At 44.8% G+C, this 72,089-nt stretch overlaps 1 long non-coding RNA gene across 2 annotated transcripts; it reads left to right on the top strand.

Moving 5' to 3' along the window:
* Positions 1-36,430: 36,430 nt before the first annotated feature.
* LOC140527583 (uncharacterized) lies at positions 36,431-56,506 on the top strand. Of its 2 annotated transcripts, XR_011974870.1 has the most exons (5): positions 36,431-36,531; positions 37,663-37,812; positions 43,755-43,858; positions 55,471-55,586; positions 56,363-56,506. It is a non-coding gene; the product is annotated as an uncharacterized lncRNA (long non-coding RNA). The 2 variants fall into 2 exon arrangements; XR_011974877.1 differs by lacking the exons at positions 36,431-36,531; positions 37,663-37,812 and adding an exon at positions 38,018-38,826.
* Positions 56,507-72,089: the final 15,583 nt, after the last annotated feature.

Raw genomic sequence — 72,089 nt, 5'->3', positions numbered from 1 at the left:
GCCAGGTACTGTGTTGAGCCCTGGGGAAACAAAGAAAGGCAAAAATATGACCTCTCTCCTCAAAAAGCTGACATTCTAATGGGGAGATACCATATCCATACAAGACATGCCCAGGAGTCTCTTCATTGTTCTGAAGCTTGGTGTAACCAACGCAGTGTCATCCATGAAAAAGAGAATCAGCATAGCTACTCCTCCATAGACGATCCTCCATTCAGACTCTGTCCTTGGTCTCCTCTGTTGTGGTGGCAAACACCTCTGACAGACATCCATCACCCTGCTTTGCACCCCGGCTGATACCAATGACCAGAGAACTGCTGAAGTAGGTTCTCTTTACTCCTGTTTTAAGAAATCTTGAATAATTTTAATTTATACATGGGCAATTTCCTGTTATTGATGAATCTTCAATGTGTTGTCAAATTAAATGTTATTTCCTTTTGTATACATACATATATATTTAAACATATATATATATCCAACAATGCATAAGCCCAATGAGACCTAGTATTCTCTCCATCTTTCCATCAATTGTGTGATGGTAAGATGTGAGATGTCAAGCCTTTCTGCTTCCTGCTAGAACCCTCTCCAGTGGTGACTTTGCTGTTTGTATATTATTCTCATGAAAATGTGCATAGGTGGAAAACCAGGATTAGGGTTTGGTGGTGGTGGATGTCTCCTTCCCTGATATAAAGACCAAGCATCTTTTTTATTTTTTGGTGGAGTATTACTGAGTTCAAGCTTCAAAAATCCTAGAAGCACTTGTCCAAATCCTTCATTTTACTGAGGGAGAATCCAAGGCCAAGGGAGGCTAAGTCACTTGTCTAGGCTCACGTGGGCAGTAATCATCAGAGGCAGGTCCTCTGACTCCATAAGCAGCCCCCTTCACAGTACCATCCTGCTCCCTTTCCCCCGTGTCTTCTAAATCAAAGATTCAGTGGCCTCATAGCTTGTTGACTTCATCCTGGATCTCTTGTCTAGATTTTTTATTCTCTTCTGTATCTTTCTACATCTTCTAAAAACAAATTAAGTAGAGTGATGTTTAAATCCAAGTGTGGTAAGCCTGCTGTCCTTGATGGTGAAGAGAGGTTCTGCTAAGTCTCTGCAGATCTTTTCCATTTTCTTCTCTTTGTTGTCCTGCTTCCAATTTTATCTAAAATACTCTGAGAATGACTTTATTTTAATCTCTTGCCAAGTTTTCTTTAAACTACTTTTACCTTTCACTGCTGCTCACTGACTCATGGCAGGATATTGCTTATCATCATCTACCTTCCTTTTCTAGAAGATTTGACAAATAAGCTTATATCTCAAACCAGCCTTGCTATGCTCACCATAGCTCTCTACCTGGCAATTGTCAAGTCAAGACATATTTATTAATCACTTTGTGCCAAGCACTAGGAATAGTGATGGAATTAGAAAGACACTCCCTGCCTTCAAGGTGCACACATCTTAATGAAGTAAGATAGTATATAAAAGGAAACTGGAAAGGAAAGAGGAGGGAATTAAGTTAACATAAGCCAAGTGTCAGGTGATTAAGACTTTTCTAGTCTTGTGTCATTTGATTTATATTTGTTAAATTAGCTTGCTACAGTGCCAGCCAGGCACATAGTAGGTACTTGTATATGACTGATTGGTTAATATTTCTACATGATTTTTAATAAAAGAATTTCTGCATGTTGTCATTGATACATGTTTTCTTCCATCCAAATCCTAATTTTTGTCATCAATAATTTCCACAAATAATTCCAGTTAGAATGGTAGTACGTGTAGGTCATATCTTTTTTCATGATTTTTATTGTTTCCTCCAGCTTTGTCCTAATTTTGATCCTGGATCTAACAAGTCACTGGTCTCACCGCACACAGACAGTCAATTCAGGAATGAAGCTCAGATTACTAACAAGTCATTTTCTACATTAAGATATAACCAAGATGCATGCTATTACTCAGTGTTCACTGCCTAGCACCTTCTGAGGTATCTGGATTGTATAGGTGTGGGCCTTTCATGTAACCTACAAGTCTTTGGCCTCTCTCACTTGAGAAAGTAAGGTACTACACCCAAGGGTACCAGTAAAGGCTTCATATAAGCCTTGAGTCTAAGAAGTAGGAGGGAGGTGGGAGGGCATCCCAGGCATAGTTTCCTGTCTATGTAAAGATTCAGAGGTAGAAAATAGAATCTTGAGTTCAAGAAACAGCCAAGTAGTTCATTGTCTGAAACAGAGAGTGTAAAGGGGAGACATGAAATTTGGCTAAGTCTGGAGCTAACTTGTATAGGACTTTAAATGTCAAACTGAGGGATTTACAAGATTTTCCATAATCACTAAGGAGTCATTGCAAGTACTTCCACATGAAAGTATTTGTTATGACATGGGGATTCTTTCCATGCATGGGTTAGATTTGATGGCCATTGAGACCACTTCCACATTTCAATTCTATGACTCAGATTATGAAACCATCTGGGCAATGGATAAGAAAGGCCTGAAGTAGAGTGGTGGACATTCAAACAGTGACAAATAGATGGGTGCGAAAAATGTCATGGAAGAATTAAAAAGACTAATGGGACGTGGGGAAGGGGATGGAAGGACCCTGCTTGGAAGTTTCCTTGTGGCAGAGTGGCATCTCTGGCTCTAAAAGTTCAGGATCCTCAGAGGACACACTATGACAGGTCCTCACCAGCTGGAGAGACTTTTAAGTACAACTCTATGACAGATTATGGGTCCCTCATCCAAGGACCAGCTAGGCTAAGTGTGGAGACTTTTATCCCAAGGTGGGTATAGAGAAGTGAATTTGTCATTCTTAGCTAGGGTACCTTATAAAATTCAGTGAGTAACGTGTACAAGGCAGTTAGGTAGCATAATGGGTAGAGTACCAGGCCTGGAGTCAGGAGGACTCATCTTTGTGAGTTCATATCCACCTTCAGACACTTGTTAGCTGTGTGACCCTGCGCAAGCCATTTAATCCTGTTTGCCTCAGTTTCCTCATCTGTAAAATGAGATGGAGAAGAAAATGGTCAACCGCTCCAGCATTTTTGCCAAGGAAACCTCAAATGAGGTCACAAAGAGTGTGGCGTGACTGAAAAACCACTGAAAGTAGTAATAGCAGTGCCAGCAGCAGCAGCAGCAGTAGCAGTAGCAGTAGCAATAGTAGTACCTGGACAGTCTGTGATCTGTGTTGGAAGAACTGCCCACACAAATGAAATCACAGATTCTTCAAGTAAGCAAGTGTCCTTGCTCACATCTGCTACCCAGTCTGGAATATCTGAAAGAAACTTCCTCCTCCTTTTTGGAACTGCTCTACATCTTGTAAAGGCATGGTACCATGGCTAGAGTGCTGCCTGTAGAGAGGGAGAGCTGAGTTCCAGTTCTGCTTCTGATACACCCTGGCTATGCGATGCTGAAAAAGTCACTTGCCCTACCTCTCAGTGCTCTGGGTAACACTCTGGACATAAATTCTAGAGAAGATGCTGACCTGACATTTCCCATACCAGTGCTATCCCAGGTTAAATACCCACCTCCAGCCCTTTTAAAGAACAACTCAAATGCCAACTCACCTAGAAAGGCTTGTGGATCCCTGTGTGAACCAGTCTTCCCCCACCATGGACCTCACAGAGCTTGGCGCTCTGTACCTCTGAGGAGCTTTGCATGCATTCTGCATTACAGTCATCTATCTGTACTGGTATCTCATTTCTCTACTTGACTGGTGAGTTCCAATAAACCCTTTCTACTTTGCAGAGAACTCTAAAGCATCCTTTATTAGTTATTTGATTTTCCACTTCACGTTCATGGGGAAGAGAGAAGAGAGGAAAATGAAGCAATTAAGACAAATGACTTAGAAAACTGAGTTCAGCTCTGTCCACGAAAATTCCCAGAGATATCCAAAATCAATAGATAATTAACACACATATATACAACCAAAAGCCATTCTTACATATTTAAGCCATAAAAGTATTTGAATAAACAATTTTCAAAAGAAAAATTACAAACAAACAACTATGAAAAATATTTCAAATCTTTCAAAATAAGAGAAATGAGCATTCAAGTGACTGTGAGATTTTGCTTTGCATCCATCAAATTGGCCATGACGACAAGAGATGGGAGCAGCTGGTTCTGGAGGTTCTGTGAGAAGCCAGGCTCGATGGCATCCTCTTGGGGAAGCCGCCACTTCCTCTAACTGCCCCTGAAAAGTACGTGGTTCAGCGCCTGAAACACTGTTAACGTCCAGGAATGTAATCGAGTATAACCATGGTGAGAGAAATGACCAGTATGACAAATACAGAGATGCATGAGAAGATTTACATGAACTGAAACAAAATAAAGTAAGCAGAGGCAAGAAAACCACATACACAGTGATCTCAACAACGTAAACGAAAAGTAACCACAAAGCAGTGAATGCTGCATAATCACAAAGAACATGCCTGGCCCCAAAGACATGTTGAGAGAAAACACCTCACCAGGCTCCTTCACAGGGGGCGGAGGGCCACCAGTGTCATAGGTTTGTTCTGTTTTTTTTAATGTATTGATTGGTTTTGCTGATTTTTTTGATTCTTCCTCTTTATTTTCTTAAAAAAAAAAGTATTATCTATTATGTAGAATGTTTCCCCGGGAGGGAGAGGGAGTAAAGTCTTGGGCAAAATTCTGGTGACATTAATACATACATGCATATGTACATATGTTTGTATATATATATGTACATAGATACATACATACATATATGTATGTTCAATAGAAACGTCTTGGATCACTCCCACCATTCATCACTCTTACACATGCGCAGCTGAGAAAAATCTCACAACCATTGTGACTACATCCACTACAAATTTGTGTTCTACAACGTCAGCTGGGCTCTCACTGTTGTTCAATAATCTGATACCACCCTTACCAGTTCACTCTCCAACTCTCCTTAATGGCTCTTACAAACCTTTTCATCTCTCTTCAAACTTCCCATGGCTCCTCCTACTCCTACCCTCTCACCTAAAAACCTTGACCCATGCTTTACAGAAAAAATTGAGGCCATGAGCTCCCTCTTCTCCCTTTTCCTCATATCCTACTATCCAGATGCCTTCTGCCACTAGCTCCTCCTTCATCCCTCTCACATGGAAAAGTGGCCTAACTCCTTGCACAGGCCAACCTCTCTACTTGTTCAAGTGATCCTCATCTGTTCCAATATATTACCCCTTCTGTCACTCTCACTCTTTCACCAGACTTTTCCCTATCTCCTGGTTCCTTCCTTATTACCTATAAATATATCATGTCTTCCCCATCCTCAAAAATCCCTCACTTGATCCTTCTATCCCTGCCAACTAGTGCTCTAGATTTCTTCTGCCTTTTGCACCTACACTTCTTGAGAAGGCCATATACACTAGGTGCCTCCATTTTCTCTCCTCTCCCTCTTTTCTGCTTAATCTTTACAATCTGGCTTCAAACTTCATCATTCCACCATTATCCCCAAAAGAAGCAATGATTATTTAATCACCAAGTCCAATGACCTTTTCTCAATCCTCATTTCATTGACCTCTCTGCAGTCTTTATTAATGTTGATGACCTTCTTCTCCTTGATACACTCTTCTCTATAGGTCTTCAGGACCCCTCTGTCTCCTGGCTCTCCTCCTGTCTATCAGCAGCTCCTTCTCAGTCTCCTTTGTTGGATCTTTATCCAGGTCACATACTCTCACCAAAGGTGTCTCCAGAGCTCCAGCCTTGACTTTCTTCTCTTTTCCCATTATACTACTTCACTTGTTGATCTTTTCAGCTCCCATGGAATAATCATCTTTCTGTTCATATTTCTCAAATCAACCTATCCTGCACTAGCCACTCTGCTGACCTCTAGTCTGCCTTTCAGACATCTCAAATTGGACATTCGGTAGACATCTTAAATTCAACATGCCCAAAGGAGAACTCTTTATCTTTCCATATAATTCCTCTCCCTTTCTACCTTCCCTATGATTGTTGAAGGCAACACCCTCCTCCCAGTCCCCTGGCTCAGAACTTAGGAGTCATCCTCAACTCACAGTCTCTCAGTGCCCATATCTAATCTGTTAGGTTTATCCATTCCACTTTTGCAACACCTCTCAAATATACCCTCTTCTCTCCTCTCGTACTACCACCACCCTGGTTCAGACCCTTATCACCTCACATCGGACTAAACCCCATCTTCTATGGAAAGCCCTCCCTAATCCCTCTTATTTCTAATGACTTCCCTCTGTTAATTGTCTCCTGTTTATCCTGTATATAGCTTTCTTCATATTCAAAATGTCACTAACCAATGATTCCCTACAACTTTCCTCTCCTCTCCACTTGTCTCTTCCTGTTTATAGCCCCACCTCCCTTCCAGGCACTTAGCTTCGAATCTTCTACAAAATCTATTGATTCTCCTTCAACAAATCCCATATTGATCCCTTCCTTTCTTCTTACTACTTCACTAGACCAAGCTCCCATATCTTCTCTCCTCCACATGTTCAAAATACTCCAGCCAAAGTAGCTTATGCCAACACGCGCTTAGCAGATAGACAAGGGCTCCTGTGCAGGCTTGGGGAGGGGACTTGATGACTCTTCCCTTTGGGGGTTCTTTGGTTCCATAGGTCTATGAATCTCATTTAGTAATTACTAAATAGTAACTGTTTCTCTTTTGCCCAGGAACCTGAGGGTCTTCCTGTCCCAGTTTGATTTTTTTTTCCGCTTTTTTTTTTTTTATTAAAAGGGATCATCCCTTGAGTAACTTAAAGAGGCCTATTCAATGAATGGGTATCTCACTCAAAGGGACAATGCTATAAGACCTAGGCCTGAAAGGGTCAGGGTCTCCCATTGCATCCTGGGCCATCTCCAGTCATCCTGATGAATATCAGGCCACTGAACCCAGATGGCTCAGGAGAAGAAAGGAAGGCTGGTGACCTTGCACAGCCCTCCATCACTCAAATCAAAGTCAGCTGCAAGTCACGTCATCATCTTGATGTCATGGCCCTCTTCAAGGCTTCTCTTCAAGAACAAAGGACAGACACACAACAACAGCTATGAATCTCATAGCTGGGAGTCTGGAAGTGATCAAAGAGTTCACAATGCGCTAGTGAGAGCAGGCTGGATAAGAAGGGCTTTCCAGGACTGACACCTGGCCTGGTCCTGAAAGGATGGACAGTCCTGGAACAGGCAGAGAGGAAGGAGGCAAAAGGGCATCTCAGGACATGGGCCGAGCTTCAAGGAGATTCAGTAGGAGACCCCTTCCTCAAAACTAGGTTTTTATAAATCTTCCTTCCAAATTCCGTCACTTCCCCAAAATGCCAGGTCCCACCTCTAGATTATGAACATTGTTCCTTAGACAAATTTAGACACTTAACAATTGCTCTATTTTGGGACATCTGAGTCTCAAAACTTGGCGGAGATGAGGAATACAACTGAAATAGAACAACTAATTTTTAGAAATAAACGCTTCTATTCCTGTTTCTCCTTCATTTTAAAAAATGATCATACCCTAAGGAAGGTTCTCACAGAGTGTCTGCAGATGCTTTGAGGTGGAGAGATAAGGTCCTCATGTTCTCCCAAGCCATCCTAGCCTGGTGGGGCTCACACAAGCTGATGGATGCCTACCTCCAAACACGGGTGTGCATACAAAGTCCTTTCCTCTAAACCTGTCCCTGGTGCCTAGAGATAAAATGGTACCTGGGTTATCTCACTGTTCCACTGAGATGATGCTGCAATAGTCCTGGGCTGTCCTTGACACATTTGGAGGGATAGGGTGGCCCAGGGCTTGGGCAAAAGAAGGCTGTTTGAGAATTTAGGAAGAAGATGGAGCTGTTGAGAGGAATGTGTGTCCATGGAGCAAGGGGTAGCAAAGGCACTCTCAGTTAAGAAAGAGGACTGGACACTGCCCTGTGAGGACAAAATCAAAACTTTGGCTCACTCTATGCAAGGGGAAGGAGAGATAGAGATCCTGGTTCTAGACTACTGGCATAAGGCTGATGCAGAGGAGTGGAGGGAAGCCAGAGGCCACCCCACAGTGGGGATTATGAGACCCCCAGATACCAGTGCAAGACTACTGCTGGAGAGGCTAAGTTGAAAGCAAGGGTCAAGGACTTTTATTCTTATAACTCAGACCTGAGCTCTGGTGTAGAGTCTCTGAATTGTCAGATGATGGCAAGCACTGGCAGAGACAGAGACCTCTCCATTTGGTTCTCTGTTGCAGGGCTGTGGCTAGCCTGCCTTGGTTATGACCCTAGAGAGAGAAAACAAGGAAGTAGTGACATTTACTGATCTTGGGGATACAACATGACATCTGTCACTACTTATTACCCATGTAGCCTGGAATCAGGCACTGAGACTTCCCAAAGGTTTGTTTCCTCAGCTATAAAACAGAGAGAGACATTAATCCTTTTGCTGGCTCCCTCTCAGGGCCGTGGTAAGGATCTAGCGAGAGAAAGAACAGAATGTGTTTTATGAGGCAGAAAGAATTCAAGTCATGTGATACATTCAGGAACAACAAAAGATGGTGGGTTCTTACCTGGCTGACCAGAACAACTTTTAATTCTGCCTTTCTGTTACCAGAACGAGCACACAGCGGGTGCTTAATAAATGCTGTTGGATAGAATAAACAACACCATTGTTTGACAGAATTCAATAGAATTGAATCGAACAGGATGGGATGGAATGGGCTAGAACATTATCCAGAATTACCACTTGAAGATGGGGAAGCAGCAGCTCTCTTCCACATTAAATCAGAGAATCTCTGAGTTGGGAAGGTGCTGAAGGTATTTCATTCTTCCACCAGTACAGAAATTTCCTGTCCAACATTCTCAATGATTGGTCATCTGGTCTACAGCTAAGGGCCTCTAGTGATGCAGTGGGGTTGGGGCTTACTACTTTTTAAGGCAGTCCATTCCAAGTTTGGAATATCGCTAATGACTGGGATTTTCCCCTGACATTGAGGCTAATTTGCCTCTCTTAAACTCCCCTCCCTACTGGGTCTGTTCTCTGCAGCCAGTCAGAGCAAGCCCCTTGCCATCCTACAGTTCTTCAAGTATGGAAGTTTTAAAATTGAGGGATTCCTTAAGGATTTATTAAGTCCTTGCCATGCTCTAGGCACTGTCAGAACATCTGAGACAAGAACCATGATGTCTTCATTGTCTTCCCCAGGATAAGTACCCCAGCTCCTCTGACTGCTGCTCTCAGATCATCAACTCCAAGCATGGCTCTTCATGCTGGTTGCTAGGCACTTTCCAGCCTCTTGACATCCTTTTCTATCATGGTGCACAAGATCAAGCATCACATTCCATCACAGATTGCTTGATGAGGCATAATGCCAGAAGCGTAATTGTTGTCTCCTCCACCCTCCTCTACAAGGTGCTGCTCATGAAGCCTTGTTCCTGTTGGCTCTGGCCAGTTCTCCCAGTCTGTTCCATCACCCAGATGGTACATATGGCACTTACAGCCTTCCTTGGTCATGTGGTTACATTTCCAAAGATGACCAAAATTTCAGCTGACCAATATTAACTGTGTGACTATGGGCAAGGCGCCTGTTCCCCTTTATAAGACTTAGTTTTCCTTCATGTCATGAGTGGGCTAAACTAGACAAGATCTAGATTGATTTGGTGGTGAAGTAGATAAAGTAGCTGGTTGCCTTTGGCTCCAGGATTTCTGCACATGAATATACCTTTTTAACCCATACACCAGGCCTAGAGTCAGGAAGACTCATTTTCTTGAGTTCAAATCTGGTCTCAGATATGTACTAGCTTTGCAACCCAGGGCTTCACTCTGCTTGCCTCAGTTTCCTCATCTGTAAAATAAGTTGGAGGAGAAAATGACAAATCTCTCTAGTATCTTTGCCAAGAAAGTCCCAAATGAGGTCATGAAGAGTCAGACACCACTGAAAATGGCTGAACAAAGATTGACTCCCAGCTTCAAATACTGTAGTCCTATTAAGGTTCCTCCCAGGCACTGATGACTGAGCATTATTTCATCAATGTAAGGAAAGCAGAGAGAAGTCCAAGACGACTGTTCTCCCAAGGGCCACACCAGCTCAGACACCTTTACCTGTCATACCCAGGGCCACAAGTCAGCAAGTGGTCAGTTTCCATCCCTATAGAAGAGTTCAACAGAAGATATTGAACCTGAGAAACAATGCCCTGAGGAGTAAATACTCTTGGAGTCTTCCTCTGCAGTGGGCTAGTTTTTTTGGTCCATTCCCATCCCGGTCTGGGAGAGAAATCTGAGCCTGCCCTTTTCACGGCTGGTGGTGCAGTGCAGAGAGTGTTGGACTTGGAGTCAGCACCCACCTAGGAGGCTTGGGTGAGGGTCAAATGAGGTCATATCTGCAAAGCATTCAGCACACAGTAGGCACTTAATAAGTGCTCATCCTCATCCCTTTCCCCTTCTCCTTCTGCAGGAACCTTGTGGTGCTTTGCTAATTAGATGCCAGCCTCTGAGAGGTCTGTGGATCTCTTCTCTTCTGGGTCATGGTTATTTATGGCAATGCTTTGATGTCTTACCATGCTGTGAAGGGCATACTGGGTTAATGGAGCAGGATCTCGCATATACCCAACCAGACTGGAAGGCTATGAAGTAGGGGCCCAGCGATGAACTTGAGGTGTGCCCCAGGAGCAAGCTGCCTCATCACAAATGGCTCCGCCCCAGAAGCCTTGATGAGCTCGGCCCCAGAGGGCATGGAGAGCTTGGCACCAGGGGGAACTGCTCAGAACCACGGGGCCCTAGGGGAGAAGCAGTGCCAGAAGGCACAGTACCAGGGGAAGGATATTTTTTTTCAGGCACAGCAACTCTAAAAACCATCTACAATGAAAGAAGCTATAAACTGTAGGGGCGGGGGGAGATACCCAAGCTGAAGGGACTTCTAACCTTAGATTTCATTCAAAAGACTAGGGGCTGTAAGGGACCTTAGTGGTCATGTCATCCAACCCCTGATTTTTACAGTAGAGTAAACTGAGGACCAGAGAGACAAACAGATTTATATTTTTGTCCCAAAATTCTTAGTGCAGCTTTAGGCCTTGATAACTCCAGAAGTATAAATACTACAAACTTACAAAAACATAATTTTACATTTTACTTATTTATACTTCTTTCATACTTGTTGAGTTTTATATATTTTGAACACATTTTAAGGTTTTTTGTTTGTTTCAGTTCCTCTGAATAAAGATGACAAAAAAGAATAGAGTCAAATGAATTCTCTGCTTAGCTGAACTCAAATCCAGAACAGAGGCTTCTGGGGACCTCAGTTTCCTCATCTGTAATAATGATGGCTTACCTTTATGCAGCATTTTAAGATATGCAAAGCACTTTAGATGTTATTTTGTGACGTACAAAAAGTTCAAGAGGCGTAGTTCCTGGGTAATTAAACATTTTATTGACCATTCTAGCATGTAATTAATAAGAGGAACCAGTGACACTCTCAAAAGCCACACCCCTCCTGGAACCCACTCAATGCTTACCTTGGAAGAGTGAGTGTTCCTGAGGGTGGCAATGGACTCTGAATGATTAACAAGTAATGAGAGAGAATGAGTATTATAATGAGAGGTGGACCTATTATAATGAGGGGCTGGGGGGAACCTGTGTATATGTGTGTATGGAAATCTAAATTATTTGATGAATTCTCTAGGTGTATAGATCAGTGCCTTTAGGTTTCTAAAGTTTTTTCTCTTCTTGGAACATCAGTGGTGGCAGAAATGAAACCAGACAGATTTGGCCACCAGAGTATCAATATAGACCAACTGGACAGAAAGAAAATTCATGAATAACTCAGTAATTAAATCTCAAGCCAGAATTGTTTCCCTTTGTATCTTCTGTCTTTGAACCACCTTGAGAGTTTCTTGTTTTTCCTTAGCTAATTTCACCCGTAGAGTTCTAGTCTCTAGGATCCCAAAGCACCATCACATGTTGGTCTAGACCTCAATTGCTCTGCTCTGCCCCAGTTTCCGAGATGACATATTCCCTTCACCACACAGTTATCAATATTCCCAGTGAAGTCCTCAGTTCCTTCCTGTTGATGAGAATTAGAACCAAAGTAGAATTTACCCTCTGTTGGTTCTTCCATCTTTTGAAGGATGAAATTGTCATTAAGGCAAGTCAAGCTGTTGTTGGCTGCTCTGCTTTGGGGAGACAGAGCTGCAGCCAAAGTCTGGAAAATTGAATTACCTCATCACAGCAATATTGGGCCTCCATGCCAGGCTTGTGAGCTATTTCCTGAGTTATTTTCTTTCTATCCAGTTGGTCTATATTGATGCTTGGGTGGCCAAATCTGTTTGGTTTGGTTTCTGCCCCCTTCTCCATTCATCCCCCAGCCCAAAAACAGTCTCTTCCCTCTCTGATCCTTTTTCATTTCTTTCCAGGCTCCACTCATTTGGACTCGTCCACCATGCCCCACAAAGTTCCTAGAGAAGTATCCTCTATTTCACAACCCCTCCCCCTAATGGGAGAGTGGCTCCCAGGAGCTCTGTACAAGGAGGGCACCCAGTCCAGGGGTCCCTTCCTTTCTGATGAGACTCCAGGCCAGGCTCCCCCAGACTTCATAACACTGCCCCCTCTACCTCTTTTCAGCCCCTTTTTATGTGTTGACTGTAAGTTCTTTGTGGGCAAGGATTGTCTTTCTTTCTACTTCTGTGTGTCATTGGCCCCTCTTATTAATTACATGCTAGCATGGTCATAAAATGATTAATTACCCAGAAACTATGCCTTGAACTTTCTATCACAAAACAATGTCTAAAGTACTTTGCAAATCTTAAAGCTAAGGAGCATTTAGCCCAGTGCCTGGCACACAGTAAGAGTTTAATAAATGCTTGTCAACCAACTGCTGACTGACTTTGGTTCCAGAATTCCCGCACATGAATACACCTTTTTAACCTATATTACCCTACTGGTACCTGTCATGCTGCTTTTTAGTTAAGGCATGTTCATTCAGGCCCATGCTCTAACCATTGATTTCATTCTATTACAGTTCAGGGATACTTCTTGGGTCAAATGTGCCTCCTTTCATTAGGACATCTAATTTCTCTTGTTTCTTGCCTTAACGTTGGCCTATTAAAAAATCTAGAGCTCCAGGCTTTACTCCTTTCAATGAACAAGCATGTATTTATTAAGCACCTACTGTTGCCATTAACTATGGTTGGTGGTTGGCTGTTGTCCTTTGTCTTCTAAGAGGACCAAAATGACATCACCATTGTAAAGTGAAGTTTCAGTGTGTCTGACTGTGGCTGATCAGACCAATATGAGCTTGGAATGCTCTACCACAGGTTGGGCACAGATAGTCCATGTGAATATTTGGGGTTGATATCCCAAATTTGCGCATCCTGAGTTTACTTTGTGCTGTATCAATTCTGCTTTTCTCATAGAGCACAGCACCCTTTCTGATGTGGGCACACCATGCTGAGTGATCCTGTGCCAGTGTCTCCCATGTCACACAGTCAAATCCAAAGTTCTTGAGAGAGACCTTGAGAGTGCCCTTGTATTGTTTCTTCTGGCCACCATGTGATTTCCTGCCCCATGCAAGTTCTCCATAAAATAGTCTTTTTGGCAAGCGTATATTTTGCATTCAAACAACGTGGTCAGCCCACTAGAGCTGCACTCTCTGAAGCATAGTTTGAGTATTTGGCAGTTCAGCTTGAGCAAAGACTTCAGTATCTGGTACCTTATTCTGCCAGGTGATCCTCAGAATCTTCCTAAGACAGTTCAAATGGAAGTGATTCAGTTTCCTGGCATGGTACTGGTAGACTGTCCATGTTTCACAAGCATATAACAATGAGGTCAGCCCAACGGCTCTGTAGACCTTCAATTTGATAGTCAATCTAATACTTCTTCTCTCCCAAACCTTTCTTTGGAGCCTCCCAAACACTGAGCTGGCTCTGGCAAAGCTGACTGAAATTTTCCAGGTTATATGGTAAGAGGAGGTTATCCCCCAGGAGTTCAAAGATGCTTTCATTGTCCATCACTATAAGGGTAAAGGGAATAGACTGTCCCGCAACAATCACATAGGGATCTCTCTCTTAGTCATTGCTGACAAGATTCTTGCTAGAATCCTCCTTAATAGGCTGATCCTTCACCTGGAAGATGGTCACATACCTGAGAGTCAATGTGGCTTCAGAAAGGGCTGAGGAACAGTCAATATGGTGTTTGCTGCCTGACAACTCCAGGAGAAATGCCAGGAGCAGAACGGAGGTCTGTACACAACATTTGTAGATCTGACCAAGGCCTTTGACACTGTTAGTCATGAGGGCTTATGGAAAATTATGTCAAAATTTGGTTGCCTGGAGAAGTTCATCAATATTGTATGTTGATTTCATGATGGCATGTTTGCCCAGGTTCTAGAATTACAAAGATGAACATGACAATAGCCCCATGTCCTCCAGGAGCTCAGGATCAGGCCAGAGAAGACAGCATTAAAAACACAAACAAGGTGATGGGTAAGGAGAGGAGGTACTAGTTTCTGGTTGGATAAGGAAAGGCCTTGAAGGTAATTTCTTGTTCTCCAGCCATCTCTGATTCTTCATGACCCCATATGTAGGTTTCGTGGCAGAAGGCACCCTTAGAGGGTATTGAGCAGGGGAATGATATGGTCAGATCTGTGCTTAAGGAAAATGACCTTGCAAGATGAGTGGAGTACGGATTTATAGAAAGGAATGACTTCAGGAGGGGCCAATAGCCAATTAAGAAGCCATTCTTCCACCTTCCCACCACCTGGCTCAGGACAGTCACCCCCCATCCTTCTTTGAGGATTTCACCCTGAAGGACTGTCCAGGGTCCCTCATTGTCTCCCTGAATATCTGGAGTATGGAGAGACACCTTGGGAACCTTCTCTTCTAGGAGGGGAATTAAGGTACCTTTGGTGCATCACATAGGAATCAGTCACTTAACCGTAGCAGACATCCCTCACTCAGAGTAAATCACTGTGAAATCTGCTCCTTTCCATCCTGACAGGGACTATGTGCCCTTCTCATTTATTTATCTATTTGTTCTCTCTCCCTCCTTGTTTCCTGGAGGGGCTTGCAGGCAAAGCTCTATTAAAGGGACGGTAATGGACCCTTCTTCTGAGCAGAACCTCTCCCTCTTCAGCTGTCCCAGGCAGACCACCCATACACACACAGTATTCGTGTAATACTGATACACCTTCTGAGGCTGACACTCTCATGAACCAGGGGAGGGGTTGTGGGAATACTGCAGGTGTGTGTGACTGGGAATTCTGAGACTGTTTAATTATGTCACTTTCTTCAGTGTCCCCCCCAGCTCAGAGCCTTTAGCTGCTAGCAGTCAGCTCAATTGTGTGAATAAACCATCGAGCCTTTGAGAGCTGGAACTTTAATGTTAGAGGGAAGCATTAACGGGAAGTCTAGAGAGACACTTGGGTGAGGATAGGAGGTGGGGAATAAGCATCTCTGGGCTAAGTACTTTACAAACAATATCACCCTTCATGCTCACAACAACCCCATTTTAAAGGTGATGAAACTGAGGCAAACAGGTTAAGTGACTTGCCCATAGTCACAAAGCTACCAAGCATCTGAACTTAAATCTTGACTTCAGGCCCATGGTTTTGTTCACTCTGCAGCCCCCTACTGGTCTCGTTTGTGGTCCAATGTCAATGGAAATCTCTGGAAATAGGAAATCAAGGCATTGGTAATGGTATAGGCTCAGCTAGGTGGTGCCATAGTGCGTAGAGCACTAGACCTGGAGTCAGGAAGATGTGAGCTCAAAAGACTAGCTGTGTGACCCTGGGCAAGTCACTTAACTCTGCTTGCCTCAGTTTCCTCATCTGTAATATGAACTGGTGAACCACTCCAGTACTTTGCCAAGAAAACAAAAGTGGAGTTACAAACAACGTGCTCAAGACTGGGCATTTACCTTTGGCTAATGCACCTGGTTCATTTCTGGTTCCACATCCCATGAGAAAGCAATTGCCTTAAACCAAAGACCTCTGAGGATAAAGGTTTGAGCCATTTGGTACTGATAGAACCAAGGTGATCTTGCCAGGTCTGGTCCTGTGGTCCATCTATTCATTCTCCTCCCTCTAATCCCCTCAGAACACCTTGACCTCCACACTCAGCTTCCTTTCCCTTGTCTCATGGATTCATCTTATTTCTCCTTCCTCGCTTGCCCTGTGATAACCACTGCCTGCATTACTCCCAAACCTTTGACTCAGTTCTGTACTCATGGATTATTCATGTACTGCACATTTATAAGAAAGAAAGAAATGGAAAAGAATAGAAGAGAATAGACCTACACATAGTGAGAACACACGAATAACTGTTTGCTATTTTAAAAAAATACCACCAATACAATAGTGCCAAGCACAATTATGTGACTTTTTTTTCCAGGAAGTGTTTTAAGCTCATTATGGTTCTGCCTGGCACTAACTCCATGATCATCTCTCCTCAAGGGAATTTAGTAAGCCTTCCAGGCAGGTGCGTTGCGAGGGTCAAATGAGACAATGGATGTAAGGCATTTTGCAAATCTTAGAGTATTGTATAATGCCAGTTATCATCCTAAGCATCCACATCATTAGCCTCCTGTCTCACCAGCCCTCTGCTCTGGTCTAGCCTTCATTCCCTGAACCTCAGTTCCTGCTGAGCTCAAGCAGTATTTACAGAGCAGTCCTGGGGTGCACCGTATATGTTTAACAACTGGGCTCTCTGGGGATAAAAAATAAAAATGGAAACATCCATATTTAGGTTTAATCTTCATTATTTACACTTTCTTAAGCCTTGACAATTAACATCAAGCTAAATGACTCTACAAAAATGCACAAAGAACACTGACAACTTTTTCAGCTCACAGAATCTTTCCCCAGTGATTTCAAACTATAATATTGAATCAGTAAGTATAAAATTATTAATGTGGGTCAAGGAACTCTAGAGAAGGAAAGACTTGAACTTTAATCTGGGAATGACATAGAACCAACCAACCAAAGTGATATTTCCAAATGCTTTGGTCTTCTCTAGGCAAGACACATTGACCGTAAAGCTATCCAGAAGGAACTATGGCTAGATATGTCAAGATTCCACACTGACAAAATTCTGAGGCCAGAGCTGGGTGAGAACAGTCTATTAAAAGTGATGAACACCTTTACAATTTCAGTATTAATGTGCACTTTTGAAATAGTAAAATGGAGGGCAATCATTTTATAAAGAATGCAAGGCACTGTACAGTATGAATGAAATGTTTGACCCATTTGCCCCAAGGCAGCTACAGAAAGATTAATACTTGGCATCAGAAAGGGAGAAGCCTGACAAATACTCTCAGAACACATTATAAGCAGGTTAAAATGTTCAGAAATACTTCTGGAATAGAGAGGTGTCCCTTCAAAGAGCAAGAGTAAAGGCTAAAAATGGTCCATCTCATTGCACTAACTGAATGCAGCCAATATGAACTGATTTCTTGATATAGCAATAAAATGGCGAAGATCTTAGAATGGAATCAAAAAACCATTCATTGGTTACATCCACATGAATTCAACCAATAATATGTAAACAAAGATGTGCTTAAGACTTTCCTGAGTCATGTGGATTTGTTTACAAAAATGGAATTTATGATAGTAATTCACGACCAAATAATGGACAGTAGAAATTGTAGCAAGTTTATCCTTCAAGTCCCCAAACTTCCTGTCAGTGAAGATTATTCAATGAAATGTGTTTTTTTTATTGTACAACATATCAAAGCACATTCTAAAAATTCAACTCCTACTTAATCCCAGGAAGATGTCATCAGATGATCAGAATTGTACATCAGAAACTCACAGACTACAGATTATTGCACTACAAATGCAAACCTGACTCTATCCTTGAGGATCCAGTAAATAAATTGTACCAGAACCGGAACCTCATCACAGACAAAATTGTTATTCCTAATGACTTAGATATAAGACTGACTCATAGACCTTTAAGAATAACATGTGGAGGGAAAGTATATGTCTATAGAAGTACACATGTATACATGCATGTATGTATATGCGTGTATATATCTATAAATATATATAAATACACTCACACTTGCAGCCTTCTCAGGGGAGGGAGGAAGGAGGAGGAGAAAAGATCAAAGTCAAAAGTGCACAGCTAAGAACAAATGAAGACGTATAAGGAAGCAAAAAAAAGACAGCTATGAATACCGCGTACAGCTTTTGTCACACAGGCTTTCTTGAAACGGAAATTCATCGGTAGATATTTGGAATCCTCTCTCATGTTCTGCTGTGCCCATGACATTTTTTCCTTTTCTTATTATGTACTTAACTTTCAATCTTGAAGTTTATAATATTTCTTTTCTTACTGTGTACCTAAATTTCAAAATTTAAGTTTATAATACATTTCTTTTTCTTTTCTTATTGTATATTTGTTTCAGTAATTTTAAAAAAATCCAAGTTTTAAAAAAAGAATAACAAGGGGAATGGATGTCCGCCATAGGGAAGTCTCTGCCCTCCCCTGACCACCCTCCCCTGCCTCCAAAGTACTTGCAGTGGGAGGCTGCCAATCATAGACACCGAGTAAAACAAGGCATGTTGGGCAAGGATGAGTGTACACCACTCTCACAGTCCTGCCTGGTCCTGGGCCTCATTGTCCTCAAGGTGCTTTCAGTGACCCTATGGAAGGGGAGAGGGCATCCCAACATGCTTATCCAGTCCCAAGAGGCAGTCACGTTTGATCAATGGTCCAAATGGCATCAAGCACGGAAAAGCAATGCCCCAGGGTCCTTTCTGCTTAAATTTCATTGAATGTAACAGGGAAACGGTAACAATAGCAAACACTGATTTGACATATTGCTTTAAAGCTCAGAAAGTGACCACTGTATACTGTATGCTTTGAGGAGAGGCATTCCCCCAATGCACATTAGCCAAAGCCAGAGGAGACATGACTGACAACTGACATCTAGCTCCACGCAACCATTCCCCTTCGAGATCCAGCATGGCGTAGGAATAAGACGCTAGACTTGGATCTAGGAGAATCTGGGTTCAAATCCTAGCTCTGACGCTGACCTTGTTAAATCATATCTAAATCTCTGACCCCTATTTGTAATCATCCTAATCTCTCTCAGCTACTCTAACTTTGCCTTGGGGACAGTTCTTCCATCTTTCCCATGACCACCCAAGTTGTCCCTAAAGTCATAGCAGAAAAGTCCCTAGTAATGACAGTCAAAGCGGAGAAATAAAATACCCAAGGGCTCTGGAGCTACCTCTACGAAGACCTGCTCCCTATGTATCTACTATGTGGAAGTCACTTTTCTGGGCATTCAAAAGAAAGGTGAGGTTTTTGTTGTTTTATTTTGTTTTCTAATGAGTTTGTCCTTGAACTCTTGGTTTACTGGGTGGAAAAGAGGAAAGCAATGACCTACTCATAGAAAAGTATGATACAAGGTAGAGTGGGGCAGGACAAGAAAAGGATCTTTGATGTGAAAATTTGGCAAAGTCGATGTGGAAGAGGATGAGGACATTTGGGTGGATAGCAATCTGCACCAAGGGAGAGGATGGCCACGTGGAGGACATCATGGGTATGGGGAAGTATCAAAGCCAGAATCATCTCTGGAGTCACAAAAGTACTTTGGAAAAGGGGTTGCTCTAAACCTCCAATAAGGAGACTCACTAAGGAAAGAGTATGGAGAGAAGGAAGGAAGAATCTGTGATCGCCCCGTGTAAACCAGAAGCTTTGGAAGCTTCTGATTCCTTAAAGAATCAAGAAAACATCCTCACTCTTCACTTCTGAAATAACATGGACATTTAACTTCGGGGAAAGTGCTGGTATTGTAGGCTTTTCTACCAGACAGCTCACGTTCTTGAGGATTTTGTTTTGTTCTAAATTGGGGAACAGGCTGGGAGTCTTCAGGGGAAAATATATCCTTGCACACTGCAGGAAACATTCTTCACTGAGTCACTTTCTGGGCTGCCTCTGATGTTTTCCCGAGGTCACTCCTCTGTTCCCACTCAAATGTGAAATGACTTCTCAGAATCCATCTCCTGTGCCAGTCTGGGATTTCAGTTACTTGATCAACTCTACCCCAGAAATGCTAAGAGTTTTTCAAAGTATATGTGTTGTGTCATTTTAAAAGGTTCAAGAGAGGTAATTTCTGGGTACTTCAATCATTTCGCTAATAATGACAACGTTTGTTAATAAAAGGATGGTCATTTGGCTGTCTGTTTCAGACCAAAGTCAACCATGGCGGCGGGCTCACAGATTATATGTCCACTGGAAAAGGGATGCTCCCTGAAGGTCATAATCACGTTGACTGGTTGGCAATTAATGAGAATGAATATTACAATGAAATTTGATTATAACATTTTCTTCTGAAGTTACCCATAGCCTTGGGCAATCTAGTCAAAAAAATTACTCCCCCCCCCCCGCCCCCGCCCAAGCCTGGACAGAACACAACGGCTTCCCCACATGAGTGAGGTCTCAGTCCAATCTCATTATCAATAATGTCCTTCCAAAGACTGAAGTTTTTTTTTAGAATCAGGATTTTAGAAGAAGAGGGTAACTGCATCTCCCCAAGTCATTGGTTGTTAATAACCAATCCTCTCAGTGTCGAGGGAACTCAGGGCCAGAAAAGATTCCCAGGAGTCAGGTGCTATCCCCTGGATTCTATGTGGATATGTAGGCTATGTACTCTGGGGGTCCTTATCCCAACTCTTACTTGTATTTATGAGAGGGGTCTCTAGTACACTTCTGTCTGCATCTTTCCACATCTCAAGACTCGGGGTATCACTGAGATGTCGTGGAGTTTTGCCAATGCTCCAGTGTTTTGCCAATGCTGCCAATGCTTGCCAATGGGGACTGGAGGTCCCCAATATGGTACATTTCCCTTTATATCAGTTGTCAATAGCTAGCTCCAAATTTAACCAGATAACACCAATCACCTTTTACAAAGGAACGTTTGCTAAGAAGGTATAGTAAAAACAGCAGTCCGAACATTTCTATTGAGCACCTGAGGATACGATCGTTTCCCTACATCTCTCTCTACTATAAAACCTCAAATTTAAGACATTTATTAGTAAGTAGTTAATAAACCTTTATTAACAGCCTACAGTGTATTAGGCACTGTGCTAAGATGGGGGGAGGCCAAGTAGGGGAAAATAACACACAAGAGGAAGCTAAAAAGTTCCCTGGGGGAGGCTGCCAGAGCGTACCCAGCATTGGGGCATAATGTTCATGGAGTCAAAACCAAGTAGAGCAACTGATGGAAAAGGAAGAGGAAAAAGAGCATGAGCACCCCTCTCTGCCCAAATAAGTTCACCCCCACACTGACATAGCCAGTGAAAGAGTAGTTACTTCTCAGCTGCCTTTCGGCTTTTCCTTCTCCATCGCCTTGCTGAATCAAGCAAGTTTCTTTGGTCTTGCACACCCCTTGCCCATATCTACTCTGTTGTCAAGCCCTGTCCATTTCATCTTTGCACCATCTCTCAAATACTCTCCCTTTCCTCCTCTGACACTGCTGCCACTCTGGTACAGGCTCTCATCCCCTCATGCCTGGAATATTACAATAGCCTGTGGGGGGAAGGGTCTTCCTGTCTCAAGTATCTCTCCACTCCAATCCATCTTCTGTGGTTGTATTTATATGGTTTGTCCTTTGTTCTTGAAGAGGACCATGACAACAGGGAGGTGATGACATGACTTACAATTAACTGTGAGTTGAGTGAGGAAGGGCTGTGCAAGGTTACCAGTCTCATTTTCTCCTCCACAGCCATCTGGGTTCAATGGCCAGATATGATGGATCATGACAACTGGAGATGGCCCAAGATGCAGTAGGAGACCTTGGCATTTTTATGCAGACATACACACTCTCCTTGTTAAAACATAGATATAGATGGAGAGAAAGATACACAGTATAGATATAAGTATAGACAGATGGATAGAGATAAAAATTGATGGATGGATAGAGACAAAGAGACAGAAATTCAAAGGTCAGTCTCAGAGCTTATCTTTTATAATGTCCACATTGGACAGATCAGGAAATGAAATCCCTGAGGAGTGAAATGATTTGCCCAAGTTGACCCAGATACAAAGAAACAAGCCAGGTTAGGAAGGCAGGGTCTCCCACTCTGTCCACTGACCCATGCCGCCTCTCTCATGATAGAAGCATCGGTTTTTCACCAAGTCTCAGAGTGACAAGGGACCTCCAAGGCCACTAGACTCCACTTCCATGTCTCCCCTGACAAGGAGAGCTCCCAAGGAAGTCCATTCCCATCCCTCTTTTTGCCACTTTTGTTAGCTTCCCTGACTCCCAACCTCAATCTTCCTCTTTTTCAGACAAAAGATTCCGTTGGTGTGTTTGTCATTTTGCCAAACTACTTCTTTTTTCTTTCTTTTTTTTATTCAGTGTTGCAGTGATGGCTCCCTAGGCAGGGAAAGGGAGATATAGATACTGAGGTAATTTCAAAGCAAAAGAACTCAAATCAAATTAACAAGCGGGAGTTTTACCAGAATCAAAGTTACGTTCACCAGTTTCCAGATCTCATTCCCTTCTCTTCTTTAAAAATTGGGACAAAATACCACCTTTTTTATTTCCCAAGGTACAATGCTAAGATTTTATAGATGAGGAAATTGAGACATGGAACAGTTAAGTGACTAGATATAGCTATTACATGTCTGAAGCTGGAGAGGCAGCTGGGTGGTGCAGTAGATAGAGCACTGGACCTGGAGTCAGACACTCCTGCCTCAGACACTTACTTGCTGTTTGTGACCCTGGGCAAGTCACTTAACTACCATCTGCCTCAGGCTCCTCATCTACAGAGTGGGGATTAAAGTAGCACCTATCTACCAGGGTTGTTGTGAGAATCAAATGAGAAAATCATGGTAAAGTGCTTGGGACGTAGTAGGTGCTTCATAAATATTAGCTATCTTTATTCACACAAGTCTTCCTGACCCTTGGTCCCATATTCCAGCTGCTATGCTCTGCATTCTCATGCACCAGCTCAGCTGCCTAGAGTCAGAGGGTAACACGTCCCTGCTCTTCTTAAAGTAGCCAGAAACAAACAGATGCTGACACTCCTGCAGTAGATGTCCCCTCTCTGCCTCTCCTTGTAGCTCAGCTCCAGATAAATGAGAGATCCTTGTACTCTCCTCATGGGTGACTTTCTCTGGAGAAAATGAGTCCCCACCACAATCTGATTCCCCCTGCCATGAGTGCTCAGCTCTCCCCAGCTCTGTAGCCCTCTATCTAGACAAGACTTCAGCCAGCCTTCCAGGGCTCAGCTCCATATCCTCCTGGAAGTCCTCCTCTCGTCCAAAATGCAGCCTGCCATCATCCCAGGACCTTCCTTACTTCATGTGCTTCCCCACTGAGCTGGCCAGACATCAGCAGGGACCTTCTGTTACTCTCAGTTCATCTATACACCATTAAATAAACACACATAGAGTGCTTCGTCTGGGCAGGGTTCTAGTCGCTGCACTGGGGGGTATAAAAGTAAATTGGACGCAGACAGTTCTCCAGTAGTTCTGATCTACTTCAATATAACGATGATGATGACGATGACGACGACGATGATGATGATAGCTGACGTTTATATAGCGCCTACTATGTTAAGAGCTCCAGTCCCTACACGAGGGACATAAAAATACATCAGACACAGACTCTTCTCTCAAGGAGCTCCGATATTCTATAATAATAATAATAGCTAACATTTGTATAGTGCCTACTATGTGCTAAGCACTGTGCTAAGCACTTCACAAATATTATCCCATTTGATCCTCATTGCTGTGTGTTCATCCTTTGTTGCCAAAGACCATGCCATCAGAGAAATAATGACATGACTTGCACTTGACTTCATTTTGAGTGAGGGAGGGCTGTTCAGGTCACCAGCCTCACTTCTCCTCCAGGGCCATCTGAATTCAGTGACCAGATATTCCTCAGGATGCCTGGAGATGGCCCAGGATGCACTGGGAGACCTTGGCTTTTTAGGCTAAGGCCTTTTCAGGTACTCAGTTAGAGAGGGTGGCACCCATTCAGTGAGTGAATAGGCCTCTTTAAAAAGTAGTCAAGGAATGGCCCCTTTAATGAGCCAAAGAAAAATAACTAAATCAAGCTGGAAGGCAAAGAGAAACAGTTACTATTGATAATCACTCTAAGCCAGGAGGGTCCAGAGAACAGCCATCAAGTGGAGCTTGGGCAGGGATTTATGGAAGGAAGGAAGGAAGGAAGGAAGGAAGGAAGGAAGGAAGGAAGGAAGGAAGGAAGGAAGGAAGGAAGGAAGGAAGTCATCTAGCCAGTAAACTTCAAGTTAACTGGGTAGCCATCTGGCCAGGCTTTGAGCACGGAGGAATCAGACACCTAAGAGAGAGAGAGTGCTTTCAGCTGGTGGGCAAAGAGTGGAGTCTTGTGGGTAGAGAAGAGAGAGGATGAATCAAGGGATAAAAATAGCAAACACTGATTGAGCATTTTAAGGTTTTCAACAAGCCTTACTCACATCAACCCCATGACATCGGCAATACAGCTGTTTTGAGCTATCAAAGTTGCAGATGATCATTCCCATCTTACCAATGAGGATCCTACAGCTTGGACTGTCTCTGGCCACACAAAGGCAGGATTTAAACCTCCCTTTGAAAGGGGGCTTTATGGAGGCTCCTGATTGAAGTCAGAAGACATGACCAGGAATCTTAGTTCTGTGTTCATTGGGAAGTTGTGTGTCCTTGGGAAGATTCAAAATGGCAGAGTGTTAGAGGAAGAGATCCGAACGGCTCTTTTCACCTTCTCAATCCTTTGACTCTCTAAGAAAGAAGGCCACTGTGTTCTACACTGGGGCCTGAGAAACACCCTGGGGATCATCCCCCCTGCCCCAATTGCCCCAGTGTTCTTTTGAGGTTCTTTGGTCCATTACGTCCAGCCCATCATGACCCCATTTGGGAAATTTGCCAGAGAAGTTTGCCATTTCCTTCTCCAGCTCATTCTACAGATGAAGAAACTGAGGAAAACAGGGTTAAGTGACTTGCCCAGGGTCACACACCTAATTAGACCATGAGGCTGGATTTGAACTCACATCTTCCTAACTGCAAGCCCAGCACTCACTCCACTGAATCACCTAGCTGTCCTTCTAAATTGATGCTTTTTTTCCTACCAGCCATGAACAGGATGTCAGCCTTCAGTGAAAGCTAAGGATGGGGTTCAGGGGCAGGAGGCTCAGTCAGACCAGGCAGCTTTATTGATTGGTGTTTTCTTTTGTGTCTGGTCTTCATTCCCTCCTAGAAAAAACAAACTGTCTGCGTTTTCTGAACTCTCTCCCTCTTCCGCCTGATGTAGCAGGAGATGTGAGCTTAGTGGACCATGCAGTTCAGAGGAAAAGAAAACCACGCTTGCACATGTTTTCAGTTGGAGTTGCCTAAGCAAAGAGACTTGCCAGCCAGGCTTCAGTGCCAGGCATTCCCTGTAGGAGAAAAGAGAAAGATAAGAGCAAGGAGAGTCTGGCCAAGAAGGCTGAGGATGTCCCTCCCAGTGTGGCCAGCAGCCTTCCCTCTGCCTTTCCATATAATGCCATAAACAAAAGAGGTTGGACCAAATGATGTTCTAGGCCCTTCCCAGCTAACACATTCTAGGGTTTAGGTTCTAGGGAAAGTTCCAGCAATGCTATTCTATTTTTTGAGATCCTTTCATGTTAGGAAGCTGTAGATAAAGGCAAACCATCAGACTTCACCAGCTCTTGGATATGATAAGAGTTAGAGTTAGAGTTAGAGAACGCTAACCTTAGCAGTAAAACCTATTGGAGTCCAGGACTCATGAAATATTTTAAACTCTGACCGTAATATGTCTGCAAAGCAGAAACCTGAAAAATGAATGCAAAGTTTAGCTCAGGAAAAAAAGGAACTGCAATAGGGACCATCTACGAGGGACTATAGGGGAAGTCTTAGTCGTGATCATTCCAATCCATCAAAACTGACTTCTCTGCAATTAACAATAATCACACATGAATGAAGCAGGCAGTCATTACCATGAGAGACCATAATGGAGGATTTCTCTTATGCTTCACTGAGTATACCCAGATACTGGGCCATGAGTCACTGGGCCAGGACACAGTCACAACGTCATATGGACTTCCAAACTCCTAACAAAGAGAAAAAGGAGAACCAAGAACAAGAGAAGGTAGAGAAGGAGGAGGAGAAGCAGAAGAAGAAGGCTGGTTGCTTCTTGTAGGCTCAGTTTCCACTCTGCAAGATGAGTGTTACATTAACGCAGGAGTTCATGGATTAACCCCCATTTTTAGAGGAGTTGGGGGGTCATGGATCCCTTCAGCAGTCAAGCTGGTGCAGCCAGAAGGGTGTCTACAAACATAAAATAAAATACATAGGCCTGCAAAGGGAACTAATTAAGCTGGCCTACATTTGTCAAAATATTTAGGTTTTTTTTAAGTCTTTGACCCTGCCAGGCTAAGAACCATGAGCTAGATGATCTTGAAAGTCCCTCCATCTTGTACAGAACCCCTCTGTTAACTGGAGAGCTTATTTGCCTGGGTCATTGTGATGATTAATGAAATGTTGCATGAAAAGTTCTTTGCCAACATATGTGTTTCATGAACATGTGGCCATAGGTGGCCATAGGTGGTGGTAGGTGGCTGCTTCCTCCCCTCCCATAGTTGCAGTTCTGGCAGCACTGCCCATGGACACTTCAGCCTTGGTCAGTTTGGTTGACTCTCTGAAGGAAAGGGGTTTTTCATGTTTCAGGTCCGGTTGAACTTGGTCTACCCTTTCAGGGTTCCTTTCAGGGACCTCCAGGACATTACAGAGGGATGGCCTCTAGCACAGGCGGGCACCCCTTAGCCTTTCCTCTGCCTCCTCTCCTTTGTCTCAGTTAGCCCTTAGCTCAGCCAGAGACAGCTCTCCTCACCAGGGTCAGGGGTTAAATTCCTTGGCAGAGATAATAGATTTAGGCCAATATGGCAGCCAAGAGCTTATCTTCATGACATGTTCCAGTCTGCTTTCAGGAGGCTTGAGATTATAGTTCCCTGCAGACACACAGTTCTCAGGCAGTCTATATGTCAGCTTTTCTATGCCCTTTGCTTGAAACATTTCCCACCGAACCCCAGCAGGGTCCATGGCCCCAGTTTTATACCTAAATCTCCCAGAGTATCATTCTTCATTCTGGATGGTTCTGCATTTCCTGGTCCCACCCAGCTCTGACCTTCTCTATATCTCTCAGTCTATAAAGATTTAAACAGCAAAGGGGAGCAACTCTGTTGGAGATGTCACTTGGCATCCTGTCATTCGGGGCTTGGGGACAGGGACACCTGGGAGGGGATCTAGGAGTCCTAAGCAGGGATGGATCCTTGAGACTGGTGTGACAAAAACAAGAGACAGTCAGGTCTGAGAGGAAAAGTGGGATGTGGGGAGGGAAGGCAAAGGGGATCTGTAGTTCAAGAAGACTCATGTCTCCTTCTCCAGCATTCTCAGGGCTCCTCCCTTGGCATCCTCAGGGCAGATGATTCAGCAGCACTAGAATAACGAAGGGGAGTTTTAGCTCCTTGGAAGGAAGAATTATTTTTTACTTTTGCCTGTGTATCCCCAGTACCCAGAACAGTCACCATCATGCATTTAGGACTAGGCATTGCTCACCTCTTTCTCACCCCATCTGGGTTCTGACCTTGGGGTCAAGCCCAGCAAGGCTACTTTATGGGGGGGGGGGAAGTGTTTCCTGCACCATTATTGTCCTTTAATCCTCAAGAAAATTCTCAGAGAAGGATCAGGCAGTCATCAAGTTCCTTCTTCAAACCACAGAATCCCAGAACATCAGAACTGGTCCTAGAAATCTTCACTTCTGGTGGCATTGCTTTACCAATGGGAAAACTGAGTCCCAGAAAAGTTGTTCTGCCCAAGGCTGTCCTACTTGCTCATGGCAGGCCCAGTCCTGGGTTGCAGCTGCTCAGAACCCTGGCCAGTCTTCATCCCCAAGGATTCTAAGTCTAGAGTAGCGGCTCCCAAAGTTTGGCCCAGACTCTTGTGGGTCCCTGAGATCCTTTCAGGGGATCTATGAGGTCAAAATTATCTCCATAATAATACTAAGATGTGATAAATATAGATGGTTCTATTACATATAAACTCTTGGGGGAGTTTTCAATACATGTGAAGAATATAAAGGGTCTTGAGACCAAAAGTTTGAGCACCCTTGAACCAGAGCAGCCTCCAGCATTTCATTCCTCCCAGAGAATGGCCCTTTGCTTTGTTTTATGAATGAAAGCTCTGAAGCTCTCCCAAGCTAGCCAATGGCAGTGTCCTCCTCTGTGTGATGCCCAGCGTGGCACAGGAGGTGGGGGAAAGGAGATGAAGGTGGATCAGAGGTCCTCCTCGCACTCAGCACTCTAAGGCATTTACATCTTGGAGATGTGGTTTGACCTGATCTGGCTCCACCAACAGAGGACCTGGGCATATATTCTCAAGGCACTAGGTTGATGTGCCCCACACAGGCTGTTACTAGAACAGAGTTAACCTGCCCAACAGCCCATCTGGGAAAGCCAGGTCAAGCCACCTTACAGACCTAGAACCATGAGAGCTTCCTGGGTCCATCCAAAGGTGACTTCAGGCCTGAAGAAGCCTCAGCAGGACTGACCCAAGATCACAACATGTCTGGACCCCTTTTGTCTTCTCTCACTGCCCAATCCTGATCTGCCCTCCTGGGGTTTAACTCAGCTTCTGGGAATTTGGACCTTATTATTTTTGCCTTGGATTCTGCCCTGTTCCCAAAGAGATGGCTCAGCCCACAGGTCTGGTCTGCTTGGCCCCAGAACCTTCCCTCAAGCAGCACCACATACAAGATCCTCCCAAGAGTCCACAAACAAGGATGGATGCCCCATCCATGGGAAGGAAAGTTCACCACACATGCCCATTCATGGATGAGTAAGTGTTTCACTCATTGAATGAACCCAGAACCCGATGATCACCTTCATCCATTTTCATTCAATAGTGATCAGCCCAACCATCCATACTGAAACAACAAAGTGGATGAAGGATGTCTACTGTCTATTCAACGAGCTTTCGTTAGCATTGATTTTGTGGTTGGTGTTATGACAGAGCAAGGCAATAAAAGACAAATGACCACACTCCCTGCCCCCGATGAGCTCACATTCTATGGAGGAGACAAGTGCTCTCATAGCAACACACACAAAATGTGGATAAAACAAATATGAAACACACAGGGGAGTGCGGCATCATGGAGAACTAGCTAGCCTTGGAGCTACAAAGACACCAGGTTTAAGTCCTGCCTCCGGCACATCCTGGCTGTGTCATCCTGGGCAAGTAACTTCACTTCTCAGTGATTTAATCTATTCTTGTAGACTATAAGTTTCTGATAAAGTGCCAACCTATGCTGGTGAAGGGAAGTTCCTTACCTGGGAGTCCTTCATACCCTTGAAACCATAGCTACAATACCTACCCCTAAAGATGAAACAATGTGAGCTAGGGAAAGAATGAACACCTTGGTGAGCGATGGGGGAGGAAAATCAGTCAGCTAAGCACTGGGTGCACAAAGAAAGGCCAAAACTAAATCAATATTCAGTCCCTTCTCCCAAGGAGCTCAAATATCCCTGGGCTTCAGCTTCTCCATCTAAAATATAAAGGGGTCTATTTAGCTAACTCTTCTTTGTGCTCTGCATCCACTCTCCTGAGATACTAAGAGTGAGGATCTCACCTGGGCAGCCTGGGGAACTGGGTGCCATGACATATTGAAAGTGGGCACTGAGCCATGCCTCACAGGAGAGAGTTTAGGAAAGATGTGAAGGATCCAGCAGTCCAAGTGAGCAGGGACATATCAAATGTCACCCATTAGTTACACGGTTGTAAGGCTGGCTTTCATCAGAGAACCAGTCTTGTGGCCCAAGGGACTTGTAGCTCGCTAGGCATAAGACCTTGGCCAAATCACTTCCCTTCAGTTTTTGTTTACTCCTCTGTCCATGGAGGTTGTTGGGGTCTCTGAGATCTCCTCCGACTCTGCCATTTGGAGGTTTCATCTCTAAACCATGTTGCATGGACCCTGACAGCTCAGCATCGGTTTCCTAGGGCCTCTCACAAATATGGTGTACAGATTTCTGGCTTCGCCAAGATCAGTTCAGGTCAAAGACGGGAGAGAAAACCCAGGCCAAGACTTGTTGGAATCTGGTCTCAGGGAGGATTTCAGAGGTTTCTGAAATTTCTGACGCTTCCTTCCTAGTTAACTTTCAAGTTCGCTCTGCCTCCTGCCTCCAAATCCCCGGACTGGAAAAGTCTAGTCCGAGGACCCTAGGATTTGGACCTGGGAGGGACCTCAGGGGACATGAGGTCCAAGCCCAGAGGGACCTGGTAACTCAGAACAGAAAAGAGGAGAGCTGGAACCAGGGTCTTAGAACAGAGGCTGGAGAATGGCAAAGCTGGACCTTAGAAGGAACTTCCAACATAGAATTCCAGAGGTCAGAGCTGGGAGAGACTTCACAACAGAGAGCACAGCTGAGCAGTTTTCCTATACAGCAGGTACCATGGGCTCTGCTGGGCTTCTGCATTGGTGGGGATTGTCATGTTAAACTTCTCAAAAGCAGATTGGAGCATATAACAAAGATAAGAAATTGGCCCTGAATGGTGGGAATCTGTATCTTTGCAAAGGAAATTAAATCCCAGGTCTTGGTGAGACTTGGGTCTGGCTGGAGAGTAACTGACTCCAAGGGATGGATAAGATGGCGCCTGCATGTGCTTGGAGCCAACTGGTTTTAATGTTCTGCAGACCCTGGAAGGAGGCATCACACTGAGACAGCCTAGGGGCCTGCAGAGGTACCCCCCCCCCCCCAGGATAGATAAGAAATGCTTACATCACTAAGTATTCATGGAACTCTTTCCCATAAATCTAGGCAAGAAGATCTAACAGAAAAGATAGTGTCCGAAGTGGGCCTCAGTTTCCCTAACACTCAAAAGGGGGTAATAAAGTCCACCCTGGGCAGCTAGGTAGTGCAGTGGATAGAGCTCAGACCCTGGAGGCAGGAAGACTCATCCTCCAGATTTCAAATCTGGCCTCAGCTGGTCAGTAGCTGTGTGGTGCCTGCATGTGCTTGGAGATAACTGGCTGTGTGACCTTGGGTAGGTTGATGCCGCACTCCCCTGTGTGTTTCATGTTTGCTTTATCCACATTTTGTGTGTATTGCTATGAGAGCACTTGTCTGCTCCATAGAATGTGAGCTCTTTGGGGGCAGGGAGTGTGGTCATTTGTCTTTCATTGCCACGTTGTTGTTGTTTCATCCTGTTTGCTTCATATTCCTCATCTGTAAAATGTATTACAATAAACTTTCTAGAGGCAAAGTATTTCCTTCTGTTTGTTTGATCTTCGTGAAAACCCAGTGATGAATGGCACAATACATTTTGTTGTTCAGTTGTTTCTGTTCTGTCTGACTCTCTGTGATCCCATTTGGGGTTTTCTTGGCAAAGATCCTGGAGTGGTTTGCCATTTCCAGCTCATTTTCTCCCTCCTTTTTTCCTCCCTTCCTTTTCTATTTCTCTCTCCTTCCCTCTCTTCCTCCTTCTTTTCTCCCTTCCTTCTCTCCCCTCTCCTTCCCTCCCTCCTCCCCATTCTCTTCCGTCTCTCTCCCTTCTTCCTTTCTTCCTCCTTCCTTCTTTTTCCTATTTCTTCCTCCCTCCTTTCCTGCCTCCCTTCCATGCACATTATGTATCTCCTGTGTGCAAAGCTGGTACAGAAGAGAAATAGAATTTAGCTATGCAAGTAAATACCAGGGGTGATATTATATGATAAAGCCAAGTGCTCTGCCTGTGAGGCCTCCTCATCCACATGAGCCACTTTTATGAGCCCAGACCCAGGGCTGACCCAACTGCCTTCGACATGACCCTTCACAATTCCATCTCTTGATAGATTCACCTTGTTCTTGGCTGAACTTCTCCCCATCTCTGAGCCTGTTTGCTCATCTGTAAAATGAAACTATTAGACTAGATGGCCTAAAGGATCAGAGGATCACAGAATTTGGAACTGGAAGGGATCTTAGAGGTCATCAACCTGGTACCTTCCTTTATGGCTGAGAAGACCAAAGGCCCAAGAGAAATGACTTGCCCAACCTCTCTCAGCCAGGTGGTCAGTGACTGTTAGGACTTGATCTCAGGTCCTCTGACTCTCCACTGCACTAGTTCTAAATCTATGATCCCCAAAATCAAGGTCCATGAATCTCATGCAAGCCCCCCATGACCTAGGCTCAGATGGCAACACTTTCATCTGATCAAGCAAAGGTGAGGCAGTTTAGTCCAACTGGGCCAGCTTTTCTCCCCACATAAGAGGAACCTGTTCACTTCCCACACTCCAGGCCAGCTTTCATAGATTTGCATTCATTTCTGGGTCAAAGGGGAAGGGTGTGGAGTCTGATGCCAAGGCAAGTGCCCTAGGGTGTTTCAAAAGCAACCAATGAACATGAAATCAGTAGGCTACCTGCTTCTTCCTTCAATTGCTCCCACCCAGAGGAACAGCCAATTTGGGGAGTACCTAGGTCACATTTCAGATACTAGGCCCAACTCTGCAGGTCCCTTATGGGGAGGAGCTGCTGATACTCCCCAGGACACAAGAGAAGCAGCCACTATCCAACCTAAGGGCAAACAAAGAGGAGACCAAGGCCCAGAGCCCAAGAGTGGTCAACCCTTCTGGTGTCCCCTCGATGGTGAGGAATCCAAACAGGATCCTGAGATCAGGGGATTTATATAGGAAGGGGATTCAGGGCTTGTCGGGCCACAAAATCTGAGTCCAAAAGGACCTGAGGGACCCTTGTGTTCCCCCCTTACTCAATAATACTCCTCTCCACAGGATACCCCACAATAAGTGGGGTGCCAGTGAGTGGAGGTGAGTCACTTAGGCAGCTGGAGTCAGAGTGGTTAAGAGGGCCTGGCCTGGAGTCAGGAAGATCTGAGTTCAGATCCTGCCCTAGACACCAACTAGCTGTGTGACCTTTGGAAAGTCACCTAACCTCTATTTGCATCAGCTTCCTCATCTGTAAAATGGGGTTATCAATAGTCCCTACCTCTCAGGAAGGTTGTGAGGATTGAATGGACGACTTACATAAAGTTCTTTGTAACCCTTAAAGCACCCTGTAACTTATGGTTATCCCCAAGGCCATCTGGGTGACTCTTAGATACATACTATAGTTAGGAAGATTCTCCTGAAGTGAAACTCACATTTGCACCTTTACAACCTGCACTCAGCTCTTGACTCTGCCCTTGACTTCCTGTGTGATCTTGGGCCTCATGTCGCTTCTCCTGGCTTCAGTTTCCTCAGCTGTAAAATGAGGGGCTTGATGTGGAAGCTTCCTCTGATGACCCTTCCAACTGTAGGTCTCATATCCCAAGAGTCCAGTGCCCTCTAAGGCCACAACTGTGCATGGAAGGGGCTCTCAGGCCCCCTTCAGACTTTCCTCTGGGGCTAAACAACCCCCGGGAATGCCAGTTGTTCTCATCCCACCTGATCCCCTCCAGAACCACTGCAATTCATGAACGTCCTTGCCAAAGCCTCGACTGGCCACCAGACTGCATATGTGGTCAAATGAGGGCAGAAGGCAGCGAGATCATGGCTCTTCTGGACATGAAGTCTCCTGATGCAGGCTTAGGCCCAGATGGGTCACACTGAAAGAAAATCTACCATTCTCTAAAACAACGAGGTCTTCCTTCAGATGAGTGATTATTCAGCCAGAGAGCTCTTACATTTCTTTGGGGTTGTTTTTCAAATACACATTATTGAGAGCTTTGATTTTACAGCACCCATGCCACCCAATGAATCCATCCCATTAATCATTAGCATTGTCCCATCTGCCCCAAGGTCAGCTCCTCCCTTCTTGAATCCTCTCCCCTCCACCCCAAAAAAACGATTTCCAGAATTCCTCTTGTTGTCCTTGGGAGTTTTTTCCAGGTTCAACTTTATCTGGGCTTCAGCAATCCTGGCACATCCTCCCAAAATGGAGCAGGTCCTTTATACATCCTGGCTGCCAGTTTGTACAAATGTCTTTTTAAAAAATGGTCTTCAATAAATCTCCCAGGCATGTGCACAGGTAAACACCTGCTTCCTTCCTCCTCCTCCTGCTCCTGCTCCTGCTCCTGCTCCTCCTCCAAATAGCTTCTCTTTCTCTTCAGAATTTCATTCTTGAGAATTTCGCGTCCATCCTGGGTTGACTGACACTCTAGAACCTTAGTCCATGGAAGTTTACATATGATTATCCTCAGATCTTTGAAACTGCTTCCCACCAGTGTGGTGGCTCACGCCTATGGAGCCTGCCACCATGGGTTCTGAGGTCAGCAGGTCTCTTGAAGTCTGGGTTCTGAGCTGCAGTGAGCTATGCCAGCCAGCTGTCTGTTCTCAGTTCAGCTTCCACATGGTGAGCCGCCTGGAGCAGGGTCCAGCAGCTTGCTTAAGGAAGAGTGAGCTGGCCCAGGTCAGAGTCAGAGTCAGAGCTCCTTTGCCTATTAGTGGTCCATGGATAACCAGCCTGGGTAAGAAGGGGAGATGCAGCCTTTAAAAAAAGGTTCTCTCCAAAGCTGTCAGACTGTGTTTGTCTTTCCTTTCTTCTATCACAAATTCTGGGATGGAGGGCTTGCTTCTCCCTGGTTTTTTATTGCTCAGACATTTTTTCAGTCATGTCCAACTCTTTGTGATCCCATTTGAGGTTTCATTGGCAAAGACGCTGGCACTGTTTGCCACTTTCTTCTCCAGCTCATTTTATAGACGAGGAGCTAACAGAGTCAAGTGTCTCGTCCAACGTTACACAGCCAGTAAGTGTCTGAGGTTGAATTTGAACTCAGGTCTTCCTGACTCCAGGCCCAACGTTCTATCCACTGTAGCATCTAGCTGTCTCATTCTCCCCGAAGGCAGCATTATTTTCACCCCTATAAACCAGCTCTTCCCAACTAGAAGCAGATCTGGAATCCTGCTCTCTGTGTTGACTTCAGCTTTTGAAGAATGAGATAAAAATAATTACTATGATTTATCTAACATTTCCATAGCTCTTACCATACAGTAGCAGGTACTGAGTGCTGAACAACTGGCTCATTTCATCCTCACAACAATGGGACGTACTATTATTATCCCCATTTTTCAGACCAGGAAACCCAGGCATCCAAAAGTTAAATGACCTGCTCACACAGCTAGTAAGAGTCCAAGGCTGGATTTGGACTCAGGTCTTCCTAATTCCAGTCCCAACACTCTATTTACTGCACCAATTAACTGTCCCAAAATTATTATCATTAACTATATTATTGTTGAGAAAACTGATTATCACATGATAATAATTAAATTATTAATAAGGGAAAATAAAAGTTGATCAGCTACTTTATTTTTGGCAGAGAGGTGGGGGGAGGGATTAAGAGATAGAGAGGAAAGAGAGAGCGAAAGGAAGGAGAGAGGGAGAAAGAGGCAGAGAAGGAGAGCTGGGGGAGAGAGAGACAGGTGACAGAGACAAGAATGTCTGAAATCCAATCCTCAACCGAAGGCAACTGAGCAGGTATTAATTTATTAGGAAGCCTGGTAGTCCCTAAGTAACAGGATTCAAGAATTTCCTCCTGGTCAAGGACTCTTTTGCTCAGATCTTAGGGGCATGTATACATCTTGAGAAGTTACCAAAAGTAGAAGGAAGCAGTAAAATGTCATGATTGGTCAGTTCCAGAAGGGAGAAAGATCACACGATTGGTCAGGGGAGGGGGAGGAGCCAAGGAATATGTCTCTCAAACACCAGTATTTAGCCAGTACTAAGCCACAGGGCTCTGGGACTTTCTCCAAGCAGTTGTGAGCATTAGGTGAGAAAGAAGCCTTAGGAATTTGGGGGATTCTGAGCATTGTTCTCAGAGGAGGGGGAAGGGGGGAAGTTCAGCAAATTTCTTTCTCTAACATAAATTAGTACACGTTCTTATAGCAGGCTGAATTAATACATAACAGCATCAATCCATCCTATAAATCAAAGTAATATCATCAATACATAGTGAGCTAATTGATTGCAATCTATATACCTCTGATTCTACAGTATAAACTTATTCTAACCTGATCCTGTCCTTACACAATCACCGCTCCCATTAAATCTAAATGAACTGAGTAAATGCTGATTAAATTGCCTAGGGGTATCAGAATGATCATCACAGTCCTCTCCTTCAAAGACCTGGGGCTTTTATGGATTCCTAAGGATGCTTATAGGGCAGTCCTCTAGGGGAGAGACAGAATACCAGAGGAGGCAGTCCCCAACTCGGGCTCAAGGGGTGCGGGTCAAGGGAGAAGAGGCACGCCTTGAACATGCTGATATGGTTTGGCAAAATCCTATGAGAAACGTGCTGATCCAAAATGATGCACGGGACCCTTGGCTGGATCCTGAATGACTTGAGTCAGATGTCTTTTGAAGAAGCAGGCTGGACAGTCATACACACAGGGCGAGATAGATCACAGTCTACACCTGCATCGTTGAATGCCTTGCACGAAAAGATTTAGGGTGTTGGTTTTTCCATATAAGGAAAAACCTCAGATGGTTCTTGCTGACATAAGCACCATTGTGGAGATGGGATGCAACCTTCCTGTAGACAGTACAAAGCAGTTCAGGCTAGGAGTAATTGGTATAAGACATCTCAATGGGTGGATTCATTGGATATTGCTTTGGGGAAAGGGGATTCCATGAGCAAGTAAACTAAAGGTAAAGGAGCATTGTTTGAGGATACGAGGGGGAACATAGCCATAGCAGGGTAGCAGGTGGGTCTAAAGTTACTTTAGTAGGTAGAGAGGTAGAGAGTCAGATGGCTGAGAGGCAGGCTCCAAAGGAGCAGCACGGGGGTCACGCCCCACAATTTGTTGTTCATTTTTCAGCTGTATCCAACTCTTCATCATCCCATTTTAAGTTTAATTGGCAAAGTCACTGGAGTGGTTTGCCATTTTCTTCTCATTTTACAGATGAGGAAACTGAGGCCAACAGAGATAAGTGACTTGCCCAGGATCACACAGCCACTAAGTGTCTGAGGCCAGATTTGAAGTGCGGAAGGTGAGTCTTCCTAACTCCAGACCTGGTGCTCTGTGCACTATGGCACCACTTGACTGCCATCTTGAGATAATCAGTTACTAGGGTGTGGCTGTGGGAAGTAATGTGTATAAGCAGAAAGGGTCTATGAGCATAATTTTGATGCTTCTACTCAATTTGATTGGCATTTACTCAGTTAATTATGTTTTACTAAATACTAATGATTGCTTTAGTGAGGTAGGATAGAAGTCAGTTTGAGTTAGTTAATGCTATTACAATGGGAGTCATGTAGGTTAGAATTAGTTGACTCATTACACATTGATGATTATATTAATTATATTTGGGTTAGAGGATCGATTTATGCTTTGTTAGTTAGGCTTATATTAACTTGTGTTAGAGATAGAGGTAAAGATCTGTTGTATCAACACCACACCCACCCTCTGTGAATGGACAATGGGAACCATCCTCTGAAAACCAGAATCCCTATGTTTCTCTGTTCTTTTTCACCTAACAATCATAACTTCTTGGGCAAAGTCCCATTGGTGTTTGAAGAACATCTCCTTTAATCAATCACAAGCTTTTCCTCACTTCAAGAACTGACCAGTCATGAACTTATCACACCCATTAGTGATCTCTGAATCTCAATAAAACCCCACAGACTGAGCAAAGGGAACCTTGACTGAGAGGAAGGTGATTAGGGACCACCAGTCCCCTAATGAATTGATACATGCTCAGATCTCTGCTTCACTTGCCTTTTGTTGAAGACTGAATTTATTTTTGCCCACATTGTTGGTGATTCTTGTGGAATTCAAGGCACGGGACCCAGCCCACTTTGGTCACCCTCCCCAAAGGACCCAAAAGCAGCACTCCCCAGAACACTCTTCTTACTGCTGGCTCCCACAGGAAGACTGCCCTGGGAGGCTGGACTCCCTCATCTCCACATCAGAATTCTCCAAGATACAGGTAAGTCTCTCCAAAGCTGCAGTTGGTGAGTCTGCCTTTATTTCTAAATTAACTTTCATTTGGAAACTTGGACAGACTTTGAGAGCTAGTGGAGGATAGAGGGGCCTGCAGTGCTATGGTCAGTGAGGTCACAAAGGCCTGGACATGACTGAACAACAATTAAAATGTGCTTTTCTGATGGGTTATACCAAAGTGCTAAGCATTTATCTGGGCTAGATTCCCACCCCTGCCTTAGCCTCTGGGTTGCAAGGATTGTTGACGGTGCCTTTGTCAATCAATCCCTGTCAGAGATCAGGCAACACTCTTGTGTCAAAAACATGACAGAAATATTCACTGGAACTAACAGGAACCATAAGGGAGGCATGAAAGGAAAGCAGGTGAATTAAAAGCTGTTGCCCAACCTGTTTATGCCAACTTAGCCCCTGTTTGGTCACAGCCCTTTCCACACTCTGCAACATCAGCACGAAACAAGAGAGCACTTCTGTTTTTCATAAAGGGGACATCTTGCTTAGGACTATTTAAAGAAAAAAAGAGACCACTAAGGGCAAAGTTTCCATAGCAGCTTCAAACCACGAAAGCAAAAGGATAAGAGATTTCCAGGACCATGGACAGCCCAATTAGAGACTTAAGCTGGTGAAAGAGACCTAATTTAAAGTCTGAGATCATACTTCTAATTTCTCAACTCTCAACAAACTGTCAACAAACTTCATCTCTAATCAGTGCAATAATTTCAGTGGTTTAAGAGGTATACTTAAAAAAACTTAAAGGGAATAACGTTTACTGCAGAATGGAAAAGTGTTTTTTTAAGACATCTTCAGTCTCCAAACGGATAGAAGTAAGGAAAGTTGGGATTTATTTACCTTTTGTTCCTTACTACTTTTAAACAATCACCCTGAGAACACTGCACAAGCACTGTTATTAATCCAACACTGGGGACTCCCAGAGGGAAGGGGCATCTCAAAGTGAACCCAGAGAGAGGAAAAACTTGTTCTAAAACCGTGAAGCAACCGAAAGGTAAGAAAAATGTCATGTTTTCTGTGAAGTCTACGATAAGTCAGGGGCAGAGTGGCTGAGCAGAGAATTGAACAAGAACATGGACTGTAGGTCAGGTTGAAAAAATAAATACACTTAACCTTTGAGCAATTGTCAGAGAAATAGACAAAAAGTTACACCTGCAGTCTCCATCAGAGATTTTCCAGTAGGACAATTCTTGTTAGTTCTAACTAATATTTCTGTTCATGTTTTTAATTAAAGCAGACACTTAAAATCAAGAAATTGTTATGCTAAAAATCAAAGGATCTTTGTAATGCAAATCATTGCTGGCCATTTGACAATGAGGCAAACGCTATTATCGATTGTAAAGAATAAAAATATGGTTTACTATCAAAGAGATAGTGAAATTGATCTAGCAGGTCTAAGTCTACTAGTAGATGTCAGTTAAATTTACATTTAATTAGCCCAATGTGATGTTCACAATTGCATCCCAACAGCTGTAATCTCACCATCACTTTTTAACGAGTCAATTTTTAAAATTTATTTATTTATTTAAGTTTCCAACATTCATTTCCAGAAAATTTTGAGTTCCAAATTTTCTCCCCATCTCTCTCCCCACCCCAAAATGTTGGGTATTTTAATTACCCCTGCCACCAATCTGCCCTCCCTTCTAACATCCCTTCCTTCCCTTACCCCCATCTTCTCTTTTGTCCTGTAGGGCAAGATAAATTTCTGTACCCCATTACCTGTATTTCTTATTTCCCAGTTGCATGCAAGAACAATACTCAACAGTTGTTCCTAAAACTTTGAGTTCCATCTTCTCTTCCTTCCTCCCTCTCCACCCATCCCCATTGGGAAGGCAAGCAATTCAATATAGGTTATATATGTGTAGTTTTGACTTCCATAATAGTAATGTTGTGTAAGACTAACTATATTTCCCTCCATCCTATCCTGCCCCCCCATTTCTTCTATTCTCTCTTTTGACCTTGTCCCTCCCCAAGAGTGGTGATTGCTCCCTCCTCCTGTTGCCCTCCCCGCCACCCTGCTTATCCCCTTCTCCCCCACTTTCCTGTATTGTAAGATAGGTTTTCATACCAAAATGCTCCTTGAGTCAAATGTGATGAGAGTAAGCCTCATATTTTCCTTCTCCCCTCCCCCTTTTCCCTCCATTGCAAAGTCTTTTTTTACATCTTTTATGAGATAATTTGCCCCATTCCATTTCTCTAATTCTCCTCCCATTATATTCGTCTCTCACCTCTTAATTGTATTCTTTTAGATATAATCTCTTCCTATTCAACTCACCCTGTGCTCTCTGTCTCTCTCTCTCTCTGTCTCTCTCTCTCTCTGTCTCTCTCTCTTTCTCTCTTTATACATATGTGTGTGTATATGGGTATGTGTTTGTGCATATGCGTGTATACATAATTCCACCAACTATCCAGATACTGAAAAGTTTGAAGAGTTACAAATATTGTCTTTCCATGTAGAAATGTAAACAGTTCAACATAAGTCCCTTATGATTTCTCTTTCCTCTTTATCTTTTCATGCTTCACTTGATTCTTGTGTTTGAAAATCAAATTTTCTTTTCAGCTCTGGTCTTTTCATCAAGAATGCTTGAAAGTCCTCTATTTCATTGAAAGATCATTTTTTCCCCTGAAGTATTATACTCAGTTTTGCTGGGTAGGTGATTTTGGTTTTAGTCCTAGTTCCTTTGACTTCTGGAATATCCTATTCCAAGCCCTTGGAATCCCTTAATATAGAAGCTGCTAGATCTTGTGCTATCCTGATTGTATTTCCACAATAATCAAGTTATTTCTTTCTAGCTGCTTGCAATATTTTCTCCTTGACCTGGTAACTCGGGAATTTGGCCACAATGTTCTTAAGAGTTTCTCTTTTTGGATCTCTTTCAGGAGGTGATTGGTGGGTTCTTTCAGTTTTCCTTGATTTTTCATGAAAGATGATGTCTAGGCTCTTTTTTTTTTTTTTTGGTCATGGCTTTCAGGTAGTCCCATAATTTTTAAATTGTCTCTCCTGAATCTATTTTCCAATGAGATATTTCACATTATCTTACATTTTTTCATTCTTTTGATTTTGTTTTGTGATTTCTTGGTTTCTCTTAAAGTCGTTAGCCTTCATCTGCTCCATTCTAATTTTTAAAGAACTATTTTCTTCAGTGAGCTTTTGAACCTCTTTTTCCATTTGGCTAATTCTGCTTTTTAGCATTCTTCTCCTCAGTTTTTTGAACTTCTTTTGCCAATTGAGTTAGCCTATTTTTAAAGGTGTTATTTTCTTCAACATTTTTTGGGTTTCCTTTAGCAAGTTGTTGACTCACTTTTCATGATTTTCTTGCATCTCTCTCATTTTTCTTCCCAGTTTTTCCTCCACCTCTCTTATTTGATTTTCAAAATCCTTTTTGAGCTCTTCCATGGCCTGAGACCATTGACTATTTATTTTGGATGTTTGGGATACAGAAGCCTTGACTTTTATGTCTTTCCCTGATGGTAAGCATTGTTCTTCCTTGTTCAAAAGAATAGGAGAAGATATCTGTCCACCAAGAAAGTAACCTTCTATAGTCTTATTTTTTCCTTTTTTTGGCATTTTTCGAACCAGTTACATGACTTTTGGGTCCTTTGTCAAGAGTAAGGTATACTCTGGAGATCTGTAAGATCTCAGTTCCTCCAAGGTGGCACAATCAAGTGTGTACACTAGTCTGGGAGCAACAAGAAACTTTTGTGCCCAGAATCTATGAGTAGTAGAGTTTCCTCTCCACAACCATTTGGCCTCTAGTTCCACTAAGCCAGTACTGGGGTCTGAGATTCAGATAAGCTGCTCAATTCCCCCAGGATCATTAGGTGGGGGCAGGGCTGCCACCCAGGGCTGAGGTAAGGATCAGCTGCTCAGTTCCCCCAAGGGCTTTATGATCCAACAATGGATGCAGACTGCTGTGGGAGCTGCTGAGAGCTATGGGGAGACCCTGCTCCTTTCTTGGCCAGCTGGAAAAACCCTCTCACTGACTTTTGGTGCCTGTGGGTTGAGGATCTTCAAACCGCTGATGTTGTGGCTGGGGATGCTGCCCCTGAGACCTGCTAGGGTCTTCCTTTTGGCGCCATGCCACGGCCAAGGCTGGGGTGGGTTCTGCTCCACGTCCAGTGTGACAGACCTTTCCCATCAGCCTTTCAGATCACCCTGGGTTGTAAATCTCCTCCCTCCATTTTTCTGTGACTTCTGCTGCCCTAGAATTTGTTGAGAGTCTTTCTTTACAGGTGTTTTATGGGCTGTAGGGGAAGGTCTAGCATGTGTGAGTCTTTCTACTCTGCCATCTTGGCTCCATCCACAACATGAGTCAATTTTGAAAAGTTAAAGTAAAAGCTGACCAAGAAAGTGAGCCCTGATCTTTGAAATCCTAACCGATGGGGTTGTTAAAATATTTACAGCAATACACTTATACTTGATTTGGTTGGATCCAAAAATTAAATTAGTGTAGGAAGAATTTCTATTCATTTAAAATCATTAGAAAATGATCTTGTCTTTTGATAAGAAACAACTTTGTCTCTCCTGACTGATCAATTAGATACAACAGTAACCTATAGCATTGAAAAATAATGCAAACTTTGTAAAGTGAGGAGGTGATTCTGAACAAAGTTTTTTCATGGTCAAAACAAAGACTATCATAAGCTTCTATCCCAACCCAAATGAAAATTGTCTCCATACAACAGAGTACACATTGGACTTCCATAAAAACCACTTTCATTTTGGCAAAATCTGTCTGCAATGAAAACCTAAGAGGGACTTTAGCCTTGAGAACCCAATAACATACAATATTGCAATGCATTGTGTTGTATCAATAACACTTGCAGTAAGTGTCAATGGAAATTCCCTAGACTGAAGAATATTAAGACCAGAGGAATTAGGCAAGTAGAAGAAAGTAAGAAGGTTTTGATTTTATTGCAATAAAAAGGATTTAGAAAACTTTTTAGCGAAATATCTCTGGCAAATACTGCTCATCTCCCTTCCCCTATCAATATAAGACTGCAAAGGATATTTCTTAAGACTCTGAAGCATTGTGTAGAAGTTTGCAAATACATATTATCTGATAGATTGATAGAGAAAAGTCTATTTCTTTAGTCTGATTTAAATAGTTATGCTGAAAACCTTTAAGAATTAGCAAGTTAAGAAAATAAAAGGAATTGATTTGCTTCTTTTGGGGATTTAAAGAAATTTATAGTTGTGGGGAGCTCAGAATGCCACCATGTTTTTTAACATGAGTCAACTACTAAATATAGTTCCTCAGGAAAAATGAAATTTCAATATTGCAATTAGTAATTATAAATCAAGAATTCATTTGCTTGAAATTTGTGATCTAGAGCTAAATAATAATAGTAATAAACTTGTCTCATTTAGAGTGAGATGAAGTCTTTATGCCTGTTGTGAGAAACACGATGATAAAGTGTTTCACACAATGCCTGGCTTGTGCAGAAAATAACCAAAAACATTGGGATCTTCAGACCTTATAGAGATTCAATAGGACAAAAGGCTTTGCCACTTTAAAAGGTGCTTTTTACCAAATAGTTACCAAACTGGCTGATCCATTTCACAGATTACAGCTGAGAAATCAAACATTAAATATTTTGAATACAACAGCTTTTTTTAAATTAAGCTTCACAAACCAGCCCTAGAACATGGTGAGTACTGTATAAACCACTAGGATGTGACCCCTAGGAAGACAACAGGTGGGAGCAGAGAGATGATTTCCATGCACCTGATCAGTAACACCAGTCATACTAAAATCTTTCTTAAATTGTGAGATGTGAGAAACCATTGTAGCAGAAATGCCATTGGAAAGAAACACTCCATTACCTGGATGCTGTGTCAGGAATTCCTAAAACCATAGACGTGACAAAAATATTTGACATCTTCTAAATATTTCATGGGTTAATTGTGTTTTAACTTAGAAAAGCATCGTAGTGACTCACTGTGGGGAGAAAAGCAGAAAAGAGAAGAGGAATCTTCTGAAGAGATCCTTGACTGGGAGGATCCTTAGCACCTCCCCCTCCAGGTGAGTGTGAGATCTAAGCATCCCATCCTGATAGTGGATTGTGAACCTACACAGGGCTACAGTTTATGGAAGGAGGATGTAGGAAGTAGGAAGAGAGATTGATAAGTAAAACTTTTAAGTAATAAGTGAGTTTCATTGAAGATCATTTGGAAAATCACCAGTTCATAACTGATATGTATTAATTGAGCTAACCATTCACTGCTGCATGGGTGATTGTATTTTGGAGTCTCACTGTTAATACCTAGATATCCTGTGGCACCTGACTCCCCTGCAAGCGTTGGAAGTGATTGGCTCAAGTTCCATAGGTAGACAAGAAGGCAGCAGTGCTTAACCTCAGTTGGCTCTCACTGGATCCCACTACTCAACCAAACCAAACTCAAATTCAAGACAGAGTAAGCTCACTACGTGAGGGGGTCCACAGTTGCTCTGTGTGGACCTGACCTTGCTTCTCTGGATGGTCACTGCATGGTCAGTGTGGGGCATTGGGGACAAGGAGTCCTCCAGGGTCTTATTAATATTACTGCATGAGGGCAGCAATGGGAAGGGGATAAAGCACATGGCTGGAGGGTTGGCAGTCACATGGACAAGGGCTTGGTCAGGTTTTGTAGAAATTCAATCCAATTTAAGAAACATTTATTAATCATGTGTTCTGTGATTGCTCTTAAGTGGGTGCTGGGGATCCAACAATAAACATGAAACAACTTATACTGGGCTGGGTTGGTGAGGAGGGATACAACACACATGAGTAAGTACAAAGTAATTTGGTAGTATCATTAATAACTGGGAGAATCAGGTATCATGTATGACTCATGAAACTAACATAGATGATCTATACCCTGAGTGAGAACAAACACCTCTTTGGCTGAGTTATAAAATCAACCAATTGAACCAAACTGTAACCTAGTTGTGAACAATTCCTAGACACTTCTATTGAATCAATCAGTCGAAGGCAAGAACTAAGAATGAAGAAGTCATAAAGAATGAAAATTGAGAGAATGCCTATCACTCTTAAAATGGCTGAACAAGTTATGGACTATGATTGCAATGGAGCCTATTGTGCTATAAAAATGATGAGCAGGAGGAGGCTTTCAGAAAAACCTGGAAAAATTTGCATGAACTGAAGCAAAGTGAGGTGAACAGAACCAGGAAAACATTGTTCACAGGAACAGCAGCAGCTATATTGTATGATGATCAGCTGTGAATGACTTAGCTATTCTCAGCAATATAATGGTCTACAACACTTCCAAAGGAGTGAGGTAGTATCTCAGAGTTTTGATTGCCATTTCTTTAAGAAGCAGTGATTTAATTAATTAAAGTTATCTGAGATATCACCTTATGCCTATCAGATTGGCTAACATGACAGAAAAGGGAAATGACAAATGTTGGAGGGGATGTGGGAAAATTGGGATACTAATGTTTTGTTGGTAGAGCTGTGAACTGATCCAACCATTCTGGAGAGCAATTTAGAACTATAACCGAAGGACTATAAAACTGTGTATACTCTTTAACCCAGCAATACTTCCACTAGGTCTGGATTCCAAAGATATCAAAGAAAAGGGAAAAGGACCTATCTATACAAAAGTATTTATAGCAGCTCTTTTTATGGTGACAAAGAATTGAAAATCAAAGGGATACCCATCAGTTGGGGAATGACTGAACAAATTGTATTATATGATTGTGCTGGAGTACTATTGTGCTAATAAGAAATGATGAGCAGGATGGTTTTGGGAAAACCTGAAAAGACTTATATGAACTGATGCAAAAGGAAGGGAGCAGAACCAGGAGAATATTGTACACAGTAACCGTAGTACTTTACGAGTAATCAACTGTGAAAGACTTATTTCCTCTAATCAAGACAATGATTCAGGACAATTCCAAAGGACCACGATTAAAAAAATGCTATCTACCTCCAGAGAAAAAACTGATGAACTCTGGATGTAGGTGGAAGCAGAATTTTTTAAACTTTATTTTTATAGCTTTGTTTGTGTTTTCTTTTGCAATATGGCTAATATGGAAATATGTTTCACATGACTTCATATGCATAAATGATGGCAAATTGTTTGCCCTCTCAATAAGAGAGGAGGAGGAGGGAGGGAATTTATAACTAATTTTTCAAATTGTTAAAAAAATTTTACATGTAATTGGAAAATATTTAGCAAAATGATGATGCTGAAGATGATGATGATGAAAAATAAGGAGGAGGAGATGCTTCTGGGACTAAAGTGCACTAATTCCCTTTCCTCCCTCTTTAAGTCACTATAAGGAAAGTGCTCCCTAAACCCAAAAGCTCTGGAGACACATGACTCACTTTTATTCTTATCACCATATCTCAGACACAGAAATGGACCCACATTTTACAGCAGAGGAATAGGTTTGGAAATCCCCGAAAATCCAATAACCAGGCAACTCAAGCAGATGTTTTACAGTCCTCTAAAAAGAAAAAAAGAAAAGGTGGTCCCTTCCCTCCCAGGAATATAGTACTCATCAATGTGTCCGCCTCTTACATGCCATAACTTGGGGAAATGTCACTGAATCAAACTCGCCAAGTACCTAGAGAGACGCTCTAGAAGCCAGACCTCGCTCCCTGTCTTTGGTGGCAGAAAACAGCCCTGCAAAGAGAACCAGTTATGAGATAGATGTTCCAGACATGTTGCTGGAGAGAGCAAACACAGTATGTTGCAGCTGGACCCCAAGGACAGAGCTGTGCCCAGGGAAGCCACCCGTTGGGGGTGGGACTTTCTGATGGGGAGACCACTGAACCAACCTCAAAAAACATTCTCTTCTTGGATTCTGGTTCTGTGAAATCCAAAGTCATCAAGTATTTTTTGAGCCCTCCTGAGTGCAGGAAGGGTCCTGCATGGAAGCCTCACTCTAGTCCTGGAACTTTTATGTTGAAAATACCTGCCCTGTGGCCTCTCTGTCCTCTAAGAGCCTGCCACAGGAAATTTCACCAATTAAGAATGAGGCCATTTCTCTGAGATCTCTTCTCTATTCTGTGTAGTTACTCCTCACTTTTCAGAATCTGGAGGGTTAATACTCTGTAAATTCCAGACCAGGAGACTTGTACTTTTTCAGTCCTGAACAACTTTTCTTAGAGCAGCTAGATGAGGCAACAGATAGAACCTGGTCTAGAGTCAGGATGACGAGTTCAAATCAAGCCTCAGGTACTTCCCAGCTGGGAGACCCTGGGCAAGTCACTTCACCCTGTTTGTCTCAGTTTTGTCATCTATAAAATGAGCTGGAGAAGGACACAGCAAACCACTCCAGTATCTTTGTCAAGAAAACCCCAAATGGGGTCATAAGAGTCAGACTTCACTGAAATTACTGAACAACAGTTTTTACAATGGTAGGTTCCAATTCTAATCATTAATTACTGACTTTGAAATTGATCACCTTTAAGGCTACTACAGAGAAACTTTGATCAAAGTATACCATAAAGCTATGATATCATAAATGTCTATAAATGGAGGGACGGGAAAGATCCCCCTCCCTCTCTTCCTTCTTAATTGGCCACAGTTAAAAGATAAATTATTTTTTCAACAAATTTTCTCTTTATTCTTGGACTTCAGGGGAAAAAAACAACTCCAGTTTAACCTTAAACATAGATATCTCTACATACTCCATTCTAGGCACATAGAGATGAAAACATGGAACTCCAAAGAAAAAATACCCTATTGCCCAATTATCCAGCATAAGCTGGGAACCACCCATTAAAAAAATGGCCAAGGCTTTGAATAAGGTTTACCACCTTCCCCTAGGTAGAGCCAGTCATTTAACCCATTTTGCCTCAGTATTCTCATCTGTAAAATGAATAAAGAAGGAAAGGGCAAACCACTCCAGCATCTCTTCCAAGAAAATCCAAAATGGGGTCATGAAGACATGGACATCACCAAACCACAGCATTAGCTTTGGAATTCAGCCATTGGAGGTACTCCACTGCCCCTCTCTCTGCTTGGATGGCTCCTCCAAATCCTCTCCCCATGCCTCCAAGAACCCCTACAAGATAGAGGTCAGTTGTTGATATGTGAGTTTCCTACACTGATATGAAAGTACAGGATATGGCTTCTCATTTAAACTAAATCCTTCCTTAATTAGGCCTCCTATTTCCATATCCTTTTAAGGGTTAGAAAGCAGGCTCTTCACAATCCCTCTTCTCATGAGAGAACAAAAGCTCACAGAGCTTACGTGACTTCTCCAATGTTACACAACTAATCTGTGTTTGAGATGGAATTTGAACCCGGGGGACCTGACTCTTCCCATACCATAGCTGTTCCTCAATTTAACTCTCCCTCCCACCACCCGCTTACCCCATTGTAAACCATTCTGAACCCATCCAACATCATTTTCATCGGGGCCCATCCCTGTCCAAGAGCCTATGAACATCCCCCCCCCTCCCCACTTCTGCACCCATTTAACATAAAATCCAAACTCCTTAGACTGTTTAAAATCAGCACTAAGTACCTCCCCCACCACATCCTCAAACTCTATTTCTTTTCATGAGAGACAACATAGGGCCATGGGCAGAGAGCAGGATTTACGGCCAACAAGACTTGTCATTGTTCAGTTAACACTTGAAATAGACACTTGCCGTGTGATCTTGGACAAATCACTTCACCTTTCTTTGCCTCAGTTTCCTCATCTGTAAAATGAGGATAATAATAGCACCTGCCACCCTGGACTGTTGTCAAGATTAAATGAGATGACACTGGTTAAGCACTTTGCAAACCTTAAAGCACTAGAGAAATTCAAGCTATTATTCTTATTATTACTTTTTCCCAAGAATGGGTCAAAATTATACAAAATATATTGAAGAATATAATGGGATAGATAACCTCATTTTACAACCCTATGATCATTAACATCAAGCAAAGTATGAAACAAAAGGCTCGACCTCACCAGAGATGTCCCTATTGTCATGGTGATCCAGCATCCAAGTAAGAAATGGGTCACCTGTAGATGGTAAGATTATCCAGATGTTTCTCTTTGTCCATGGCTTTGTGCTGGTTGTGGAGCACTAGAAAACATTTCTGAACCTTCTAAATGAGATCTATAAATACACCAAAGTGTGTTCAAGCTGTCCAACCAGGAAAATGAAAACATGGGGCATATGGGGTGTCCATGGACATAGTCTCTCTTGAGTGAGGACAGCCAATCCACCTTTGGAGTTCATCTGATTCACCCAACTCTCACCTGTGGCTCCAAGAAGCTGTAGCATGCACAGTGGCCACACTCAAGTCAACTGTTTTGGCAAACAGGCTAACCCAAGTTGAGGATAACCAAGGGGTCTCTAACTCACAGAGCTTAAGTGACTTCTCCAATGTTATACAACTGATCAAACTAACTCAGTGAGTTAGGGGGTAGTCTACCTCAAGAATGTGAAGATTTCCCCTGGTAGAATGGGTGGATAAGAACATTTTGTCCCAACGGCCACGAAGGGGACTGATGCAGGCCTGTGGAGTGCTTAAGAGCTTCGTCAGACATCTGAGATGCCAAGGTCATCCAATGGATACTGGGTCATCACTGATCATCCTAACTTTTGTCCTGCTACTGCACTTCATGGTTCGGGAAGACAGTGAGGCTGATGACTTTGTGCAGCTCTGCCTCACTTAAATCCAATTCACACAAAAGCATGATGTCATCTCATGATGTCATTGTTCCTCTTGGAAAATGAAGGACAAACCCCAACAAGAACATTAGTAGATTACATGGAGAATTACTAACATGGAGGGAGAATATCTGCTTAGACATCCAGAAGGTCACAGGAGGAAAAATCCAGGAAAGGATCCAGTGCTAACGCCTATGGCCTCAAATGCCCACACACCTGCCCCACACCTCTGCAATGAGGCTGGGGAGCAAAAGGGCCAAAGGCAAGTTACCACAAGGACGTGGCATTATTTTATATTCAAAACACCTACCGGCTTAAGGAAACTTCAAAACCAGAGAGGAAATCATTATGGGCAGAGTTGGGGGAAAGATCAATGAACCGGGAAAACAGAAGCGATTTTGTCGCTGGAGTGCACTATAAACGGGCTTTGCTGAGGCTGGCTTCATCAGGCTCCTGTTAAATCCCAATACCACAAATCAGATTGAGTTTGTTGGTCTGTTGGTTGTCTAGACTTAAGAAAGTGAGAGAGACACTGTAATGATACAGATTAAACCTAAAATTCTTTCTGAGCATATTTTTGGAGGGGTGGTTTGTTAATCATTTTTACCTCTGACTATGGTCCACTGTGGACCTGAAAGTTTGGTTGAAGAGCAAACAGGCTCTAAGTGATATGTAAATTCTTATTGTTTATTATTTTAAAGCTAGTCTAAGCTAGCCAGCTTGTACATACAAAGAGCCATGATGTAAATTCTGACTGTCTGATACAAGAATGACCAGGCTTAAATATGTTTTAGAACAAATCCCAACTCAAGATGTCTGTGTCACTCAAACTTATGATTCCCCATACATGATTAACTGTATTATGAGAAAAACATTTTCTTAATTGAGTAGGTGGTAAATACAATGAGATAAGAGAGTTGACAAAGTTTCAATTGAAATTATGATCCAGGATGTCTGTGTTTTCTTTACTATTAACATGCCATAACATAGTACATATATGTGTGTGTGTGTATACAAAATATTAAGATACGGAAAAAGTCCCATTAATCACGATAGCATTTCAGATTAAGGGTAGAGGGAAGAATGTTTTCAGCTCAATCCCATCTGGCCTTGTTGACACAGGAAGAGGTCTTCTCTGAGTTTACTCAGAGAACAAAGAGGCTATTAGGTCCAGGCTCTTCTTCTGGTTGATTAATGTAGGCTCTTGACCTTATTAAGGTCCAAAAAATGATATTAAATGATTATCACCAACTAAAGAGGAAATGTGAATGGGGTTTAGGACTTCCCCACCCTCCCAGGCCCCTAGGTTCACAGTCTCAGCCATGGTCATCCAGGGTGCCTCACTATTTCTCACCCCCATATCGAACCAGCTATCAAGACTTAGTATTTCTATGTTCACAGCATCTCTGGGCTCCTCTCCCTCTCCTCTAACCCTGCCCCCACCCTGCAGACCCTCATCACCTCACATCTGGCCCTTGGCAGTAGCTCCTGGGGCTCTGCTTGCCTCAGTCTCTCCCTTCTCCAATCCATCTTCCACTTAGTTACCAGAGGAATTTTCCTAAAGCTCAGGTCTGATCCAGGAACCCTGGTATTTAATAAACTCCAGTAGCTCCTCATGAATTCCATGGTCAAATAGAAAAAAATCTGTCACTTAAAGTCCTTTGTACTCCGGCCCCTTCCTGCCTGTCTAGTCTTCTCACCCTTGACTCCCTTCAGGTACACTGTGATCCAACTACTCTGACCTTTTGCTGCTCCCAGTGGTACATGGCACTCATCTCTCCACTCCGTAACTTTGCATTGGCAGTCCTCTGCACCTGGAATGCAAGACTTTCTCATCTTCACTTCCTGGCTTCCCTGGCACCCTCCTCAACTCAAATCTCACCTTCTACTGGAGGCTGATTCTGCCACCTCCCCAGCTACTGCAACCTCTGATCTTACAGTTCACTTACACTCTATCTGTCTCTTATGGACAGTCACATACTGGCTCCCCATCCCCCTTAGAATGAGGGCTCTCTGCAGACAGGGACTCTGATCAGGTCTTACTTGACACTTAGCGTGATGTCTGGTACATAGCAAACACTTCCTGCCTAGCGATGATGGAATTCAATTAGCCAGACATCTGCGAGTGCTCTCTCTGTCTCTCTCTGTCGATCTCTTTCTTCTCTCTCCCTTCCTTCTTCTCTCTGTGTCTCTATCTGTTTCTCTGCATCTCTGTGTCTAATGCTCTCTTCTCTCTCCTTTCTCTTCCTTTCTCCATTTCTCTGTTTTTCCATGTCTATCTCTTTCGATGTCTCTCTCATCTCTATCTCTCTCTGTCTCTGTCTTCTCTCTCTTTTCCTTCCTCTCTCAGTGTCTCCGTCTGTATCTTTATGTCTGTCTTTCTCTCTCTTCTCTCTCCTTTCTGTGTCTCTGTCTGTCTGTCTGTGTTTGTGTGTGTCTCTTCTCTCTCCTCTCCTTCCTCTTTCCATGTCTCTGTCTGCCTGTCTGTTTCTCTGTGTCTGTCTCTATCTTTCTCTGCCTCTGTCTCTCTCTGTCTGTCTGTCTCTCCCCTCTCTTCTTTCTCTTTCTCTCTCCATGACTCTGTCTGCCTGCCTCTCTGTCTCTCTGTCTGTCTATTTCTCTTCTCTCTCCTTTCTCCACGTCTCTGTCTGTCTCTCTGTGTGTCTGTTTCTCTGTCTCTGTGTGTCTCCTCTTCTCTTCTCTCTCCCTTCTCTTCTCTCCATGTCTCTGTCTATCTGTGTCTCTATGTCTGTCTGTCTCTCTCTTCTCTCCTTTCTCTTCCTTTCTCCATGACTCTATGTTTGTCTGTTTTTCTGTGTCTCTGTGTCTGTCTGTCTGTCTCTCTCCCAAAGAGCAGAATGGTCAACAATTTCTTGTTTTGTCTGAATCACCATTTCCTCCTCCAAGCACAGAGACACCAATGAGGAGATTCTCCCCTGTATCTGGGTCACACTGACAGGGAGGAATGTTTCTGGGGTGGAAATGATAGAGCCTCAGGACCAAGTGGCCCCTTAGAGCTTCTGCTCAAGAAGGTGTGGAAAGGCAAGTCTAATGTTCCCCTGACCCTGGATGGGGGGGAGAGTTCGACGGGGGAAGTCAACCCAGGGGCTGGGGGGAACACACTTTCAAAACTGGAATTCTGAAGACACAAAGGGAAGAATCAGGATGATCCCTAAGGTCCCAGCTCTAAAACACAGGGGTGGCAACAGAGTGGGGACACAATCACATGTGGTTCAGAATCTTAAGATCTGAGTTCCTGTACTGGGCATTATACTTCCTAACTGTATGTATGTTGAGATGTCACTTGACCTGGATGGGTCTCAGTTTCCACATATTTTAAAGCTGATTAATAATTGATGCACAGCCTCCCTTGAGACATGAAGCTTTCAGGCATTGTAGCAATGGAAACGATTGTTATCATTATCCAGTTCTGCCAGCTCATTTGGGTCAAGACCATTTCTGTGGCTGGAGCAGCAGCTGCTTGCTCCAGGCAGACACAGACTCTCATTTGGGGTGAGTGCCCTTCTCTTGCCTTCCCTGCCTCTCAGGCAGATCCAAATAGAGCGCATCAGGGGGGAGGGAAGCTTCCTGGTAGGGTCTGGGAAGCCATTTCTCCCAAATGGCTACTTCCGGCCTTGCCTACCATCTGCAGCAGCCTCGGTCAGCATCTCACATCAATGAGCTTGGAGCGAGAAGTTCTGAGTCCAAACACCCTGCCCAGATGGAGGAGGGGAAGGAGAGGGCAACCAGCATGAGTATCTCTAAAGCAGGGAAGTCATGGCCCTGGGTGACTCATGATTTGCTCTGCCTGAGAGTTGAGAAGGAGCTAGCAAAATTTTGGAGAGAAGGGGTGGGCAGAAAGAGACCTAAAGAATGACTGACTCCAAGCCCTCATTTTGAAGAGGGCACAGAGAAAAAGAAAGAGATGGCCCTGAAGTCCACAATTCCTCAATTCTGCTCAGAAGCTAATGGGCAGTGTGACCTAGGTCAAGCATGCTTTTCTCCAAGGAGCTTGTTTCTTCATCTACAAAATGGGAGTGTTAATATTTTAGCAGCTAAGTGTTTTCAGGAAAAAAATATCGAAGGTGATTACAAGGGATTTGGCAAGGAAGAGAGATTGGCGATGAGGCGATGTCCTCTAGTCCAGCCTGTGGTAGGTCAGACCAGAAGCCGCTGTGCCCTTCCAAGACCTGAGATGCCAGGATCCATTTGGTGATTCTGAGAGTTGTGGAGGGGAACTCTGGACATCAGGGTTCTCAAGTCAGTTCTGGCCCACTCAGAAAGGCTGTGTAACCTTAGAGAAATCACTTTACTTGGCTCATTTTCTGGGCAGCAAGATGGCACAGTTGATAGAGTGCCTGGGCTAGGGTTAGGAAGACCTGTGTTCAAATCTGGCCTCAAACACTTACTAGCTATGTGACCTTGGGCAAGTCATTTTACCCTGTTTGCTTCAGTTTCCTCATCTGTAAAATGAGCTAGAGAAGGATATGGCAAGCATTCGAGAATCTCTGCCAAGAAAATGCCCAGTGGGGTCACAAAGAGTTAGATAGGACTGAAAACAACTGAACAGCCACAAAGCTAGGGATTCTCTGGGGCAGAGGCACAGGGCATCCCTCATGGAAAGGCAGAGAGGATGAGAGATGAGACATGAGACACAGGAAATAGCTAGCAAGCCAGTTTGAATGAAATAGTGTAGACACGTGAGTGAATGTGGACGTAAATGGGGGACATAGCTCAGACGTGTGTTTCCCTTTTGATCATTTTTCAGATTTTGAAAGGTTTGAAGTAGGGACCTTGGTCCTCCCCAATCTAAGAGCTGTCATTAGCCAATTTTTTATATTCGTCTCCAGATGCACCATCACAAGAATGAATTCTATTAGGCCATCACGGGGCAGGCATCTCTGCTGATGAGGGACTGACACATTTATAATCCTCTCTGGGCACTGCAGGAAAATGCCCCTCTGCATCCTACATCAATCAGGCTGAATGGCTCTGACCCCCACAGACAAATTACATTTTCATTTTTTACTTGCCAGGAAATAGCACTCTCTCCTCGCAGTCAAACAAGAAAGCTGGGAGCATTCAAGGTCTGAAGCAATTTCTTAGCCAGCCCTGGGTTTTCCAAAGGAACATGGACTTGAATACTTCAGCATTTGGAGGCTGTGTGGATCAGTTGAGAGAATGCTGACTCTGAAGTCCAAATTCTGCCTCAGAGACTTCTTGTACCTGTGACTTTGGACAGGTCACTTACCATCTTGGGCCACCATTTCCTCCCCCATAAAATGAGGCAGCAGATTCAGCTGGTCCCTTCCAGGTGTAGGGTTAATAAACCCTATTGGCAGCCTATGCCCTAGAGCAGGAGTGGGGATCCTGCGGCCTTGAGGTCGCATGTGGACTTCTAGGTACTCGGGGGTGACCTATTGACTTGGTCCAAGTTTTACAGAACAAATCCTTTTATTAGGGGGATTTGTTCCGTGAAGTTTGGGTTCAGTCAAAGGGTTGTACTTGAGGACCTAGAGGGCCACATGTGGCCTGGAGGCCCCAGGTTCCCTTCCCCCACCCTAAAGCATTAAGCTCCCAGAATGTCAGAGCTGGAAGCGACCTCAGAGAGCCTCCAAGATCCTCCAGGTGAGTCTGGGGTTTTATAACACTCCTGACCAAAGTCACCCGGTTACTGAACCTTCAGTTTATTGTCAAGCCCAGTAGCACTAGTGCCATGCCTATCAATAGTATGTGGATGGTCTGCTTCCTGAATCAATCATAGCCAGAAATTATAAACCTGATTTGAAAAGAGCCCTCTCCTCTCCCCAGTGACATCCCAGAACCTCAGATTTTTGTCACGTGACTAAGCCCTTCCCTCCCTAAGGGACTGTGGCTTTCAGGCATGAGCTCCCTCAGCCCAAGGCCTGACGTCATACTCAGCTTCACTTTCTGTCTACTCCTTTCCACTTGTTAGTCAGTCAGTGAACAGTGAACAGGCATTTACTAAGCACTTCCTGTATTCTAGGCACTGTGCCATGTGCTGGGAATAAAGAAAGGAGAAACCTGCCCCTGCTGTCAGGGAGCTGACAGTCTAATGAGCAGAGAACAAGTGTACAAGGAGATTCTACAGAAAAACTGGAGGTAATTTCAACGTCGTTTTCACTGGGGCAGAGGGTGGGGAGGGGGAGATAGAAACACTTCTTGCAAAAAGTGGTTCTTTAGCTGCAATTTGAAGGAAGTCAGGAAAGCCAGAGGCAGAGGTGAGGAGGAAAACAATTCCAGTCATAGGGACAGACAGTGAAAAATGTCCTGATTTGGAAGGGGGAGTGTTTTGTGCAAGGAGGCCAGCATCCCTGGTTCACAGAGGACATGGGGAAAGGTGATGCTGCCCATCACTGAGACTGGTTGTGTTCTGGACCTGAGTCAAAGAACATCAATTGGAACCCAGATCTGCTCAGCTTTAAATTCTACGCCATCACCCCTAACCCGTAACAACCTTCCCCAGCTAGTAGAAAGGCACTCCCCTTCCCTCTGGTGTCCAGAGCACCGAGTCTCTGCAGACATTACTATGTATCTCTACAATAAGATTGGGTATTGTAGCTCTCAGTGTAAGCACCTTATCGAATGTTTCCCATCTCCCAGAAAATAGTATCCCTGAGGGGATGTATCAAGAGCCTGGGATGCATAGACTTTCAGGAAGACACAGATTGCATTCATCCACCAGAGATGTTGTGTTCACTGAGAAAGGAGGAGGGACTTAAGACACTGCATCAACGGCAGAAATAGCTCAGAATGGTGGGTAGAGAGGAGGACGACCTAGGGAAATCAGAAGCCCTGGATGGGAGTACCTCCTTGCACAGGACTTCACAGTGTGAATATGGACGTGTCATTGACCTCTCACTTTTTCCCATCTGCAGAGAGCTTGTCAAACTGCATCTGTGAAAGGGCTTTCTAGACTGGGAGTGCTGATTACTGATGAAACGAACCAATGAAATTGAAAGACCCACAAAGAGGACATTCGCTGATAGAACCATTAAAGACTCTGCCCACTTTTGTCTGAAGCGTGGGAGTGCCATGTGTGTAGGAGTGGGAATAGGGCCAAAGACAGCCTTCACTTCAGGCTAGCTAGGACGGTAGCTCATGTTCCAGCAGCGGGCTGCCTCATACAAAGGAAGAAATCGCTCCGTAGGGGTTTCTGTTTTCATTACATCCAGCTGTCATGAACCTGCACAGCCCATCAAAGATGTTCCGCCAACCTCGCCGCCTCCTCTTCCTCCTCCACACACACACACACACACACACACACACACACACAGACACACACACACACACACACAGACACACAGACACACACACACACACACACACACACACACACACACACACACACACACACACACCCTGCAGCCAGGTTTCATCCCTTTGGTGTTAGGACATTAGCCCCCTCCCAAACCGGGTCTCTGGGTCCGACCGGGGTTGGTAACCCTGGCACAGGGGGATGATCACCTGGGTCTGGACATTAGCCTTCTCTTATGCAGCCCCAGTAGCAGGAGTCTAACTCCATTCGATTCAACAATGTTTCTTAAGTGAGTATCTCCCAAGCTCCCCCTGGGGATTGTGCTGGGCACACCCGAGGCCCAGTGATCTCACCTTCTGCAACATCTCTCCAATACCCCCTTGTCTCCTCTGACACTGCGTACCCTCTAGTGCCAGCCCCCATCACCTCACCCCTAGACTACTGCCATCCCCTGCTGGGGGGAGAGCTGGGCCTCTCCCCACTCCTGTCCATCCTTCAATCAGCTGATTTTTCTAAAGTGTAGTTCTGACCATCCCCTCCCCCCATTCAATAAACTCCAGGGGCTCCTTATCACCCCTTGGACCAAATATAAAATCCTCGGTTTGACCTTCGACATTTGACACCCTCATAACCTGCCTCCTTCCTACCTTCCTGGTCTAACACCTCACACCCCTCTCGCAATTCCCTCTTCAACCCAACGGCCTTGGCTCTTTCTCCAACAAGACCCTCCCTTTCTCTGCTCTGGGAATTTTCTCTACTTGTTCCCAGGCCTGGAACAGTCTCCTCCCCATGCTGTAACCATTGCCCTCCCTAAGGTCCCAGCAAAAATCCCTCCTCCTACAGGAAGCCTTCCCTCTGGTTATCTCCTCATTGTCCTGTAGGTGACTTTTGTCCATATTTGTCTGCTTTCTGTCTCCCCCACTAGACTGGGAGTTCCCTGAAGGCACCACCTTTCATTTGTAGCTCCTTGGGGAACCCCTCCAACTCTTCATTTTCAGTTTGAAGCTCTGCCTGGAGCTCTGAGGGGTGATGAGTCCCAGATCCTGAATACAGCAGGTATCAGATGCAGGATTTGAACCCATGTCAATCAAGAGATGGATCCTGGAGCCCAGAGATGGAGGCCAGAACCCAGAGATGAAGGCCAGAACCCAGAGATGGAGGCCAGAGCCCAGAGATAGAGACCAGAGCCCAGGATGGAGGCCAGAGCCCAGAGATGGAGACCAGAGGCCAGAGCCCAGAGATGGAGGCCAGAGCCCAGAGATAGAGACCAGAACCCAGAGATGGAGGCCAGAACCCAGAGATGGAGGCCAGAGATCAGAGATAGAGACCAGAGCCCAGGATGGAGGCCAGAGCCCAGAGATGGAGGCCAGAGCCCAGAGATAGAGACCAGAGCCCAGAGATGGAGGCCAGAGCCCAGAAATGGAGGCCAGAGTCCAGAGATGGAGGCCAGAGCCCAGAGATGGAGGCCAGAGCCCAGAGATGGAGGCCAGAGCCCAGAGATGGAGGCCAGAGCCCAGAGATGGAGGCCAGAGCCCAGAGATGGAGGCCAGAGCCCAGAAATGGAGGCCAGAGTCCAGAGATGGAGGCCAGAGCCCAGAGATGGAGACCTGAGTCACTAGATCTCAGAGAACATATTGGGGAGGATGGTGTGAAAAGCCTGGAAAGGGAGAAGGAGTCAGGTTAAGAAGGGGTCTGAAGGCCAAAAAGACCATTTTGTAACTGATCCTGGAGGCCATAGGGGGCCACTGGAGTTTATTGAGTAGAAGGATGATATGATCAGGCCTGCACTTTGGGAGAATTGCTTTGGCCGAGTAGAGGATGGACTGGAGTGAGGAGGGACCTGAGGCAGGCAGACCTTGAGCAGCGATTGCAGTAGTCCAGGGGTAAGGTGATAGGGAGCTGCACCAGGGCAGGGGCAGCATCAGAGGAGGAAAAGGGCAGTATTAGAGAGATACTGCAAAGAAGAAGCTGACAGGCTTTGTCACCATATAGGATGGTGGAGGGGAGAGAGCAAGAAGTCCAGGTTGAATCATAGGCTGTAAGCCAAGGGCACTAGGAGGAGGGTGTTGCCCTCACCAGTAATAGAGAAGGTGGGGGAGGGGAGTTTAGGGAAAAAGATCATGAGTTCTGTTTTGAACATATTGAGTTTCAGATGTCTACTGGACGTCCTTTTTGAGATATCTGAAGGCAGTCGGAGATGAGACATTGGAAGTGGCAGAGACTGGGCAGGATTGGGAGATATGAAATTCGTCAGCATAGAGATGGTGATTAAGTCCAAGGCACTGATGAGATCACAGAGTGAGATAGAGTAGAGGGAGAAGAGAAGAGAAGAGGGTCCAGCACAGAATCCTGAGGGACACCTAGGGTGAGAGGGCATGGTCAGGAGGAGGATTCAGCAAAGGAGGGAGAGAAGAAGTGGTCAGAGAGGGAGGAGGAAAACCCAGAGAGAAGGCACCCTGAGCACCTAGAGGGAAGAGAGGGTGACCAAGCAGGTCAGCGGCTGCAGAGAGGGAGCTCGGGAAGTGTGAGAATTGAGACAAGGCCATTAGGTCTTCCTGGCTTTAAGGCTAGTCCTGCCTATCCCTTAAGCCATGAGGCCTCTAGAAACAGAAATGGTAGCAATAATATAGGTAATATCAGTGCAGTGCCGTGTCCCCCACAACGTTGTTGTGTGACTCAAATAAGGTCACGTACAAGCAGTGTTCTGACAAGATTGATGCACCCCCCCTAGATGTCAGTGGGGGTGCTAGTTGATGCCATAGTACACAGAGCCCTGGGCCTGCAGTCAGAAGGACCTGAGCTCAAATCCAGCCTCAGGCACTTCCTGGCTGTGTGACCCTGGGCAAGTCACTTCACCTTGTTTGCCTCAGTTTCCTCATCTGTAGGATAAGCTGGAGACAGAAATGACAAACCACTCCAGGACCTTTGCCAAGAAAACCCCACATTTTCAGGTTTCCAATGATGTACCATCCTTTGGGATGAATGATTTACCATTTCCTTCTCCAGCTCATTTTTAAGTTGTGGAATTGAGGCAGACAGGGTGACGTGACTTGCCCAGGGTCACACAGTCAGGAAGTGCCTGAGGCTGGATTTGAACTCAGGTCTTCCTAACTCTAGGCCCAGCACTCTATCCACTGCCCCACCTCACTACCCCACCTAGACCTCCTTACCAACCACCAAACTACCTGGTCTGTGCCTCCACACTGCCTCCTACCCCATTCTGGAACATGATAAAATTGAGATTCTCGTGCATGGAGAGCTGTGGCAACTACTCCCAAATAGCTGCCTCAGCATCCCTGGGACTTCCCATGTCCAAAACCATCTCCCAGGCTGCTATACCCTCTATGTGCCTCTGCCTTTCCCAGGCTCCCTGAGGTCACTACTATCACTGCATCCTAGGACTCAGCACAGGGCTTGGCACATAGGAAGGGCTAATACTGTGCTGTATGATCATACCCTAGGCCACAGTCTTGCTACGTGCCTTTTCCCTGCTAGACTGTGAGCTCCTTCAGAGAAGGGACCATGCCAGTTCCTTCTTCCAGAGCAGTGGGCCCACCTCAGGTGCCAAGTCTTCTATGAAGTCTTCCCTCCTTTCCACATCATGTCCTCCAGGAGAATGTAAGTTCCCTGAAGCCAGGAACCATTTTTGTAGCCCAGGGACTTTGCACAATGCTAAGCCTAAAGTCCCCCTGAAGTTTATCAGAATGAAACGGCTTTTGGGTCCTCATTTTCCTCGAGCATCCCTTCTTAAATTCCTCTTCTCAGCCATCTCCCTCCCATGTATCATAGCCTCACCTGCTCTTCCTGAGGGGAGGGGTGGTATTGAGGGGTCACCTTCGACCCCTCCCTGCCTAGCCAGCACCTTGCACGCAGTAATACTTCATAACTCTCTGATGAACTGAATTTGCCTGGAATCAGCGCTCAGCAAGCATGTGGTTGATTGGTCCCAAGAATGGGAAGAAGCAGGAAAACAGGCTTGGGGCCTTTTGGTAACAGGTCAGCACCAGTTAGGCAAGCATTTAATAGGGGCTTGCTGTGTGCCCCCTAAGAGACTCATCCCAGTCTGATCCCTGTAAATGTTGACAAGTGGATTCATATTCTTTCTCAAATCTTTTTAACGTTTTTACTTCAAGTTTTGAGTTCCCAATTCTGTTCCTCCATCTCTCCCTTCTCTCCCCGCCCAGATGGTAATAATCATATATAGGTTACACATGTGCAATTAAAGGAAACATTTCCATGTTGGTCATTTTGTACAAGAAGATGCAAATAAAAGGGAAAAATGAGAGAAAAAAGTGGAAACTAACATGTTCCAGTCATTGTTCAGTCTACTGGAGGTGTCAGTAGGCCTTTGGGATTGTCTTGGACCATTGTATTTCTGAGAAGAGCGAAGTCATTCACGGCTCCTCACTGAACAATATTGCTAGCACTGTGTACAACATTCTCCGGGTTCTGCTCACTTCACTCTGGGTCAGTTCATGTAAGTCTTTCCAGGTTTTTCTGAAATCTGCCTGCCCATCATTTGTTATAGCACAATAATATCCTGTTACAAACCTATACCACAACTTGTTCAGTCATTCCCCAATTGATGGGCATCCCCTCAATATCCAATTCTTAACCACCACAAAAAGAGCTGCTATAAATAGTTTTGTACAAATAAGTCCTTTTCCCTTTTTTATATCTCTTTGGGATACACAGCTAACAGTAGCATCACTAGATCAAAGGGTATGCACAGTTTGGTTGCCCTTTGGGCATGGTTCCCAATTGCTCAGGTCCAGAATGGCTGGATCGGTCCATAACTAGGTGGATTAATACTCTCCCAAGATTTCAGTTCTGCAGCCCTCTCACTCCCCACCAGCCCTTGGCAGGCCACATAGCTCATTAACATGCAAAGTGCATCCTCTTTGTTAATTAAGACTTCCTTTTCCTTTCTTCTCTAGGGACTTTGAGAATAGAGAAGGGGGGAAAGAGATTGTTCTTTCAGGGATTTGCCATAGGCAAAGGAGGGGTGGTAGCAGCAGAGCTGGCCTCCAGGAAGAGCTCGTGTCTACTGGTGCCACTCCTTAATGACAGACAGACAGAGACCAGGGGCCACCTATTCTGTGAGCTGTTTCCTGACCCCAGCTTTCCCTCCCCCTTGAAGTGACTTGGTAGGTGATTTGTATATGATTTGATTTTATAGGTCAGCATTCATGTTCTGTTTCCTCATAGAATGTCAGTCCTTTGAGGTCAGGAACTGGTTCATTTTCCTCTTTGCTCGGGGTCCAGCACAGAGCCTGGTGAGTAGTGGCACTTTTCAAACTGAATGTGTCCAACCCACAGTAGAAGGGAAGGATTTCTGACCATGGAGCAGCTGGCAGCGTCAGAGGCCCTGAGAGGTTTCTGACCCCTACAACCTCCCAGCCTCTCTTGCCCAAACCCCACACACACATCTCACCTCACTCTTGGGCAATCATTCACACATCTGCCAAATCTTGGGGTCAGTCTGAGAAATGCCAGTGGGAGCCACTGCTCTCTCCCTTCCCTAGGGTGAGGTCATTCCTTATACCCAGCTCAAATGCCCCTCAAAGCATGCCTTTATTAGTAGGGACTCATTTAACACTTCTGGAAGCTCTTTGGACACCTCTGGGTCAGTGAAGGTCAATTAATTAATGACTTTCAAGGATCAGCCAACAAACAAGACCCCTGCATTTGCCTTCTATGAGACCTGCATACCAAGTCCTTCGAGAGGACCTAACATCAGGAAGGTGATGCTACGACACGCAAGTAGATTGGCCCAAAAGGCCAATGCCTCCCATGCATCCAGGGCCACCTCTAGTCATCCTGATCTATGTGACCACTGGACCCAGACAGCTCCAGAGGAGAAAGTGAGGCTGGTGGTGACTTAGCACCTGCCTCACTTAAATCCAATTCACCAAGTCCTTTATTAAACACTATTGCAAAGCCACTTGAGTTCTTCACACGTGCAGGGAAAGACTCTGAGGTAGTTTATGTGGCTCACTTGTATCCCTGCTTCATGGGGCTGTGAAGCTGTGGATACCGAAAGAGTCTGCCCCCGACATCAGAACCCAGCTCTGCTGCTAACAGGGAAAAGACATCCCTGAGAAATGCCAGTTTTCTCAAAGGGTCCCAACCACTGAGTGGCATGGGATACCTGAGGACTCCTATGGACAGAGCTCTCATACTTGTAACCCAGAATCACTGACCAAACCTTTGAGTCTTGCCCAAGATTTCCCAGGACAAGCAGCACAGTATAACACGTGAGACTTCCACAAGAGACACACACATCACAAGATAAAAGAGATGGAGACACCCCCCCCTTTCCTCTCAGGAATGAGCCTCCCCAGGGCCAAGCTGCCCTGACACAAGGGCATCTCTGTTGCCTTCTTGCCCTCCTCTCTGAAGACAATCTGAATTCCAGCTATCCTGTGGAGAATAAGGTAATGTTTGGGATGAGTCAGCCCAGAGAACTGGTGTCTCCCTTTTTCTACTTGTCATCCATAAATATCATTAGAGAGAGACAAGTGTTTTCTTTCAAGCTGCTGTCTCTGGCTCTCTCAACGTTATGATCAAGCTCGGCTCCCTGTCCACTCTCTCAGCTCAGCTGCCCTGACTTTCTGACCACAGTTAGAAGGACTCCTCCATCCATACCTTCCTGCCTTTCAAGAGCATATACAGAAAAAAGTCATTGGACCCCCTAAAAAGTTAGTGATCCCTATTCTAACATCTGAAAGAGAATATTCATATCACGTTCAGATTGTTCTCAGGGTGCAGCCAAACATGTCATCCATAATCCACATCCTTCATTAATCATGTTTGCCTCCCATCCATTATCTCCATCTGTCATCTACCACCAAGGGAAACCAAGTGAAATTTCTAACAGGATATAACATCAACCACCCTAAGGTTACTCCTCCACCTCTGCCTCAAATGGATGAAATGAATCACAGGAGGGCAGCCGACTGCTCCTTGTCCAGGTTCTAAGGGTAACCAAAAGGAGTCACTGAGATTTCTAGTACTTTGCTTATGCGCTGCAATCAATGTGCTCCTCATTAATTATCAGCCACACTTAAGTTTTAGAAAGTGGATTTACTTTGCTGCTGCCAGCAGGACAACCGCTACAAAAACATGCCCCCACACCAGATGTGCACTCTCCCTGCACACAGAAGTCTCTGGGGAAAATAGGTTCAAATGTAGAGAGCAATTGTGTGTATGACCAAAAAGGTGAATTCATAATCTTAGGGGCTCTCTTTGTGATGTCCTCATAAAGTTCTCCTTGGGTGGAAAATGCTCTGCTGGGCTCTGCTGGCCAGTCAGTGTCCTTGTGGAGTTCCAAAACTGCTTTTCCTTGATGTGCCCAGTTCTTCCTTGGGGTATCTTTGAGTTCCTGATGTGGGTGCTGTTACCAGCTTCTGTGGTTCCAGGGACACTGCTACTGATGCCCATGATGACTCCAGAACTTCTGACCTTTCCAAGGTCACCAGGTCATCCCTTAATCAGTGATGAGCAAGGAGAGGAGAGATGGGGGAAGAAAGGAAAAGAGGAAGGGGAGTTATGGAGGGGGAAGGGTAGAGGAAAGGAAAGAGAGAGGCAGAAAGATAGAGAAAGAAGGAAAGAGGAAGTGGAGAAGAGAGAAATTTTCTCTGTCTACCCCAGGTTAATGTCTTCTCTGGAATCTTTCGTTCCTAAATTTGACCATCACTCGGTTACCCTACTATCTGAATGGCCAAACTCTTGGGCTGGCTTGCTGCTTTGTCCGTGGCTACACAGGGTCTGATTGATTCTCTTAAACCAAACATAAGGCGTCCTGTGCAATATCATCTGCTTTCATCCAGTGACCCCAGATTCTTATGACCCTTTCAAATTGATGAGGACTTGCTTATAAATAGTTTATTTTTGATCGTCTGACCCTTTCAAGATTAATCCGAGGTGGGAGCAGCAGGTCTCTCTTGACTCCAGACCCAGGAATCCACCCCCTACACTGTGTTACCTTCACAAGTATATGACTGGCACAGCTCTTAGCCTCCCTGCCCAAAATGGAGTACTTGGGGAGAGAGCAGTGGGCCTGTTCACAGGTCAGTGGCAATGTGCTTACCAGATTGCATGAGTGAGGCTGGATCCCCTGGGGTGATAGTGGTTGGAATAGAGAAGAGGAGATGGATGAGAGAGAAGTTACAAGGTCAGAATCCAAAGGAACTGTTGACTTCCCAGATGGGAGTTCAGGCTTATTCATGAGTATTTAATCCAATTAGTTACCAATTCACACTCTGCACTTTGGACTGAAGGCTGCCTGGTGGCAGTCCTAACATCAAGCTTCAAGAAGCCCTCCCAAAGATGGGAACTTCCCTTTCAGGTTTGATCAGGTTGGATTATTCAGCCACAACAGGGATCTTAGAGCCCTCTGAGGTCAACCCTGTGCCTGTACAGATGAGGAAGAAGGCCAAAGGCCCTTGTCTTGGGTCACAGAGGCAACACATATTAGAGGAAGGATCAGAATCTTGATTCCCAGCCTCTGCCCCAATGATCTTTCCAAATGTCTTTAATGCCTGCCTCTGATCACAGGTGCCACAAATCTATCAAGATCATAGAAATGCTTGGAGCTATGAGCAAGTCAGGTCAGAGCCCTAGAAAGATTGTCAGCCCCACAGAATGGAGGCCACATTCCAGCCCAGACCCAGAAGCTTCAATCCTCTCTCTTCAGCTCTTCCCGCTTGGCAGTCCCAGAAGGCTGATCTCCTGATGGCAGGAATTCTCAGAAATGTGGTGCCTTCCCCTTTCCTGCTGATGCCCGGACATCCATCTCTCACCCCTGTAACATCACAGACTCTGAGGATCCCTGAGCAGGGATGCCCCCTGTCTAACAGACCCTTTACCCTCCTTGTTGCCACATGTCAGGGCTGAGCTTGGAGCCCGCCAGCACCCACTGATCTCCAGGAGGCCTGCCATTCTTTATTCAGGTCCTTAATAAAGAGCTAACTTACACAGACAGCACTTAAAGGTTTGCAAAGAGTAATCATTAAAACAGCTGTGAGGTGGGTGCTATCCTTATCCCCACCTTACAGCTAAAGAAACTGAAGTTCGTAGAGGTTGAGTGATTTCTCCACGGTCACACAGCTCACCTGACATGGAAGATTTTCAGCTGGGGTTTTCCTGACCCTGATTTAGCGCTCTGTCCATTATACCACCTAGCCACCTCTATGAGAATGTCAGAAGTTAGAAAGAATTCCTGCTTCAAGGACAGCAGTTTGCTCAGCCTGGTACTCTCCCTCTAGAGACTGGCCCAATAGCTTAGCAGACAGTCTTTGAGCATTGCTGTGGACAAACATTTCATCCATCTTCAAGGACATTGGGCACACTGGGGTAGCTGGTCCTCAGACAATAGACCTGGAGTCCAGACTTACACCTGCACCGAAGCCTCCCCATGTTGGTCAGGCCTCTCAGACTTTGTGCTCTACTGGAAGAGATTTAGAGAGCCCAGGCTCACTCCCACCATTAGTCAATGCAAACATGAAGACCACTCAATGAGCATGTACCAGGTGCTGACTAAGCTCTGGAGCTACTAAGGAGACAATAGACAAAGCATGTCCTTAGAAGCTGAAGAGAGAGTCAGCCTGAAAGCAAGTCTTGGTAGAGATAGACAGGAGAAATAAGAGGGAATCAAAGGAAGGAAAGTCCTCAGGTGAAAGAGGAATGCAGAACCAGGCTATGGAGGCTGAGAAGGTCTGCTCAGACCTTAACTGGCTCCATCTTCCAATGCCAGGACCAGGAATGGAGTCACTCGGGAGCAAAGACAACCACCTTCCTCAGCCCTCCATGGACAGTTGCTTTTCATTCACCACCTCCTTGGCATGAAAGCAGAGAAAAGCCTTAGGCAGCTAGGGGACACAGCAGATAGGACTCTGGGTTCAAATCCACTCACCAGCACCTGCTAGCAGTGCAGCTCTGGGTTAAGTCATTTAATTGCTATCTGCCTTAGCTTCCTCCATTGTAAGATGGAAGTAATAACAGAGCTGTGGTAAGGATAAAATGAGATGCTATTTGTGCCTGGCACATAGTAGGTGCTTAATAAATGTTTGTTCCCTCCCCCTACCCTTTACAACAGAAACTGGAGAAACCAGGAGTCCAGGGCAGTTTGATGGTTATTCAGTCAATGACCATGAGCTAGTTTGTGGTCAAGACTTTAGAGAAGGGCAGTATGTAACACAGGTAATATTCACCATAAGCTAGGGCAAAGCCACTCAAGGTGAGTCTCAGCCCCTGGAGCAGGAAAACAAGGCCAAAGTTAAAACCAGACCACCTTCCCTAGCTGACAGTTTTCATTGTACATCGTAGAGGTCGCCACCATTCTAGACAAGAGATGCTAGAAGGAGCTTTGAGCAAAGTTCATTGCGTTTGGGGTTTGCAAAATCAGGAGGTGATAGAGTCTGCCTCAACATCTGCCTAGACCCTAGGGTCCCAACTCTGGGGACAGGGGGAGGATGGTAGCGAGTCCCTGAACTGTGCTTTAGAAGAAGTCTGGGAACCTGTGAAGCTGAGTGGAGGGGAGAATGCATTCACTTGTGCAAAGTCATGGAGCCAGGAGACAGATCAGGGCAGAGACCAGCAAGCATCTAGTTTAGATTCCTGTCCTTGGGAACAGACTATCTCACTATTTGCTTCCATTTTGCCGCGTATCCACAGCACCTAGCATAATGCTGGGCACACAGTAGGACCATGGACTGAATAAATGGTGGTAGATGATTGATTGATCCATGTTGGCCAATGTGGCTCCAAGGTCTGGCCTCCTCAGAAAGAGGCTGGAGGTCTCTTCCTAGGTGAGAGATCTCAGGACCTCCGACAGCTCCCAAGTTTGCCCATCCAGGACCAGAATTTTCATCCCCCAATTCTCTTTAATTCCTGCCGGCTGCTTAATGCCGTTCCTCACCTCCCATTGTCTCCGTTTAACAAATGGCATCATAAATTATGCATTGACATCAATTGTACTTATTTGCAATTAGAATCTTGCTGGGCTCTGCTGATGAATGATTAATGCTGGGGTAACCTTGATGGAGGGGACACCCTGCATCTCTGAGAAAGTCTCCCTTTGTGATCTCCCTTAGGGATTGGAAAGCAAAGCCCATCAATCTCTTGGAAGGACCATCCAGCTCAACGCTGCTGCGATTTCACAGGCAGGAACCTAGAAAGGATGGACTTTGACCATTCTGTGACCAGACAAACACCGATCAGCCACATGACCTTGGGGAAACCATTTCCATTGGAAGCTTCCACTCTTCACAGTTATGTGGTTGGTTTGGGTTTTTGTTTTTGATTATTTTTTCAATTAACAAGCATTCTTTTTTTTCCTTCCTCCCATTTCTCCCCTCACTGGAAAAAAAGAAAAAAACAAAATTTGTAATAGGAGTGTACTCTCCCCCTTTAGTCCTCTACATTCCTTCAGTCAGCCCGTAAATCTCTCAGGGCTGTTCATTTGCATAGAATGTTCTGGTTCTGCTAACCTTGCGTGGCATCAAATCATACAAGATTTCTCAGGTTTCTGCAGACCCATTTCTTTCTTCATTTCTTAAAGTATAACAAGTTTTCACAAAATTCAGAGTTATCATTTATTTAGCCTCCCCTGGGAGAAGAGGAATGGTAGAGGCAGCTGTCCTGCCCTCCACAGCCCCTTCCAGCGAGAGACACTGCCAGAGTGGGTGACTGGGTCTTTGTACCGCAGCACCAATATTTAGAGGGCACCGACCAGGCTGGCAGCCCCTCAGCAGAGGAGTCCCTAGGCAGACCAAGGAAGAGGTTAGAAGGATGAGCTGACAGATGTGGTGACTTGGGCTGCCCCAGTAGTATCTAGGACCTCTGTCTAAGCTCCCATTCCCACACTGAATGTCTGAAAGAGTTGACTGGAGGATGTGTTTGATAGCACTGTGTGCTGTTCGTTCTGGGGCCAGTTTGCTAGCTGGGATCTTGCTGCCCCACTCCAGAACAGCAGGGAGTTCCCATACTCTGAAGTGGTAGAAACAGCAGCCAGGACAGGACCCATGGTTCAGTGGGGAGGAATGAAGAGATTCTCTAAGTCTGCCATGGTTTCTCTCTAAGGGTCCCAGAAGAAGCCTGAGTTTGGACCAAGTGCCCACTCCTCGTATTGCCCGTATTCAGGCCTTTTCAGAGAATCACAGACCCTCAGTACCAGCAGGGGCCTCGGAGGTATCTAGACCAACTCAGATTTGAACCAATTAATCAACAAGCACTTATTAAATACCTCTTCTGTGCCAAGCACTGGACTAGGCACTGTCTTCAAAGAGCTTATGTTCTAATAGAGAAGAAAAGTACACAGAGAATTCCCTGCCCAACACCCTCCTAAAGTGTCCACCTGGACCTTATCCGGAGACCTTAAGTGAGGGAGAACCCCCCACCTCTCCCAGGACATGGCCCAAGTCTCTGTTCTCATCCTGGGTGCTTCTCTGGGTTCTCTGCACCTTGCCCATGCCCTGGGCATTGGCAGCTCCGACAGTTCAGACTTTAGATGTCTGTGTCCCCCATCCCAACTTTCACCTTCTTCCTCTCTCCCCCAGCCCAGGGGTTTCCCCAATTCTTGGCCCATTCTAGATCTAGATCTAGTCCAGGCAGCTTCTGCTGAACAATAAGGCTGGGAGGAGTCTTGTGACACTCTGCCCTGGCCCCCCCACTCTGCTGCTAGACTCTTTCCACAGAACTGGAGCCCCTCTTCTGGAAGACTTAGTAAGAGTTGGAAACGAAATCTGCAAAACTCTTCTTAGTGGTCATGGCATTGAGGGGCCCTCTAGTACTGACCAGAACTCTGAAGCTCTGAATTTTAATTCTCCCTCTGGACATGCTCAGTTTCCTCATCTGTAAAATGGGGCAGGGAGATGACTTTTGTCATCCATCCCAGCTCTCATTTCTGTGACTCTGTGCCTTTATTCTTGCTAAAGTGACTGTTAATCTAAGGACTATGGCAGAAACCTGGTCCTCAATCAAGCATCCCCTCCTTTCTGCCAGGCCCACCCTTTGGAGGATGGCAGAAAGAGAGGGGAGAGGGCTAGAGGGAGAGAAAAGATCAGGCACCTCCCAGATATCTCCACTGAACAGCCTCTGCTCCAAGAGAATGGGATGCTTAGCCAGAGAGGGAGAATCTCAGAGGGCTGTTACGGAGCTGGCTGCAAGTTCCTGCCTCTCTTTGGCCCTCACATTCCTCCTCTGTGAAAGGAGAGGACAGGGTTAGCTGGTGACCTCAAGGGCTCATGGTGCTCTACTTTCTATGACTCCCGGATCCCAGGGGTTTCCAAGACCACCTTCCCCATGTGGCCCTGTGGAAGAATGTAGAGGGAAGGAAAGACAGACAGGAAAGCGATCTGTCCATATGGTGTCCTCTTATCTGGAGGGATCAGGCTCGGGTTCCATGTTCAAGGAATCCAAACCAGTGAGTGGGGCAGAGGGCGTCTTAGCTGAGGCAGCATTGGAGACCTGGCCTGACCCCACTCAGATCTTCCTAAAACACTTGAAACCAGGATGGGCTGAAACAGGAGAGCCTAGAAACCACAGATGAAGGGTAAGAACGGAAATGAGGGCAAGGGATACAGCAGAGCAGGCCTGCTTGGAAAAGATGAGCCCATTCCTAGGGATGGGAGAAGAAATTCTCTGCCCTTAGCCTCTGCAACTGTGACAGGTAGTGAGCTTTCCTTCAGGCAGGAGGTGGATGAGACGCCCTCAGAGGTCCCATGTAGCTCAGATACAGGCCAGTATTATTGAACTAAATCTGTTCCTTGGGATAAATCTCCAGTAGTGAGAATGATTCAATTCAATTAGCATTTATTAAGCACCTATTAAGCACCAGGAAATGTGCTAGGCATTGAGAAGACAGAGACAAAAGACAGAGACAGAGACAGAGAGCTAGAGAGAGAGAGAGAGAAAGAGAGAGAGGGAGAGAGGGAGAGAGAGGGAGAAGAGAGAGAGAGAGAGAGAGAGAGAGAGAGAGTGTAAGAGAGAGACAGAGAGAGAGAGAGAGAGAGACAGAGAGAGACAGGCAGAGAGAGAGACAGAGAGAGAGAGAGAGAGAGAGAGGGAGAAAGGAGGGAGAGAGAGAGGGAGGGAGCAGGTCTTGCCCTCAAGAAGTTTACATTTTATCAGGAGAAAAAACCTGTAGGCTGCTAAGAAAATACTAAATGAACAGAAAGTGAAATATGATGCTTTGTTTTGTTAAATAATTGAATTTAATAATGATAAATCTAAATTTATTGCCATTGTGTGTGTGTGTTCTCTTTCGTTTGTTCTGTCTTTGATGGAGGAATCCCTGGGTTTCCTACCTCCTTGTTCCCACAGTCACGGTTCGGCTCTGTTGGACTTTTCCCTTTCCCTCCTGTACAACCTCCTATCTCCCATCTCAAGGCCTTTGCCACATCTGTCCCCAGGCGCCCAACGCACCGTTCCTTCCTTCTCCCCCGTAGCACTTCTGGCTGCCACCATCTTAGCTCACATGCCACATCCTGCACATAGCCCCACCTGGTCCTCCAGCTGTCAGAGCCTGGGCCATACCCAGCAGCCTGGAAGCTTCCTGCGTATATTTATGTATACAGATAAAGGCTGTAGGGCTCAGTCAACCAGTCACCAAACTCCTATGTGCCACACACTGCGCTGAGCCCTGGGGATACAAAGAAAGACCAAAAACCCAACCCTCAGACTCCGCCCTCAAGGAGCACAAATGGCGAGGAAAACGTGCAAATAAAAGAATCCAGACGTATACAGACTAAGTTGAAGATGATCAACAGCGGGAAGGCCACTAGGTGGCGCCATCTTGCACAGCATTGGGCTTAGAGTCAGGAAGACCTGAATTCAAATCCAGCCTCAGAAACTTCCTAGCTATGTGACCTTGGGCAAGTCACTTAATTTGTTTGCTTCTGGAGAAGGAAATGGCAAACCACGCCAGTATCTTTGCAGAGAGTCAGACGACTGAAACACCTGAACACCAAAGTGGGGCACTGGAATTAAGAAGAGGTGGGGGAAAGCTTCCTACAGATGATGGGATGTTAGATGGGACCTGAAGGAAGCAGAGATGAGGAGGGAAGACATCCCAGGCCTGGGGACCAGAGCTGAGAGATGGAGGGTCCTGGTGTGGGATGGCCAGGCAGCCTGGTCATTGGATCCAAGACCTTTTTGCTGGGAGGAAGGTATTAGACTGGAAAGGGAGGAGGGGGCAGGTTATGAGGGCTCTGAAGGCCAAGCAGAGTATTCTGAATGTGCTCCTGGAGGCCACAAGGAACCCCTGGACTTTATTGAGTAGGAAGGGTGATATGATCCAACCTGTGCCTTAAGAAAGTCCCTTGGGGACTGAGTGGAGGATGCAC

Source organism: Notamacropus eugenii, chromosome 1 (genome assembly GCF_028372415.1).
Source record: "Notamacropus eugenii isolate mMacEug1 chromosome 1, mMacEug1.pri_v2, whole genome shotgun sequence".
Taxonomy (NCBI): domain Eukaryota; kingdom Metazoa; phylum Chordata; class Mammalia; order Diprotodontia; family Macropodidae; genus Notamacropus; species Notamacropus eugenii.
Note: the sequence above shows the minus strand (reverse complement) of the source record. Positions and strands in the feature narration are given on the sequence as shown.